The 72,089-nt window shown below is 35.3% G+C and overlaps 2 protein-coding genes and 2 non-coding genes across 4 annotated transcripts; all 4 read right to left on the reverse strand.

Moving 5' to 3' along the window:
- Window positions 1-23,834: 23,834 nt before the first annotated feature.
- Window positions 23,835-25,070, reverse strand: LOC141655425 (uncharacterized). The gene has a single exon (XM_074462506.1). It carries the CDS (start codon window positions 25,068-25,070, stop codon window positions 23,835-23,837), a length of 1,236 nt encoding a protein of 411 aa, XP_074318607.1.
- Window positions 25,071-25,089: 19 nt separating this feature from the next.
- Window positions 25,090-25,509, reverse strand: LOC141655426 (secreted RxLR effector protein 78-like). The gene has a single exon (XM_074462507.1). It carries the CDS (start codon window positions 25,507-25,509, stop codon window positions 25,090-25,092), a length of 420 nt encoding a protein of 139 aa, XP_074318608.1.
- Window positions 25,510-49,503: 23,994 nt separating this feature from the next.
- LOC141658158 (small nucleolar RNA R71) lies at window positions 49,504-49,609 on the reverse strand. Its single transcript, XR_012549060.1, has one exon. It is a non-coding gene; the product is annotated as a small nucleolar RNA R71 (small nucleolar RNA).
- A 3,891-nt stretch (window positions 49,610-53,500) lies between these two features.
- Window positions 53,501-53,607, reverse strand: LOC141658335 (small nucleolar RNA R71). The gene has a single exon (XR_012549227.1). It is a non-coding gene; the product is annotated as a small nucleolar RNA R71 (small nucleolar RNA).
- Between the last annotated feature and the right edge of the window lie 18,482 nt (window positions 53,608-72,089).

The following is a 72,089-nucleotide window of genomic DNA, read 5'->3' on the forward strand; positions in this document are numbered from 1 at the left end:
GATAAAAACATCACTATATTTGAATTGCCGTATATATAAAAATATTTTACTGTAAATATTTTGTCACATATAATTCTAAAAAAAAAATTAAAACTAATATTTATGGCGTGTTTGCGTGTACTGTGTGCTTCGCATGTTTTATAAAGTCATGAATTATTTAGAAGTATATATAGCCAACATAGCATATTTGTTACTTCATTGATCCGTTCGAATAATCTTTTTAAGAGAGAAAAATAAACCATTCTATTTTGTGTTTTTGTCGTTCCAGATTTATCGACTAAGCTTGAACTTTTAAAAGATGTATTTGTAACGTACAAATTTTCATTTGTGATGGCACTATTCTGTTACAAGCTTGTGACTCTCAGAAGAAGCAAGTGGGAGAGCAAGTGGAAGGGCAAGTGGGAGGGAGGCTGTGAGAAGTCACAAGTTTGTGACGGTCACAAGCAAGACGGTCGGGTTGTAACAAAACAGCTAAAATAAGACCATGAGTTTGAGATATGTTCCAAAATTGAATGTCCATTGGTAGAGGCAAGGCATAATAACATTCATGGGTAGCTCAATCAATTTATTAACTTATCCCCAATCATTATAAACATCCCTAATCATTATGAGACCGTCTCACCCAGTAAATTTTTTCTTTTGAGGGAAAAAGGTGTTTATTCATTATTGAACTCCAAAATAAAGTTAGTAACAACTACACCAGCTATCGCATTCGCTCACCCAATAATTAATATATAAACATCGGTAGAGAGAAGACATTTTTTAAAATATTTTAAAATATACGGAGTGTGTTGTTTATGTTAGCTACGTAGTAATATCTTTTGTTAGAGTATTAGAAGCATCTAAGTAGGATAGTTGATATCTTGATTATAGTCTGGCCTATAATTTGACATTTGACCCAGTCTCAACCTTCAATAATCTTAATGTTACCCACTATATAGTAAAAATAACTCGAATATGAAATGCATAAAATTCAAAAGTCGAATGTCAGAAACCTCGACCCATTGGATTAATGTCACATATCCTTTAGATAGGATTTTTGTCTATATTATTTTGTTTTCTAGCAAACTTCAAAAACTCTATTTTCAAAACCGATGTGATGAAAATTTTCCAAAAAAAATACTTATATTGTGTAAAACAGGCCCATTAAGACAAATAACCTAACCAATTTAAAAGAAAAGTTAGTTAATTAATAAAGGCAAATTTAACAAAAATAATCCAACCTTTAGTCATTCTTCCCACAATAACTCAACCTTTTAATGTTAATCATAATAATCCAACTTTTATACACATCTTAGAAAAATGACTCACTTATTTAAATAATTAATTTATTTCTATTGAAACTACAAATTCATTTACCCAGTACTCAAAGCCTCAATGGTACACGATATGAATTTAGAGCATGGAAATATGAGATGGAAATTGATTTATTGGCAATGAATTAATCAGAAATTGATTTACCTAGTATCCAATTTACCTGAATTAAATATTAAAATCCAATGCACTCTTGAACAAATTTGTTTTTGCTGTATAACACAATTTACCTGGATTAGCCACATGACTACATGAGTTTGTAGATCATTCTCGAACATCACATTGAAAGTTTGTTTTATGTTAGATTAATTTTTGCTGTATGCTACAACTGTAGAACACAACATCATTTCTGGTGTAATTTTTTATGAAGCAAAATATTTTAATTAAAGACGACATGAGATTGACAAGAAATTTTCAATTAAAGTAAAAGTTTTAGAATTTCTTCTCTCCTTGAGTTGAGTTTCTTTTTTAATTATAAATCGTTTTTTAGCATTTTATTTTGCAGAAATTTTAGAGCAGACAAGTTGTTGGTCATTTTCAGAAGAGGAGTATAAAGTTTGGATTATTATTGTGAACATTAAAAGGTTGGGTTATTGGGGGAAGAATAAGTAAAGATTGAGTTATTTTTGTTAAATTTACATTAATAAAAGGTCTTATTACAAATTTAATATATAAATAAACCGTGTTGCATTGAGGATCGACAAATCCAATAATTTGATGTATATAATTCTATACCGCGTTTTAGTATGGAGCACAAACAAATCACAAAATATTTTATGTATTCTATTCTATAAATTTAAAGCCAATCATTTATTTAGGGGAAGTATATTAATGATTCTTGCATGTGATTTAGAGTATCTTAAAAAAAGAAAATTGAGATTGGGAAATTAAAAATCTATCTAGAAACTAATAATTCGTATCAAGAATATCGATGGGTAGAGGATATCAAGTGGGCGGGAAAATAATAGTGAAGAAAGAACATGCTATCGACACGTGTTATAGTGGTTATTGTTTTATAGTTAGTATATAGATAGATAGATAAAGTATAATCTTAGTAGATGAAGCACAAGCTATGGAGATGTATGAATAAAGCTAAGTAAATCCGCTTGTTGCCTTTTTTATCAGTCAATTAGATGTATTTTTTTTGTTGAGGGAAATTAGATGTATTTTATAACTAATACAAACTATAAGAATTGCTTTGGTTTAATTAAACCTATGACATGTATTATTGATAGGTCCATTTTATATACATTTTAACCCCCTATATTAGCTCTATTTTACTTGTCATTTGCACTAATGTTAATGTATTTGTGAGCTAATTCCATGCTCTAGGTGATTTTGCTCGTATTCATTGCATTTTGTAGGAAATGAAGCACTCGGCAGCTTTTTCCCGACAAATTAGAAATTACCCAAGTTCACGAGGCTAATGAGAGCAAGTCTTGACCATGCAAAGGTGTTTCGAGAAGCATATGAGCATTTTGGGAATAAATTGGAAAACCCGAGCAAAAGGAAACCAATCTTAGTTGGTGGATATGTAAAGAAATGAAATCCAAATGAAAGCCCATGATAAGAGCTTGCATTGGATACCAAATTATGCTTAAGATACCTTAGATGGACGCATTAAGACATAAGCATCGGATTCCGCATCAACATTAAGTGCAAAGTTAAGATGGAATTAAGAGAAATTTGAGAAAATCCACGATCTAGATCGGGTGGGGTGGCCCCGATCGGGGTTACCTTGTTTCATCTTATATTTGGTACTCCCTTGGTCCTATATAAAGGGTGTTGATCTGGGACCTAAAACACACCTTTTTACATATCTTCTTTTACACCTTTACACACATTTTCCCACACATTTTCATATATGTTTTAATCTTAGTTTTAGAATAAAATGTAGGTTAGATTTTCTGTATGTTATTTACATTTCCTTTAGTATTTCAATATTGTATTACAATTTTTATTCAAGCATTGTTCTTCAATTCCAATTCTATTTCCATTGTTGAGGTAATTTATTTCTAGTAATATTTCCTTATCATTATGTTTATCATTTTTTTCATCATTAGCTTAATTTACATAATGCAAGAGTAATATATCTTGTCTAGGGGATAAAGGAAGCCATGCTAAGTAACTAATCTCATGTGTTAAAATGAGATGTCACGATATTAAAATAGTTTCTGTAACATGTTTGCATTATATTGTTTAATCTTTGGTTATTGGCCGTAATCATAGATTAAGTTTGTTAATTCATTTTATAAGCCGAGAGGCCCGGAATTGAATTAGACTAAGTATGTGTAGTAGGACGACCTAGTCATAAATGAGAGTTTCTCTAGGACCTGGTCTATGTTTGACACTAATATCGATAGGTGGTTGTCTCTAAGCCTAAACAATTTATCATTATCAATGCATTTCTAAATTAACATGACTAATTAATAATTTTCATGTGTGACCCAATTTCCCTAGACGTTTTCTTTATTATTGTTTTTATTTTATTTGCATAACCAACCAACCAACCAACAACCGATAAAGCGACCCCGATAGAATTCAATTCATAGCAACTTGTTTAGCAAACTCCCGTCTCCTTGTGGTTCGACCCCTATTACTACATTTATTTGTGTTTAGGGAATTTATCTTTGCATAGGTGTGCGATAGCCTATCAAATTTTGGCGCCGTTGTCAGGGAGACGGTTTTGTTTGTTATTAGTTGTTGAATTTTATCTTCTTTTCTTTTTTTCGGGGAACACTTGTTCCTTGGGATCATCTCACGGTTTCTTTGTAGTTTTAGTGCCTATTTTGTAGGTAATAAAGCTAGGCCTTACATAATGAATTACGAATTCGTCCCATAACTCAAAGATGAGCCTTTTCCTAACTATCTTGACAGATTCTACTACTTTTGCGATTGTCTCATCTCCCTTGGACATGTCCTTGATGGGGATTACTTGGGTCATTTCGTGCTTGGTGGCATGGATTCTGAGACCCGTGTATTGGCTTTAAAGTTGAGTAATGGAAGTCTCTACAACATGGTCGGACCGGGACTTTGGAATTTCTTAGATTTCATGGCTTCCGAATGTCTGGAATAAACACGCCAATTCCATTATTGGCGCATCGAAGAGGAGCTTAAAGTGTTACAGGCTCGTTTGGGAAAAAAATTCTCACAAGAAACCGAGACCACGTGAGCCTATCTTTTCTCATTTTGCCTTTCTACCTCCCCAATGTGAGTCTTTTCAATCTAATGATTTTGAATTATTGGATGATGATGACGATGATTCGACTCTTTCTTTTAAAATTCCCGTTGATGTCATCCTAATGGAAAATTTAGAGACTGATGACCTTGTAGTAGATGACACACCCACCGTGGATGATGTTGGGTCCATTTTTAATGAAAAGGACGAGGTTTTACCCGAGACCTTAGAACCGTTTAAAAATCCTTCTATGGAGGATTTAGTGGACCATTAGAAGTAGACGGAGGACTAGGTAAAGTAGAGGTTAATAGGGATGAACCCCCCCCCCCCCCCAATTCCCATAAGTTCTACCATTTAGAGTTTTCTTACCACCCATTTGAGACCATTCATGATTATAATTTATACACTAACGGTTATTTTTATGGTCTTAAGCATGATGCTCCTTCTCTTGCTGACGAGGGGAGTACAGTGGTTCTATTTGAAATCTGTCGTGGACAATTTGATAAGATTAATCCTTTCTTGCCTTTGATCTTTGATGCTTATATCTTATCAATTGCTTACATATGCTTGTGTATTGCTCATGCGCAGGAATATGATCAACTTTTAAGGGCGTTGACATGCTTTTTAAAGGACGATGGATATTCATTTAGGAAAATTTGTTTTATTTATGTTTTTTAGACAAATTACAGTTTTGGGACAATTGCAATTTCAATTTGGTTTTGATATAATAGTTAGGACAATAAGATATTTTAGCTTGCTTTGGTATTATAGTAGCTTGTCTTTTGCAGGTACTTTGCTACTTGGATTGGATCTTACCCTATTTTCAAGCTAGCTTGAGGGAGACTTCTACACTTTAGTATGCTTTCTTGCCCTACTTTATTTTTCGTATGTGTCATCTCATCTCCCCTTGTTGGTTTTTGTTTGTTCGTCTTTGTTTTACACATTGAGGACAATGTGTTGTTCTAGCTTAGGGGAGGGATTTAGTGTGTCTTGCTTTATTGCTTTCACATATATTCAAAAATCCATAAAAATTGAAAAATTGAATAAAAAAATGAAAAATAAAATAAACTTTGGTGTCTTGTTGTGTCCACCCTTTTGTCTTATGCATAATGCCATTCCTCTTTGCATTTTCCATATTGTAGCTTTTTAAGCTAATGAATCACGCTTTATTGACGAGTTTGGTTTTCATGGGGATGTCTTGACATAGTGGGTGAGGGATGGATTTTGGACAAAGTAGACTTGATATTGTCATTAGTAAACTACATAAATGGTAAGATAGAGCCTCCAAAAGGCCGGTACATCTTTACCCGGTCCCATTTAGGTGTGTGTAGTTTCTCTTCTTAGTGTGCGTTACATCTAAACGCACAAGTATGATTTTTTGTTCCATTTCTTATGAGTTTTGCTATCATGATTGCGTCTAGAAGCCATTCACTTGTTTGCTTACATATAATACCCAAAAAATCACCCTTTTCTAGCCACATATAAAATTGCCTACTCTTGTTGAGCTAATGACTTGCTACTTGTGTTGGGGTGCTCTCTTATATGCGATATGGTTATTTGATACTATTGTGAGCATTTTTGTTACGGGATTGCTGATTCCCGTAATTTGGTGAATGGTGGTGAAGAAAAAAAGAGTTGAAAAAAGATAGAAAAAATATGAGAAGAAAAGAAATGAAAAGAAAGAAAGAAGCATGAGAAAAATGATAAGCAAAGAAGAAAGAAATGTGAGTTGCTTCCATGTTTGAGATATATTGTTTTGGGAAGTAGTCTCTTGTGCTATAATGAAAAAATGAGTCATCATTCTATTTTTGGCTCTAGTTCTTGATCTTGGGAAAGGTTAAGGTTCGGAATAAGCATCTTTGAACTTTTTGGTTAGTTACTAGCTTGATAGTTGCTCCACATGACCAAAAACATTTGTCCACGTTCTTACCTATTTCCCCTAAGCCTTCTTCTTTATTCTTGACTTCTTTTTTTGTGCATATTTGATCATAATTAGCATTATCTTGTTGACTTGGAATGTTTACCATACTAGATTGCGGGAGCATTCTCTTGAGTTGTAGATAGGAGAGTATCACATTCACATATAAATTGTCTTGTTCATAATATGAGTGTGAGTGTTTTTCCCGTGAGGAGTCCGATGTTAATAAGATCATGCAAAAGTTGAAATGTCCATGTGAAGTCCTTTGTGCTCCGCCGTCATATAAATCTCATCCATCTTGTTACATTTTCCCTATGCCCATGTTGTTTCGGGATTTAATTCACTGAGCTTTAAAGTTACTTGACGGGAATTGCATTTGGATGGGATGATTGTTCTTCTTACCCTTGTGCTTGTCATACATTGTATTGTGTGCTTGCTTGAGGACAAGCAAGGGTTTAGTTTGGGGGAGTTTGATAGGTCCATTTTATATACATTTTAATCCCCTATATTAGCTCTATTTTACTTGTAATTTGCACTAATTTTAATGTATTTGTGAGCTAATTCCGTGTTCTAGGTGATTTTGCTCGTATTCATTGCATTTTGTAGGAAATGAAGCACTCGGTAGCTTTTTCCCGTCAAATTAGCAATTACCCAAGTTCACGAGGCTAATGAGAGCAAGTCTTGACCATGCAAAGGTGTTTCAGGAAGCATAGGGGCATTTTGGGAATAAAATGGAAAACTCGAGCAAAAAGAAACCAATCTTAGGTTGTGGATATATAAAGAAATGAAATCCTAATGAAAGCCCATGATAAGAGCTTGCATTGGATACCAAATGATGCTTAAGATACCTTAGTCGGACGCATTAAGACATAAGAATCGGATTCCGCATCAACATTAAGTGCAAAGTTAAAACGGAATTAAGAGAAATTTTAGAAAAGCCATGACCCCGATCGGGGTTACCCTGTTTTATATTCTTTCCGTTACTCCCTTGGTCCTATATAAAGGGTGTTGATCCGGGACCTAAACACACCTTTTTACATATCTTCTTTTACACCTTTACACATATTTTTCCACACATTTTCATATATGTTTTAGTCTTAGTTTTAGAATAAAATGCAGGTTAGATTTTCTTTATGTTATTTACATTTCCTTTAGTATTTTAATATTGTATTACAATTTTTATTCAAGCATTGTTCTTCAATTCCAGTTCTATTTCCATTGTTGAGGTAATTTATTTTTAGTATTATTTCCTTATCATTATGTTTATCATTTTTTTCATCATTAGCTTAATTTCCATAATGCAAGAGTAATATATCTTGTCTAGGGGATAAAGGAAGCCATGCTAAGTAACTAATCTCATGTGTTAAAATGAGATGTCACGATATTAAAATAGTTTCTGTAACATGTTTGCATTATATTGTTTAATCTTTGGTTATTGGCCGTAATCATAGATTAAGTTTGTTAATTCATTTTATAAGCCGAGAGGCCCGGAATTGAATTAGGCTAAGCATGTGTAGTAGGACGACCTAGTCATAAACGAGAGTTTCTGTAGGACCTGGTCTATGTTTGACACTAATATCGATAGGTGGTTGTCTCTAAGCCTAAACAATTTATCATTATCAATGCATTTCTAAATTAACATGACTAATTAATAATTTTCATGTGTGACCCAATTTCCCTAGACGTTTTCTTTATTATTGTTTTCATTTTATTTGCATAACCAACCAACCAACCAACAACCGATAAAGCGACCCCGATAGAATTCAATTCATAGCAACTTGTTTAGCAAACTCCCGTCTCCTTGTGGTTCGACCCCTAGTCATAAACGAGAGTTTCTTTAGGACCCGGTCTATGGTTGACACTTATATCGTGGTGGGTGTCTCTAAGCCTAACCAATTTATCATTATCGATGCATTTCTAAATTAACATGACTAATTAGTAATTTGCCTGTATGATCCGATTTCCCTAGACGCTTTCTTTATTATTGTTTTCATTTTATTTGCATAACCAACTAACAACCGATAAACCGACCTCGATAGAATTCAATTCATAGCAACTTGTTTAGCAAACTCCCGTCTCCTTGTGGTTCGACCCCTATTACTACATTTATTTGTGTTTAGGGATTTATCTTTGCATAGGTGTGCGATAGCCTATCAATTATCCAAACCTGTTTCAGCTATTTGGCGGGAATTATTTTTCATTTAGCTATATGGAGGGAATATTTTTTGTTTGTAACATTATGTAGAGAAAACACCCTAATTATAATGAGACAGTTTCAATTCGCAACCTGCAAGATTAAGGATAAGAGAAAGGGCTCGGGCAGAGGTAGTATGCTGATCATGAAAAGGCGAAAAGCCAAGAAAACATAAAAGATTAAGGGCTTGTTTATAAAGGCTGACTACTAGAGAGAAATTTTCTTCCTTGAACAGAGTACTGTATATAGATGGCTCCCCTATACTCATAATCCACCTAATCAAGTCCTCATCCTCCACATCATTGTCATCGAAAATAAACAATTCACTAAGATTGAGAGGAACCGATTGATAATCCATAGAAGCAAGAGCTTGAAAACAAGTGCACAGAAGTGAAAAAGAGACGACTAAACAGGTGAGTAAGGAAAACGATAGCGGAATTGACAAAAAGGACTACTATGACCAAACCAGTGCCACCACAACTAGTCTAGGCCAACCACCTAAAAGATGCTCGATCACGAGACGAAAGCTCAAACCGACAGCCACAACCAGAGAAACAGACCCTCTAACCTACAGACAAATATCTGAATTAGGCAGGGAAAAACCCCAATCCAAAGATCTCAAACAACAACCTCCTTGAACTACTGATAACAAACACTTAAACGAACACTTGAGCCAGCCAAAAACGAAAAGGATGGCCACTAAAACAACAAAGAGAAAAGACCATGCCCACCAATCAAGCGAAGCCCAGAAAACGAACAAAATACTTGGAATCAGTCTTCAAACTTATTCATAAGAGCCCAAAAACATCCATCCCACTCAACTAGTTCATGAACCATAAACAAGCTTGAAATTATGAGCAAACAAAAAACCATCAACGGACAAAGATAAAGCCAATTAAGTACATACCAACAAAGATTAGTGGACCCGAGATGATGTGGACCAACTGAAATCGGAGACTCAGGTTGGGGCAGAGGCAGATGGATTCACAGACAGAGGTAAAAAAGCGGAAATATGAGTGGCTTCGATCAAATTAATAAATTAAATCGAGATCGAGGGGCGGAAACCGCCAGAGACAGGCTGTAAACAGCCAAACCCCTGGCGGAACCCGCGTGGAAGGCACAGATGGTAGGGGCATGGAGGCGTTAGCTGTTCAGATTCTTAGGGGTGAAGGAAAATAAGAGAGAGAAAGATAGAACGAGAAATCGGTTCCGTTGGCAAAGCTAATGCCTTGTAAGCTGTATTGGAAAAGTAAAGTATGCCATGAAACCTTCCTATCTTATATTTCTTTAATGCAGTACCAAAAGTGCAGAAGTGACATCATAATTTTTCATCCATTGTTAACACAATAGTTCATAAACAAAACAACTAAATAAGGATAAAAAGGCTAATTAAAATTTGCCCCGAATAAAAATGTAATGTGAAATACTTTATTCAATCCTCATGATCAAGGATATTAATATGATACGTTCTAAATTCTAAATGACATCCAACCCTTAAGAACAATATTTAGGGCTCGCTTGGGATAGAGGTAATTATTACCAGAGTAATCATAATAGAGACTAAGGGCTTGTTTGGGATGAGAGTAATTATTAAGGGAGTAATAGAGTTAAAATGAATTTAAAAATGGAGGGAAGAGATGGGGGTTGGAGATAGAAATAGATAGAAATAGGAAAATATAGTGTAAAAGTTCCTCCATTAAGGGAGTAATTGTTACCTACCTCCCCCCTCAAGTAATGGATTACCTCCCTATGGAGGTAATAATTCCTCCCTCACCTCCTCTTCCCACCCTCTACAACCACCACAAAGCACCAATTTTCACCTATTTCTTCTTATTTTAGCTCTTATTACTCTCTTAATAATTACTCTCATCCCAAGCAAGCCCAAACAAGAAGAAATGAGAGGAGATTGGTAGGTAGTGGTGGTTGTAGAGGGTAAAAGGAGGAGGTGAGGGACGATTTATTACCTCTATATGGAGGTAATACTTTGCTTGAGGGAGTGGTGAGTAAATATTACTCTCTAATGGAGGGATTGCACCATCATCCCTTATTTCTATCTCCAACCACCCTCGCTTTCCTCCAATTTTTAGTTTATGTAGGCTCCATTACTCAAGTAATAATTACCTCCATTTTAGCCATTGATATGAAATGGTATTAAATATTTTAGGCAAAATTTATAATTTACCACCTATTATGTTCCCTTTTTTAAAATTTACCACCTACTATGTACTTTACAAATAACCACCTAACTTTCAACAAATTTCACAATATTCTCACTTATTTTACATTCTTTTGACGGTTTTGTGTAATTATCGACTCGACCTCATTTTACTGTCTTACGTAAATTTGTAATGACAACATACCCTTACTTATTACCTAGACTTATTATTTCATTTCTCAGTTCAACGTCATTCCTTCAATTGGAAAAATCGAAGTTATGAACAAGGAACCCTAGAAGCCCCTTTCTTCACCATCTATCATCAAAATTTTCCCCTCTCTTCATAGTTGGAGCAACATAGTGTTTAGGATCAGTCTTTCCTTTCACCATGGATGGCCAAATCTAAATTATTCCTATATTATGTAGCTGCACTTGAGCAAAAGATTTTAATTGCGTTTAGTTGATGGTAAATCATGCAATAGCCTACCCTGGCCTTGAATGGGAACGTTTGCAAACCAGCTAAATAACTTGTTATCAAAGCAAATAAGCATTTGGTTGTGCCTTTCACCTATCTTGTGTTTTGTTTCAATTGGATTTCTGGGTTTCTGGAAACTTGAGAACCATAGAAAAGAACGAAAAATAGACAACAAATTTGAAGTTTTTCGAAGAACCCTAGGTAGAATTGTAATCAATTTCTGGGTTTTTTTTTAGACAAACGTGATTTATGGGTTGGGGTTGGGGGTTTTGTTTCAATTGGATGAATAGGATTGAGTAAGTGTGAAATAAACAGGGAGGATATGTAATTAATAATGGTATATTAGTCATTACAAATTTATGTAAGACGGTAAAATGAGGCCGAGTCAATAATTACACAAAACTGTCACAAGAATGTAAAATAATTGAGAATTGTGTGGAATTTGTTGAAAGTTAGGTGGTTATTTGTAAACTAGAACATAATAGGTGGTAAATTGTAAAAAATGGAACATAATAGGTCGTAAACTGTAATTTTGTCAATATTTTAGTTTGAAATACTCACTATAACTGATTTTATAAGGCTTAAACAATACTACTATAATTTTAAGTGAAAATTGTTACTTACCACCTAATATTTACCGTATTTTACAAACTACCACCTTGTATTTCGTTTATTACAAATAACCACCTACATTACACTGTATATATCCGAACTCCCACCATATCTCATTCCTGACCATCATTTAACATAATTTCCGACTCGTTAAGTGAATAAACTATCGTTTGACCATAATGCCCTTACTTTTATCCACTCAAAACCCCTATTACCATCTAACTAAAATTAAAACACACGCAAAAGCATACTCCTCAAACCAAAAAATACAATGACAATCAAATTATCTTTGAAGAATCAAAATCAACATTCAAAATTGTGAGGACCTTATCTATCAAGAGGATCAACAATCAATCATCCAGAATCTTACACAATGTCAAAGATTAACTAATTTACCCTAAAATGCGACATTATACAACACCACTATCCTCTTCCTCACCAGTCACTAGTAGTCAATCTCCAACTTTTCCCTACCATCACCCCGGGCCCGAACCCAACGAAATCCCCTCCCCCACCCATGAAATACCTAGATCTAGGGTTTTTGTCGGTGATGAAGACGGTCTCATAGTTCGTGCTGGTGGTGGTCGATAGTAAGAAAGGATTGACGCAGCGGTGTTGGTTAGGTGGCGGTGGTGAGTAACCGGTGGGTCGGATGATAAGTGAAGTTTTCGGTGAATAGTGATGTGGTGGCCAGGTAGGGGTGGTGAGTAGATAGAGGGACATGTGGTGAGGTGGAGATGGCAAGCGTTTCTTTGAGTTTGGTGGTGGTAGCGGGGCATAACAGTTGGCAATTTGATGATTATTTCTTTTTCTGGTGATTAGCAATTTGATGATGATGATGATGAAAAATGGATCTATTATTAGGGGTGTTGTTTATTCTTTTAGTTTAGGTGTTAATTTGTGTTTAATGTTTTTGGTGAATTAAAATAAGGGTATTTTGGTCTTTCTATAACATATTATAACTTAAAGAGTCGGAAATTATGCTAACTGATGATCGGAAATGAAATATGGTGGGAGTTCGGATATATACTGTGCAATGTAGGTGGTTATTTGTAATAAACGAAATACAAGGTGGTAGTTTGTAAAATACGGTAAATACTAGGTGGTAAGTAACAATTTTCACTAATTTTAACTAATACAACCTTACTTGAATAAATTTAATTGCGTTTTATCAAAAAATGATGAACTATGGGCTAATTTTGTGAATATCGTCATCGTATATTATTATTTATTTATTTAATGTAGTAGCCAAAAAGTGTTGACGTGGCATCTTAATTTTTCATTTAGTGTTGACATGACAGTTCATAAAAGAGCAACTAAATAAGGAAAAAAATCACGAATTAAAATTTGCCTCCAATTAAAATGTTACTGAAATATTATATTCATTCATATTATTTTCAATCCTCATGATCAAGGATATTCAATACCGATGTGACTCTTAATTGCACACATTTAATCCCCTAATTGAACCCATTTTGCATACTAATATAGCATTTCATGACCATTTTATCCGTCAATTCCTTCCTATTTTGCTTTCCTATTGCATTGTATATGTCTTGTAGGAAAGAAGATAATGAGGCAGAATTCCCGTCTCTCGCGCATATTCAGAAGCTTGTTGACGATCTTGGATGGATTAGTTTGAAGAGGAGGGAATAATAATGACCAAGGATGTAGGAATAAAGAGTATATAGAAGGATCATAAGCTTAAAAGTAAGGATGACGAGAAGGAAACCATTACAAGAAGAAATTGCTCGGAACCAAACCAAGAGTTGCTTTCTTGACTCTGAAAGTATGCTAGATGAAATAGCGTTGAAAAATCAAGTGATCTAGGCTTTTGAATCACTCCAATAGGAGTCCGGATGAGAAAACGACGTCCGTTTTACAATCCGAGCTCAAATAGACAAGCTGTCCCAGGATCCGCGCGTCCTAGAACTCAATCCGGGCGTCCCAGACTCAAGACGGGCGTCTCAGACTCAGGACGAGGGGATTTTTAGGTAGTCAAGAATGGAGAAGAACCCTGTCCCAGGATCCGAGCGTCCCGAGCTCAGGACGAGTGTCCCAGACAAGGATTCGGGCGTCTCGATGCCAATCCGAGCGGATCCCTTTTGCAGATTCAACCGTGCCTCAAGCAAAGACGCACTGATTTTATTAGGAGTTGCTACATGATCCGCGCATTTCCTCGGAACTTGAAAAGCTCTATTCAACACTTAATAATATTATTTACTAATCTACCCTTGCTTAACCTAATGATGTACCACTATATATACTCCATTTGTAATAATCTAGAAAAAGAGTTCCCTTAGATTAAATCAATTTCTCTTAGATTATATTAGGAGTAGATTAGAATAGATTATCCTTTAATCTTTCCACAAATTAGACATTAATCTTTCCTTAATTATTGTTCAAGCTTTATTATTGGGTAATTGAAGATTATTGGGTTATTATTGGAGAATTGACAACTCTTCATCAATCAATCAAATTTTCTTCTATTATTCTTTCCTTTCCAATTGTTCATCTTAAGTTTGGTATAATTCCTTTACTCTTTACTCTTTATTGCTTATTTCTTCACTCTTTTATCATGTTTATACTTGTTGTGATGATTGACATCATTGATGACATGTTTTTCATGATAATAAGTGAGTAGTTACTTAACTAGGATTAGTTGAGGATTAGGGGAGTTAATCATGGGATGAATCTATGCTTAATGAGTTCATATGAATGCTTGCTTATTGTTCTTCAACTGTGTTTGATGAAATGCTAGACGATGAAACCTTTCATTTTTTGACCATCTCTTTTCTTTTCATTGAGGCTTGTAAGATATAAACCAACTCAAGCCATATTAGACCATGCATAAAGTTGAATAGGGAAAACTCAAAGTCGACTTGTAGGTGTTGTAAAGTCTTAACCGACTCGGCTCCGAGACGTAAGTTTCCCTAGAATTTGGTTTATCATGCATGTAGTTTAATAGGAGGAATTAAGTCGACTTGTAGGTGTTGTACAGTCACAAATGACTCGGCTCCGGGACCCAAACCTTCTTATGAACTATATGACATGAACTAACTTCATTCCAACAATAATAATTGCTTGCATCCACATAACTCATTTATGCTATCTTACCATGATTCCCTTATGATCCCATGACATCCTAGTACCTTTAATCATTTGTTTACATCTCTTAATTTATTACTTGTTTTAGTTTATTGCTTCTATTAGTTTAGACTCACCAACTCCAACCCAAATCAATTGTGACACTAGCATAAATTGAGATTGATAGACTTAGAACCCAAAGCACACCGTCCCATGGATCGACCTCGACTTAACAACTAACTAGTTATTTGTTGAGATTCTAAATGTGTTTGATTGGGCGTGTAACGACCGCGTGGACCACATCAAATACGTTATAAATGCTTAATCATATTTTTTTTGATGCAGTAACCAAAAGTGCTGACGTGGAATCATAATATTCATTTAGTGTTGACATGGTAATTCATAAAAGAGCAACTAGAAAAGGAAAAAAATGCTAATTAAAATTTATTTCTAATAAAAATTTAATGTGGTATATTATATACAATTCTCATGTCAAGGACATTTAATACGTTATAAATGCTTAATGACATCTAATTCTCAAAAACAACATTTAAGTTTATGAGCTATTTCTGAAAACCTTATGGAAATTACTCAACTCCAAACTGTTATTCAACACCTCTCACCACTCTCAGACTGAAGGACAAACTGAGGTACAAAAAAGATATTTCGGAGGATTCTAAGATGCCTAGTGAGTAAATCTTTGAAAGAATGAGACATGAAACTGGTTCAAGCAGAGTTTGCATACACCAAAGCCTTTTCCAACACAGGTAAAAATTCATTTGAAGTGGTGTATGGCTCCAACCCCCTCATGCCAATCAACATGCCCAATACTCCTACAACAATTGTTAATTATGATACAAAGAAAAGAATTGAGCAAATGTTGAAATTACATGCTCAGGCTAAAAATAAGAAATCAGATTGAGAATATTACTGAGCAGTATAAAGCCAAGGGAAAAAAACACTAGAAGCATTGTTGTCAGAATCCCAATTCAATCCTACGATTCTACGATTTTACGATCTAAAAACGTTTAACCGATCCCATATCTTACGATTCTATTATGCTTGTAAAATCTTACGATCCTATTCATTTGAAAATTTCTGAAGGTAGGATCATAATACGATCTTACGATCCTACGATCAAGTTTTATGATAAAAAAATAAATATATATTTTATAGAATGACATTGTAAAATCGAAGCTTGTATAAGTTGTAGAAACATATTCATTACAATTACAATGATACCAAAATTTTTAATCATCAATAATTTATGGATTAAGATTAATAAATATGTATTTTGATCTTCAGTTCTATGTATTTACCACATAAATATTTATATTTAGTTAGTTTGTAGAATCTTACGATCTGATTCTACCGATTATATTATACCCACTCTGTCAATCCAAAGTAGAATCCCGATCATGACAACATTGACTAGAAGAAAAAAAAAAGGAATTTTAGGCAGGAGATCTGATGTGGATTCACCTCAGAAAACAAAGGTTCCTCGGTAAAACGAAAAACAAATAAATGCTCAGAGCCGAGGGACCTTTTAAAGTTACTTAAGAAATTGGCCCTCGTGCATATAAGGTTGATAATCTACCGTGGGAGTATGAAGTCTATGAGACTTTTAACATTGGAGATCTAAGTCCATATTATGACAATGAGGAGGAGATTAATGAAGATTTAAGGATAAATCCCCTTCAACCAGGGGAGGTGATATGCCCCATTTTGGTGTCGATTATCCCTTTATCTTCATGAATTTTGATCCTATACCACGTGTATTTAGACCATTTTGCCTGTCATTTTGTCTATTTGTTGGCGTTTACCTTTTTTAACCTTGAATTATAGGTGTTGAATGGAGAAGGAGAAAAAGCAACACGAGCAAAGAGGGAATTGAATTTAGGAAGCATGGAGGAAGGAAGAGGAGGCAAAGAAGGACCCATAGACGATCGGTCGACAGCCGTTCCATTACATGAGGCTCCTCATGTGTGATTTGGATGAGAATTTTCAAGGAATGTTATAGCGAGCTCCCAGCCTCCCAGCCTCTCTCATCACCGGCGGCCGGTCCAATGTCCCAGATCCTCTCCAAATTTAAGCCAAAATCATTTTGTGTGGAAAGTTACAATGAGGTCCCAGCCGGTCCCCTTGACAGCAGCGGTCCACCGGACCAGACTCCCTTTTCCGTAGTTTCGACCTCCATTTTCTTTAATGACCTAATTTTTTAGAACACTATATATCCTATGTTAATTCTTTTTGGACACACAACCCTAGGGAGAGAATTACTTTGATTTAGTTAAACATTTCCTTAATCAAGCTGTAAGCTGTTATTAATCAAACCTTAATTACTCTGCAAATTAGTTTAGATCTACTTTAGTTGGATAATTTACCATAGTTATTTGGTTTGTAATTGAAGATTGGAGACATTCACCTTCATTATTAACCCAAGCTTGCATTTCTCTTTGTTGTTGGTATAATTCCTTCTCTATTTTTATTACTTGTCATTTCTTTATATTTTCTACTTTGTTTAATTATCAAGCATTCTAGTTAACATGTTGTTTGTAGTTATCCATGTTGTTTTCTTCCATTGTTGATTTATCTCCTTTAAGAATGTGTGAGTAGTTTACTCTAGGGTTTAAGGGGATCTTGGATAAACTTGAGGTATGATTTTAGGTTGTTGACGTGTTGATTTGGGTAAATATTGAGCCTTTACTTATATGCATATAAAGTGTTTGACGAATTGTTTGAATGCAAATTTGAACCTTTTGATGTGACTCATATTTGCACACATTTACTCTCCGTACTAGCCTCATTCCTATACTTTCTTGCATGCATTAGGGTCGTTTCTAATCATTAACTTCCTACTTTGCATATTTTTTGAGGTTTTGTGTCCTTGGTAGGAGAGGAATGCTAACCTTGCATATATGGAGCATAATGGAGCTAAATGGATCGCATCTAACGACCAAGAAACAAAGAAGAGACCAATACGAAAGACCTAAGTCAATAAAACAAGTATTTGGGCAATGATAGAGGACCCCCAAGGCTCCTCAACGTTTCCCACGGATCATGAGGCAGCCAATCGAAGAAGAAGCCAAACTGGCCTATGAGACGGGCGTCCCAAGCTCAGCCCGAGCGTCCTGAAGAGCAAGACAGGCGTCCCAAGACTCAGCCTGAGCATCCCACAATCAGGACAGGCGTATTCCTTTATAGCATGGGCGTTCAACAAGGGCAGGTCGAGCGTCTCCTTAAGGGACTTGCAAGGCATTAATCTTCATTTTAGGGATTTAATCGTCATTTAAGCCCTTAGTTACCCTAATACTTGTACTTAGTATAAATACCTCCACTGTATTAGGAGATTAATCATCAAGTTATTATCAATTTCATTACCAAGTTTTAATCAAGTTTACACAATTCAATCTTAATCACATCTTAATCTTTCCTTTATTATTCAAGTATTCTTAGATCTAGTTGAGTAATTTGAAGATTATTGGGTTATTATTAAAGAATTTCCAACTCTTCATCAATCAATCAGGTTTTCTTCAATTATTCTTGGCTTTATATTCGATCATCCTAAGTTGGTACAATTTCTCTACTCTTTACTTCATCTTTGTTTATTGTTTTACTCATCCATCATGTTTAGCCTTGTTAATATGATTGACACCCTTATTAGCATGATTTCCATGATCATGAGTGAGTAGTCTCCTAAATAGGGTTAATGGGGGGATTAGGAGAGTTAATCATGGGGTGGATCTTTACTTAATAAGTTCATATGATTGCTTGCTTGTTGTAGTTTCAATTTATGCACATGTTATGCTTGATGAAATGCTTGATTGACAACATAGCATGAATCTCTTATCCATTCAACAAGAGTTGTAAAATATAAACTAACTCAAGGCTTGTGTTAGGAATCATATTTTAAATATCACATATTTTGGTTTAAAGTTTTAGTCATAAAAACTAAAAGATCTTATGCATGCAAAACTAGAATAAGAGTAAGGAAAAATCATTTCATACCATATGAATATTTCGGCCAAATGGGCACAAATGAAGTCTCCTACCTCACTTGTTCTCGAGCTTTCCATATATTAGGATGATCCTCCAAAGATCTCAAGTATAGAAGCCATTCCTCTTGATTGCACCCAAGATTATCCCTTATCCCCACTAAATAATATTAGCTAGATATTAGTTTAGTAGTTTACCTTAAAATTGATTACTAACACTCATATATTACATTAATAATTTTAGTAATCTTTTATGAACAATTTGAATCTAAAATCTCATGTTTTGATGAACAAAAGGATGAATATGTGAGAGAGGATCACTTTTGCATGTGTATGAATACAAGTGAAATTGAGAGAATAAAATTCTCTCTTCTTCCTTACAAAACCGGTGAAGGGAGTATTATAAGACCAATGCATGGTCTTTGCTTTTACTTTTGTTCTTATTAAGTAAAGTAGGTGTAAGTCTACCCTACATTATAGGTAATCATAATGTTTTATTTATCCATTAAAGAAAACACCCACTCACCCATACTACCTCCAATATTTCGGTCATATGAGATAAAATGGACCTCCATATTATTTTGTCAATTTGTCACTTGTCACACAATATGTCACATGTAGTATGTTACCTGTTATTAATTAATTTGATGCATATTTATCACATAAATATCATTTCATGAATTAATTAAATTACATACAACAAATTGACTAGTGATACTTGATCACATAAATTAAATGGGTCATATAATTATAATTCGCAACATTTTGTAATTATAATTAACCATTCATTCTTATCTCTATTGTTTCTCAAACAATAAGCAATTTTAGTAACACGACATTTCAATTACTAAAATAAATCTTATTTAATCCCATTACAATAAGATATCAATATTCTCTCTCACAAATGAATTGTTCAACTTTAAGGAATTGATCAACTTGTATCGTCATACAATTAATCAACTTTACAGATAAGGGCATCATCCTTTAGGTGTGACCTTAAGGGATCAACTGACCACCACCGTCCCACGACAGTAACGTCAAACTCTAGCAAGCCAATCGTTACCGATTAATGTTGATCAGTTGACTATAAAATGAATCATCCTTTACGTATTCTTAAAATGAGATTTAAACATGTGATCAATATGATCGACAATTGTGATCGCATTATTGTCGGAGGACACATATTCCAACAATCTCCCACTTGTCCTCGACAAGTGTGCGTCACCAATTCTCTTGTCCTATTACTATCTCCCACTCAATGCAAGGTGTCTTTCGGGTCGTACTTGCAAGTGATCATATCGAGAGTGGTTTCCTCGATCTGGAAAATAACTGATTGACCGGAATTTATCTACCATAGATACCTTCCGAGCGTGGCCACGCATTTCCAGTTCATTACTCCTCGAGTGGCCCTGAGATATTGTTTTAACCCTAACAAGGGGGTGGACAATTCCTATCGCACTATTCCCTTCGACTAGCCACAGCTATCATAACCCAAAATATGCCCATTTGACCCCATTTACGAAGGTCGTAGTAACATAAATCAAAGTTAATCTGTAATTGTACCAGCTTAGGAGAATAGTCTTTAGTCAAAAGAATCGACTCATTAGAATACTATAGTAGCTCTCGCCACGATCAAGCTTTATAAATTTGCCAGAACTCTATAAGCGGTCACTGCCCGACAAGGTGTTCCTAACAGTCTGCCTATGTGATCGACTAGTCATCTCACATGACTCAATGGCACTGAACTTGCCTTCAATCGCATCACACTCTAGTCACTTCGAGACGTCACCTCATACAAGTGACTATGGGCGAATACTATGTTAATCCGGGTTTACTTTAACGGGGTTCAATATCGTCATACAACCCGTTTGGATGTAACAAAGTATAATAAAAGAGTTTTAAAGTAATACTCGAACGACAAATGCGATTATCACATATGAATAGTCAATGCCTGATTATTATTTCATATTCTATAATCTAATTTGATCTTGTATGTAGTTGTTCATCTCAATCCAATTGAAATGACATGACTCATCATGTTAAGCCTATGAATAGGCATTGTAAGTAGGTCTTAGCAACTCCCTGCTCAACCTTGCTACATACTTGTTTTCCTTTCGTAATGTATACCTTTGCATTACAAAACTTTTTGAGTACGTGTCTAGATCCAATCTAGACATAGGCTTTCTTGCCTTAAAATAGCTCCCACTGTTTTCACAGTGTGCGGGACTCATCCCTCTTGCACATCCCATGATTCCAAGTGTGCTCAATTTCCGTTGTAAATATTTCTCATTGTTCTTTATTGCCTAGAACGATTCTAGAAAATCTATTTCTTAAATAACATAGCCTGATGTGTTTTGATTATGGTTTGATTATGGTTTTGTCGGAAACCATGCGCAATCTCAATTGTCAATTGTCATTTGTGTAACACCCTTACACAAAACTGCATCAAAAAACACTTTGCTTTACATCCTTAATGCTTCTGCAAGCACTCAAGGGTAATCTTTATGGCTTACTTGGTAAATATTACTTAAATTCGATTTGAAACAATTCATCATACTCAAAGTATATGAAGTGTTATACATCATTTCCTATTTAATTGATTCGGCATCGGAAGCAAATGGAATCAATCAAATATGTTCAATTCGATTGAACTAGTCATGAATCTTATCAACATAAGACTCCTTATTTGACATTAATATCATGTAGATTTATCTCCATAAATCCGGATATTAAAGATATACTATATTTCTCCAAAAGTCTTAAATCATTCAGAATGATCAATATGTCATCCACATATTAGACTAATTAAAATTTTCGTAACTCCCACTAAACTTCATGTATAAACACAACTTCTCGACTTATCGAGAAAAGTTTTATAACATGATCAAAACATTGATTCCAACTCATTGATGTCCTACTTAAGACCCTCTCTTAAGTTTCACATTATCTTAGGATTTCAAGAATCTACAAAACTCAAGACATGTATTGAATACATTCTTTCTAATTAAAGAAGTGGGTTTTAGATTCACTCGCTATATTTATATCATCATAATGAAACACAATCCCTAAGAAGATCCAAATAGACTTAAGCATTTCAACTACTGCAAAACCCTTTGCCATCAATCAAGCTTTGATATCTAACAATTCACTTGGAATTTATTTCAGATTTTCATGGCTCTAAGCCTTGTATTGAGTTGTGACTTAAACACTCTAATGTAAGTCATATGTTCATTACTTTCCAGAAGTAATCAACTTGAATCAAACAATTTCTTTGTAAGTTGCAAGCTCTTTACTTTCTAAAAGTAACACTAATTCATCATCTTCAACAAGTGATGACTTTAACCTCCTAGGTTTTGAAGAAACAACGTCTTACACAAAACGTCTCATGTAGCCAAGAAAGACCAGTTTCTTGCGATATAACATTCTTTGTGGCTCTTGAATAATTTCTCCCACTCTGTCTTCTAGAAATAAATTTGTATTCTAGAAAGACAACTTCACGAGCCACAAACCCGTTGTACTCGTGATTATAGTAAGGAAAAATGAGCATTTGTTTCTTTTTAAAACTTACAAGCATGGTACCTTACCATTTCATATCTCATATGATTCGTTTTAGATTTAGTGGAAAAATAATTTAGACAAAATGATAAAATCCCAAAAAGGATCAAGTAACTCAAAGTAACTTGATTGAAGTCCAAACCATATCGAATAGCGTTTGATTTCTTTATCCAACCACACATTATCCCATAATGCGTGCTAAGAGAGATTAATTTGTGATAATATATCAAAGTCTTCACTTTGATAATCCCATCACGACTTGATCGTGATTTATGGAACTCTTTGAACTCCTTCAAAGATTTCTCTTTTTACCTTATTAAGTAAACATATTGGTGTCAACTTAAATTGATGGTAAAAGAAAATGATCAACCTATTCTGTATCAATGATTTACAACCTCGATCTCCTTTTCAACCAAAAGACACGAGATATCTTGCTTTGAATACAAGATACGCATATACCATTAACAATCTAATGGTTTCAAGAGTACTCGATAACTCTTTGCGTTCATCATTTGAGAATTTAAGGTTTAATCTTGGGTTACCAATTTGAGTCTTGCATCATCTACATGATATATCATTCTAGTTTGGTTTAGAATATAATCACCTTGATAATGGGCTAGCCATACATCAAATCGTGGTGTATAGGGTCACAAAAGTGAAACCTCTTTTGTATCTTAACAAGTTTATATTCTTATTTAGATTTTATGCACTTAATAGTCATAATTAAGGTATAAATATAAACCCAAAACTAGATTGAGTACACAATGACTCTATCTCTCGACATCAATGTTGCTAGTCGTCATATTCTAATCATCTTATGTATCGAATACAATGATGAAAACCTCCACTGGTTTCTAATATTGACGAAGTAGTACTAGCAAAATTTATGTTAATCAAATAAACATTTAAAGAAGAAGGTCCCATTAAATGTCCCACAACTAACTTGTTGATTCTTCAATAATTTGGGGTAGTTTCCTTTCTAGCGTCCAACAATTAAGACAATGGAAACTTTATCGGTCGGGATTGATAGGTTTAGCATCGTTATTCTCAATAACTTTACTTTTAACATTACCTTGCATCAATTCCATTCTAGTTTTACTTCTTTGAACTTCGTCCTTTTTTTAACGGTTTAAGAGAATGCTCCCACTCATTTCAATGAGTCTTTTCTTAAAGAAGCAAAATTGAATTTCATGAAGACTACTCTTCAATTCATTTTTTTTTTGGTAAAATGTAAAAAATATATTGATCCTCAAAAATACCATATACAGTGTTCACAGTCCGTATTCCTATCAGAAACTCAGCTACCATAATACATATAAGACCATAGCAGCTATTACATTATTTTCTCAATCTAATGCTTATCCTTCCTGGACATTGTACCCTGCAACTGCTGCTTAATCCTGCTCCTGATGTCCCCTTGTATCATTACCACACATTTGCCAGGGCTGATTATAGCACCCTCATGCCTGCTCGCATTTCTTTGTTTCCAGATATAATACATGGCAGCATTGAGGATACTATTCAATATCCCATTCTTCAATCTAGTGAATCTCCTATGTTGCCACCAATTCTGAGTATTGGCATCAGACATAGTCACTCTTGTCCATTCCTGTATCCTCTGAAGAACTCTCCTGCTGTACTGGCACTGGAAGAAGAGATGATGAGGTGACTCTTCCTCTTGAGCACATATACAACAACTGCTGTCAAGGCTAATACCAAGTCTAAATAATTTGTCTTTGGTATTAAATCCTTGCTGGTAGTACAACCAAGCTATAAAACTGTGTTTGGGAATTGACCATTTGGTCCAAACAATATGACACCAGCTTACATCCTGGCTGTTTTGCCTTAGCCAGCTATACCCCTTTTTGAGAGTATATTCCTTGCCTGGTACCATTGCCCATTCATTCTGGTTATATGCTGACTGAAATTCCTTCTTCAATTTGCAAACCTTTTTCCAAGTCCAACTGGCATCCTGGGGAGGGTTATAAGTCTCCCATCCTTGTCCCTTCAGATATACACTATGCACCCATTGCACCCACAGTTTAGATGGGTGAGCCTGAATCCACCAAACCAGTTTCCCAACTGCTGCTTTGTTCCATGTGTACTCGTCTCTCAGTCCAAGTCCCCCCTCCTTGTGATTAGTACAAATTTTTGACCAGGCTACAGTAGGGGTCCTAGCATACTCAGTCCCTCCATGCCACAGAAAGTTCCTGCAGACTGCTTCAATTTTGAGTAGCACTGCCTTTGGAATAATGAAAATTGAAGCCCAGTAAGAGTGTAAAGTTCTATATACTGCTTTTATCAAAACCAATCTCCCAGCATACGAGAGTTTTTTGGTCCCTAGTTGTCTTATTCTCTCCAAAACTTTATCAATCAGTGGCTGGCAGTCTTTGATTGATAGTTTAGATGGTTTGATGGGCACACCAAGGTACTTGAATGGTAGTTTGCCTTCAATGCATCCTGAAACCTGTACTATTTCTCTTCTGACTTCACTGGTTACTCCATTAAAGTACACATTCGATTTTCCCCTACTCATCTGAAGTCCTGATGCTTGTGAAAAGGTTGAGAAAGTACGTAGCAGTATCATAATGGATTCCACATCCCCTTTAGAAAAGCAACAGATCATTTGCGAACATTAAGCTGCTCAGTTTCATAGATTTGCAAAGAGGGTGGAACCTGAACTTCATTGTAGAGGTAGTGTAGGTTAGCAATCTAGTAAGATATTCCATACAAATTGTAAAGAGCAGAGGGGATAAAGGATCTCCTTGCCTTAATCCTCTTTGTCCCCTAAACAAGCCAAAGCTATCCCCATTCAGATTCAAGGTGTAAGTTGCAGTTGTAACACATTTCTTAATGAGAGCAATAAAACCATCTGGGAGATTTAATTCCTGCAACATCTGAAAAAGGAAACTCCACTCCACAGAGTCATAAGCCTTCTGCAGGTCTATTTTGAATAGACATCTAGGTGAGACACTCTTCCTTCCATAGAGTTTAACTAGATCTTGACAGATTAGAATATTCTCCATTATGCTTCTACCTTGAATAAAACCTCCTTGTGTGACAGAAATTAAGTGAGGGAGAACCAAAGCAAGTCTTGCACAAAGAAGCTTAGAAATGCATTTGTATACCACATTACAACATGCTATGGGCCTGAATTGCATTACAGTCAAAGGATTTGGCACTTTAGGAATTAATGTAACATTAGTAGCATTCAGTTGCTTAAGCAGCTTGCCATTCCTAAAAAATTCATGGACAGCAGCACATACATCTCCTCCAACAATGTCCCAACTTGCTTTAAAGAATTGACTAGAATAGCCATCTGGACCCGGAGCTCTTCAATTCATTTGTTTAGTCTTAAAACTTTCATTGAAGTGGTTGCGGTATTTTGGTCAATTTTGATTTCCAACAAATCTAGTTACCAAAATGATGTAACGTTTCAAAGTACTTAACTCAATTAAGCATATGAGAAATAATTCATTGTAAGTAGATATGTTAGTCAGGAATCAAAAACCCTTTTGATCACAAATAACTTTTATCTATACTCTTCACAAGAGATCCTTTCAATGGATAATACGAGGTTTTTAGAAGAAAATTTAAATTTTTGTCTTTAGTTACGATGTTTTAATGGAGATTTGAATCAAAAATCGAAATGATATCGTATATGAATTGTGGTAAAGAAATAGGACAATATGATAACAGAATAGTGGAAAACTTAACATTTATCGTTTTATTAATACTTGTAAATAACAAGTAAAGCATTTACATAGTGACCTCTACCCAACTATGATAAATGATTCCAAGATCCAAATTCATATTAACTTGGGCATCGGTAAAGCCGAATACAACCCTCATCAATATAACTCGGTGGATTAACTCTTTAATCGATTCTACTTTTAGAACTCTTGGTCGATAAAATTACATTAATATTTATTTTTAGCCCGAAACACATCCGGCAACCGTCGAGAATAATTTCGTTGAGTTCAACCAAAATTTCGAATAAATGTGTCCATGATCCAAATTTACATCAACTTGGGCATCGGTAAAGCCGAATACAACCCTCATCTTTGTAAATTCGGTGGGTAGACATTTATCACCCACTTCTCCTACGTAACAAGGTTTGTACCCCGGTAAAGCCGAGTGCACTCCCTCACGAAATAGGTTTTCATGGTTTCTAATTTTTGGTAAGGCTAAGTCTCAATTGTTTATTTTAGCGAGAGGTCATGTCAATTTATTATCTATCACGTTTTAAGTGAACTAAAGCGGTGAACTACGATAATTATAATTGACATGGTCGATTTACTCGATTAAATAAAATGCATGTTTTAGTTATGGCGATTGAGCGATGCATGGAACATATAAATAAAATGCAAAGCATAAAATAAAATCCTAGTATGGCCTTCCTAAAAAAGTAAATCTAATAAACTATTACAAATTCGGAAACCAACTCCTTTGGTCCCTTGAACTTCGGTCTTGGCACGCATTTTAAGGCAACACTTTCTTTGATGGATCGCCTTTTCGAGTGGCACCGTCTTCAAGGTACTCCGGAATAAATAAGTTACATAACAAATTACATAATTTCCTATTATACATTTGTAATTAAAATAAAATAAATCTATTAAATTACAAAATGGTGATACGAGATCACAATAAATTACAACCGAATCGATATTCCCATACATTTCGGGTAATACCAATTAAAACTAAGGCCATACTAAGTAAAATTACATAATTCAAAAATTACATAAAATTAAATTATGACAATCATAAATAAAATGCAGCATTATAATATGTATGAACATGCTAGATTTTATGCTAAATCGCCTTTTAAGAGCCAATATCATATATTAATCGGTTTTTACGGATTTGCGTGATTTAACCTTTTAAAATCACAATAATTACATAAATTCATATTTATGTACAACTTAATTACCCTAACCATCTTAGGACTCAAAATTAGTCTTCACTAACATTTTGACAATAATTAACCTTGATTTCTTAATATTGTTCATAAATGGACCTAAAATACAAAATTATGCTATAAACTTCAAATTAAATTATAAAAATTTCAAATAATTTTGAAATTTGAAATTTAAACTCATGAATATTCTTGAAAAATACCATGACACTCATAATGTTCAAAACTTAGGTTAAATATTTCGAAATTTTATCGAGAAAAACAATGTTGCGGTTTATCGGTTTTAACAAATATGAGAAAAAAAAAATATTTTCATCAACTTTTCACTTTTAGATCTGAAATATGTGATAAAATACAATATGTGACATTTTTCCTTTAGTCATGAAGTATGTTGTAGCATTTTTACCAATTATAGTCACTATTTATGTGATTTTTTATCAAAAAATCATAAATCATGCATAAAGACTTCATTATAGCCAAATATTTTACACACATCTTGTAAAATTATATGTGACAACATACTAAATTTCCATGACCAGATTCGAAATATATCTCATATTAACCTATTTAACCATTTAAATACGATTTTAATTTGAAAAATCCATATTACAAGCATAACAACTCATTTTATCATGAACATTTACAGGCCATCAGTAGATAATATATTTGAAAACATATCCAAAAACCACTGGGAAAATCGAAGTTTAGCTATTTTTAGTCCAAAAATGACATTTTTATCATAAAAATCACATTTTAATGCCATTATGATATAAAATGAACAATAAAATCCATAAATAAGCCAAAATGTCCTAAAAATCACTTAGGACCAGAATCTTTTAACATGCAAAATTATTTCATGATTTATCTTCATAAATCCTAAATACCAAGTTTTATATGTTAATTAAATTAACTCGGAAAAACTAACCCGATCTTGCATGCAACAACCGTGATGCTCTGATACCACTTGTTAGGAATCATATTTTAAATATCACATATTTTGGTTTAAAGTTTTAGTCATAAAAACTTAAAGATCTTATGCATGCAAAACTAGAATAAGAGTAAGGAAAAATCGTTTCATACCATATGAATATTTCGGCCAAATGGGCACAAATGAAGTCTCCTACCTCACTTGTTCTTGAGCTTTCCATATATTAGGATGATCCTCCAAAGACCTCAAGTATAGAAGTCACTCCTCTTGATTGCACCCAAGATTATCCCTTATCCCCACTAAATAATATTAGCTAGATATTAGTTTAGTAGTTTACCTTAAAATTAATTACTAACACTCGTATATTACATTAATAATTTTAGTAATCTTTTATGAACAATTTGAATCAAAAATCTCATGTTTTGATGAAGAAAAGGATGAATATGAGAGAGAGGATCACTTTTGCATGTGTATGAATACAAGTGAAATTGAGAGAATAAAATTCTCTCTTCTTCCTTACAAAACCGGTGGAGGGAGTATTATAAGACCAATGCATGGTCTTTGCTTTTACTTTTGTTCTTATTAAGTAAAGTAGGTGTAAGTCTACCGTACATTATAGGTAATCATAGTGTTTTATTTATCCATTAAACAAAACACCCACTCACCCATACTACCTCCAATATTTCGGTCATATGAGATAAAATGGACCTCCATGTTATTTTGTCAATTTGTCACTTGTCACACAATATGTCACATGTAGTATGGTACATGTTATTAATTAATTTGATGCATATTTATCACATAAATATCATTTCATGAATTAATTAAATTACATACAACAAATTGACTAGTGATACTTGATCACATAAATAAAATGGGTCATATAATTATAATTCGCAACATTTTGTAATTATAATTAACCATTCATTCTTATCTCTATTGTTTCTCAAACAATAAGCAATTTTAGTAACACGACATTTCATTTACTAAAATAAATCTTACTTAATCCCATTACAATAAGATATCAATATTCTCTCTCACAAATGAATTGTTCAACTTTAAGGAATTGATCAACTTGTATCGTCATACAATTAATCAACTTTACAGATAAGGGCATCATCCTTTAGGTGTGACCTTAAGGGATCAACTGACCACCACCGTCCCACGACAGTAACGTCAAACTCTAGCAAGCCAATCGTTACCGATTAATGTTGATCAGTTGACTATAAAATGAATCATCCCTTACGTATTCTTAAAATGAGATTTAAACATGTGATCAATATGATCGACAATTGTGATCGCATTATTGTCGGAGGACACATATTCCAACAGCTTGTTAGACCATGCATATAATTGAATAGGGGGAATTAATTCGACTTGTAGAAGTTGTAAAGTCTTGACCGACTCGGCTCCGAGACCCAAAACTTCATAGGAATTGTAAGATATATACTAACTCGATTCCAGTACAACAATAATTTGCTTGCATCTATGAAACTTGTTAACGTGATCTCACCATGATTGCCTTATGAACCCATGATACCTTAGTGGCTTAATCATTTGTTCACAAACACTTTTAACTTGCTTTGCTTTGCTTTGATTTTTTTAATTTTCCTTTTTTAAGTAGTTTAGATTGCAAACCTCAAATTCAACCCAAATTGTAACACCCTAAGACATAGCTTTCTACAACCGATAAATCAATACAATACCCGACCCTTGGGATCGGACCTTTACTTACCACTCTACTAAGAGTATTTATAAAGATTATAAATAATTTTTTGATTGGTAAGCTTAGACGACAAAGTTTTGAACCGAATAAAAAATGGCGCCGTTGCCGGGGACCGTGTTCAATTGAATTGTTTTTATTTGTTGTTTTTTAGTTGTGTCTTTCTTAACCTTGGAGAAGTCAAACTCCTCAAGGTAGTTTTTTAGAGGGACTTCAACAATTGTGGGTATTGGTGAACTTGTGGACATTGGTATCATCCAATCGGATAGGTTTGAGTTTACCAACCTTTTTGCAAGACAAGGAGAGGAGAACCCAATTCAAAACCAACCACAAAATCAACCTACAATGCATAAATTTTCATCTCATTCCGTACCAACCAAGGAGAACCTACCCAATGGTACTCAAACACTACCCCACTTGACCGGTAATTTCATTGCCAAATCCGCATTCATACAATTAGTTGAGAGAAGTGAATTTGGAGGGATGCCTATTGAAGATCCTCATCTACACATGGAGACTTTTTGCGATTATTATGATGCAATTTCCCAAACGGGGTTAACTCAAGACCGAATTCGATGGGTATTGTTTCCTTTTTCCTTGATCGGAGCCGCAAAGGAATGGTTAAAGAGCCTAGACAAGGCCACTCTTGGAAATGATTCATGGAAGAACTTAGCACTTGCCTTTTACAAGAAGTTCTATCCTCTGGAGAAGACCAACATGTTAAGAGCCCAAATCACCAGGTTCAAGCAAAGAGATGAAGAGTCTCTATATGAGACTTGGGAAAGATTCAAAGATACATGTCGCTCTTATTCTCATCATGGACTAAGCGAATGGTTTCTTATTCAACAATTTTGGAATGGGTTGTATGCAGATGCAAGGAATGTGCTCAACATGGGTTCTAATGGAAGATTCACCAAGGTAGATGACAACCAAACTTGGGCAAAGATAGAGAAGATGGCGATTCACACCTCTCAATATAGTAGGCCAAGAAAAGCTACTAGGGGAGGGAGACATGAAGTTGACTCCGTCACACAATTGAGTGCCGATTGGGTGCCCAACTAAGCTCCCATATTGAAACAATGAACTTGAAATTTGAGAAAGTCATAGCCAAGATGAATGAAGCCTCTCAATCATCCAAGCACTATCAACATGTCAATGCCATGGTGGCAACATCTTCTATTCCAAATGGAGTGTGTGAGAATTGTGGAACTTTGGGACATGATCAACAAGAGTGTAGGGGGACAAGTGAGCAAGTGAATGTTTTCCAAGCATACAAGAATGACAACCCTTACTCCAACTATTACAGTGAAAACACCAACTTCACCCAAACTTCTCATACAAAAGCTAAAATGTTCAAAATCCTCAACCAACATACACCCTACGTCCAATGAGAAATCCTACTCAAATACCCTACTTCAAGCAAAACAAACCCTCTTACAATCAATCCATTGACCAAGTTTTTGATGTTAAAAAAGCGGTCCTCCAAATGCAAAAGAGCCAACAAGATTTTTTTGCTCAAATGCAAAGAGATAGCCAAGCCAAAGACACTACCATCAACAATATCCTTTCTCATACCAAGATGTTGGAAACGCAATTGTCCCAATTGGCCTTTTCAAGTTCCCAAAGACAAAAAAGACAGTTACCTCCACAAGGTAATCCTCCTACAAGACATAAGACCATCAATGCAATTCACTTGAGGAGTGGTATAATATATGAGGCATCAAGAGTTCCAATTGAAGAGGATGTTATTGAGGAAAGTGTCAAGCAAAGCGATGTGATGGAACCATTGAGGAGAAATCCTAAGGTAGTGGAACCAACTATCAATGACTCATTGAAGAAGATAAATGAAGAGAAGGCCAAAGAGGTTGGAAAAAAACCTATTGTGATTAGACTTTTATTTCTAAGTCGCCAAGGCAAGCTCAAACTTGATGAGCAACTTGGACAGTTCATAGTGCCAATCTATCTATCGTTTCTTGTTCTTCCGCTGTGAAATCGTATTAAGATTGTGAAGAACCTAGAGGTTTTTATCCCATTAACGAAGTTGATCAACCATGTTCCGGCCTATGCAAAATACATGAAAGATATCCTTACCAAGAAGAAGTCCATAAGGAAGTTGGAGACCATCAGTTTCACAAATATAAGTAGTGCAATACTTCAAGGGAATTCCCCACCTAAGCTCAAGGATCCGGGAATTTACTCTATTCCATGAACCATTGGTGACACCACAATCAACAAGGCACTATGTGATCTGAGCGCAAGTGTGAGTGTTATACCATATTCGGTATGTGAAAGGCTACGAGTAGGAGAACTCAAGTGCACTAACATGACCCTACAAATGGCAGACCGAACAACAAAGAAACCACTTGGGGTATTGGAAGATGTACCCGTGAGAATTGGAAAGTTTTTCATACCGGTGGACTTTGTTATTGTTGATATGGAGGAAGATTCCAATATTCTCATTATTCTAGGAAGACCATTCTTACACACCACCGGAGCAGTGATTGATGTAAAGCACGGGATGCTCACACTTGAAGTTGGTGATGAAACAATCACCTTTAATCTTGATAAGACTACAACAGCTCCCAACTTGCTTGAGCCATGCTTTATGGTTGATCACTATAGCAGGGAAGGTGACAAGAAGAAAGTGGAATCCCCATTCAAAGGTCAAATGAAAGAAGAAAATCCTAAAGAGAAGGGCAAAGACACACCGCCCAATTGGAAGAAACAAGTGGATACTGTTGAAATGGCTCTATTCAGAGAGCATGGAAGTTTTCACAACAATAATGAAAGCTTGCAAAGCTCACCCATAACAAGTATCAATGGAGGCCTCATTGGCTATGACAACAAGGAAGAAGAGTTGCTCTTTTCAACTCATGATTCTCCCAACATAGGGAAAGAAGCAGGGGAAGTATGTGGTCTATGGGATGACAAATTTGAATGATTTGTTAACCCTTACATTGGGAATGCTATGACCCTAGACCAGGGCTTTGTATATCCTTGTCACCTATTTGACTCGGGCTACTACATGAATGAAGACAACAATGTGCCAAGGTCTATGCAAAACTTCTATCATGACAATGAACAAGCCTTTGACTACTTCTACAAGGCGTTGAGCAACATCAACAACTCCCTTGCTTTACCCCCTTGACACCTCTCAAGAGAAGGAGAGTTTGGTGGAGTCCTCCCTAAACCACCATTTGTTAATGTTCTAACCCCTTAACTTGCATTTCATTTAACTTGTACATTACTCAGTTTTTGCATTGCATTTTATATGCTTTGTTGTAAATTTTTTTGTGACATGAGAGCATGTAAGGGAGGGATTTTAATGTGTTTTGATTGTGTAGTGTTTGATGATCAAGTGTGAGGAAGCGATTGCCTAGGCTAGCCAAGCCTTTGTAGGACAACCTCATGACAAAGGATTAAGAAATGAAGAAGCAAAGATTGCGGAAAAGGGATCCCCACGGGCAGACCTGAGCTCGTGAGGGCTGGAGCAAGAAGAAAAGAAAAAAAATTGAGTTGCAGCAGAATCCACTCGACCTGGCATCAGGACGGCGTCCCATTTCTCAACACGCTTGAGCTAAGCTCAGATCGGGCATCCCCAGAGCTTAAACAAAAATCCTGAAATGAAAATCGCCCGTCCCCAAATGAGGTCGAGCGTCCCTCCCTGCATACTAAGCATAAATACGGGATTTTCAACTTCCATCCTTCATTTATATTATTCTTCAAACACAAACACAACAAATTCTCTCACTACAACCATCAACCCCATCATCCAAACTCATAAATTTCTCAACCAAATCTATCCAAATCAATTGCAAACTTGCTCAAAATCAAAACAAACTACTCCTTTGACACCAAAAAGACCTTCAAACATCAAAATCTTCACAAAATCAAACAAAATTTCTAGGGTTAGAGTGAAATCCAAAAAACCCCAACTTGATTGAAAAATTGATTGAAGTTGGAAGAAGAAAGGAGCATTCAAGCATACTCTAGGTTTGTTGACATCAAATTTGAAGAAGAAGCATCATGGCAAGGATAAAGGGCAACACCAAAACATCAAAACCCTTAACTCTATCCAAAAGACAAAACATTCTAGCATCAAATGCTCTAATGGTGGTGCAACAAGCTAGGGAGCAAGCAAGAGAAGTCATTGAAGCCATTGGGGAAGTTACTACAACTTTACCGGAGATTGAGCAACTTAAAGATTATCCGGAGGTAACTTTTATTTCTAATGAGCATAGAACCGCATTTGAATCCCTTGCTAAGAATAAAGTTATCGCTACTAAGTTTGTATGCCAAGACACTTTAGGAAAATTGGGGGTACTTGACCAAACAAGAGCATTTTTCGAGTCCGTGGGATTATCTACCTTGTTTGAAATGTATGAAATGACTTACCTTTCCCTCACATTAGAGTTCCTTAGCTATTTGAAGGAGTATAAGGTAGAGACTCATAAATATGTTGAATTCCGGCTTGAGAACAAGAGTAGACGAATGATTAAAGGCGAATTCAGTAAGGTATTCGGGCTTAGTGATCATCGGGACCTCTTCAAGAAGCCTCTAGAGTTTAATGACAAACCCCTTTGGAAAGCAATTGTCGGTCGTGAATTGACCATTTTTAGGGAATGCCGTGCCTTGTATATCCATCATCCGGGTATTCGATATTGGCATAGGTTTATGGTTAATACCTTGATAGCTCGAAAGGAAGCTAATTACTTGACCGAACTTGACCTTGTCTACTTGGAATCCTACATGAATTTCAATGCAAAATCCAAAAATGATTACAATATCCTTCAATTGATGATTAAAAGATGGTTGGACATTCAACAAGGAAAGGAAAGTACGGCCTTCATTGTCAATGGTGGCTTGATTAAAAAGTTGGCAAAGCACTTCAACCCGAACTTCAATGACAACCAAGCATATAAACCGGTTAAAGGTGGCCATCTCCTTTACATGAGCATTTTAATTCACAAGTTCCATTGGGTAAAACATGACAACTCCGCCCAAGGATATGAATGGATGAGAAAGGATGCCGACTCTATTATCTTGCCAAAGAAAATTTGCCGTATCAACACTCACCGGAATAACTACCTTCTCCCCGTCTCGAAACATGCCAAGAACATCATCAACCAACAATAATGTTCAAATGAAGGAACCTCCTCCTTAGTGGTACCTCCTTACCCCCTATGTCTACCAAGAGTTCACAACAAATGATCCTAGTGTTGTGACAGACAATAATTAATTTAACGCAATTCATGAAGCATATCCATAAAGAAGCCTACAATGATCGAGTGAACGTTTATTATGCCCAATATCCACCCCTTTACCATATTGCTAGGCAAGGACTTCTTGATCCCAAGAGTTCATAACCGGATTAGGCGGATAGAAAAGTGTTCTTTCCTTATGCTTATCAAGATGAAGAAAAAGATATCCGGGAAACTAGGGAGAATGAGGAGGATGTTTATGATGAGGATGGGGAAGGTAGTGAGTCTAGCCATGATGATGAAGAGAAAAGTTCAAGTGAAGAAGACGAAGAAGAATAGGATGATGATGAAGCCTCCGGGTCCATGGAGGGAGATGATGAGGATGATGAAATGAGTGAGAGTTGATGGTTGAACAAGGCATGAAAGAGGATGACACAAATGGAAGGTTGATAGCTTATTCTAGCATTTCGACCTATTCCATTGTGAGTCTTCTACCTCTCATTTTGCTTTGTTTTTATCTAAGAAAGTCATGATCAAATGCTTTGTTTTTATCTAATGTTTACATAATTGACTTGTATAACTTATTTAACATTTAGTTTAGAGCATTTAGAGAGTCATTTTGGATTCTTTGATGGATGAGAGTTTTTGAGTCCTAGCATCACCAAAGGACTCACACCTCGGTAACATTGAGGTGACTATCTTTTTTTTTTTTTTTTTTTTTGCTCCCACCATAAAGAATCCAAAATGACAACTTACTTTTCATGCATTATATTGCATGCTTGTAAATAAACTTCCTTCTTTTTGCACTAGAGATAGTGTTTTGTTCGGTTTGGGGAAGTTCATTCATAAGCAAACCGGGTCAATTTAAATCAGCTCCCCGAAAAATAGAAAGCATGCATCATATAGTTTAGTTTAGTTTGCATCACATGTAAATACTCATCATATGTAAATATATGACATGTAGTATGCATTTAGTGTAGAATTCATGCATTTTATTTAGTTTCATGCATTTGCATAATTCCCTATCGTCTTGTCCATTGAGGACAATGTCCATACTAGTGGGGGATGGGGAATTCTAAAATCTACACTTATTTCAAATATGATAAAAATTTGAAAAATTTCAAAATTTCAAAAACATGTTCTTTCCTTTGTAGTGTAGAATTATATATATTTGTTTGTTTGTTTGCCACTCTTATCACATTGGGTCGACTATGCCACATTTGAGGCATGAAGGATATAGAAGACCGCATGGTATGATCTTTCCAAATCTCCTTTCTCCTTTTTTATATAATCACAATGTGGCTATATTTTGATTGATGCGGTACAAACCTATGTGTTGTTAAGAGTTTGCATCTAGTTTACATGACATATTAGTTGATAGTAGCATATGAATTAGGGTTGTATATATGATAGTTTCATCCTGGCATGTAGTTGCATATTAGAAAATTTTTGTGAAAATGCCTATTTGAGAAGCTTGACAAGTGTATATAAGGCCCTTATAGATAATTTTTCTCCTTGGGACTTTGTTTGCTAGAATACTCTCAAGACACCCTAGGATGTGTCATACTAGTATCTTTTCTCCCATGGTTTAAGGCCTAGTCAAGGGTTTGCATGTGTGTCATCTATCCAACCTTATGATGTGATATGGACTTGATCCACTTATCTAGGGGACCTCGATTGACTTGGTGGTTTTGCAACCCAAAAATACTTTTCATTAATAAGTTTGAAGTGCTCATTTCAAAAGTTTTGTGAATGTGGAATCGTTTGTAATTGCCAAAGAGACCTCAATATGTTTTGAATTGTTGATATTGCCGGGAAATTTGATGGAGGAGTACCACTTCAATGTGCTTTGGTGCGGGATCCATTGAATTGGGCCCCTACACGGTCGTGAATTCGGCCGCCCAAAGACAAAGTGACTATCACCCTAAGAGCTATTGTCCAGAGGTTAACCGGTTGCCTAATAAGCGATTGGCGAAATCAAAGTACACTAGAAAATAAGGGACAAACCCCATCTCAAAGTTTTAAATTGTGAAATGCGGAAGTTGAATTGAGGTCAAGTTTTGAAAGTTAGTCAAATCCACTAGTTTTGTTTTGATTGACTTGAGGACTCCATTACCAAAAATCATTTTTGTTATGCCACCTTGTTGAGCTTGGGACAATCCTTGGCCTTTACACTCGTAGAGAATCCGATATTTGTCATGTCATATGCCACTAACGTCATAAGGATCATCTTTCCACCCCCATCCGATCGCCCTTGACAAAAGCATTTACCAATTGTGGACAAAGGTAACCTACTTTAACACAACTTGGAGGTGACTTATTTGTATCCTCTTATACTTAGTAACTAGGAGAACTAATATCTGTGGTATAGTGTGTGCCCTTGAATTGCTTCCCTTGTAGGTGATTTCCGCCACTTAGATGAGAAAAGTGGCTTTTTTTTTTAGATGCATCCTTTACTTGTTTTTATGTGCTTAAATGTTAGGATGCATCGCCATTTTGGTAAGCTCCAACTTGCCTTGCAAGAAGGCATCTTACCTCATAGATGTCTGGTTGTAAGTTGAAAGGGCGGTGTGAGACCCGCTATTTGTCTCACATCGGCTAGTAGTATTAATAACGGTCATAGTTTTAGTCACCTCTTTACTCGGGACGAGCAAAGGTTTGGTTTGAGGATATTTGATGTGACTCATATTTGCACACATTTAGTCCCCGAACTAGCCTCGTTCCTATGCTTTCTTGCATGCATTAGGGTCGTTTCTTATCTTTAGCTTCCTACTTTGCATATTCATTGAGGTTTTGTGTCCTTGTAGGAGAGTAATGCTAACCTTGAATATATGGAGCAAAATGAAGCTAAATGGATCGCATCTAACGGACAAGCAACAAAGAGGACACCAATACTTAAGGCCTAAGTCAATAAAACAAGTATTTCGACAATGATGGAGAACCCCCAAGGCTTCTCAATGATCTCCACGGATCATGAGGCAGCTAATTGAAGAAGAAGCCAAACTGGTCTATAAGACGGGCGTCCCAAGCTCAGGCCGAGCGTCCTGAAGAGCAAGACGGGCGTCCTAAGACTTAGCTCGGGCGTTCTACATGCAGGACAGGGGTATTCCTTTACAGCATGGGCGTCCAATAGGGGTAGGTCGAGCGTCTCCTTAAGGGGCTTACAAGGCGTTAATCTACATTTTAGGGACTTAATCGTCATTTAAGCCTATAGTTACCCTAATACTTGTACTTAGTATAAATACCCCATTGTATTAGGAGATTAATCATCAAGTTATTATCAAGTTTATTACCAAATTTTAATCAAGTTTTACACAATTCAATCTTAATCACATCTTAATCTTTCCTTAATAGTATTCTTAGATCTTGTTGGGTAATTTGAAGATTATTGGGTTATTATTGAAGAATTGACAACTCTTCATCAATCATTCAAGTTTTATTCTATTATTCTTTGCTTTATATTTGATCATCCTAAGTTGGTACAATTTCTCTACTCTTTACTTAATCTTTGTTTATTGTTTTACTCATCCATCATGTTTAGCCTTGTTAATATGATTGACACCCTTATTAGCATGTTTTCCACGATCATGAGTGAGTAGTCTCCTAAATAGGGTTAATGGGGGATTAGGGGAGTAATCATGGGGTAGATCTTTACTTAATAAGTTCATATGATTGCTTTCTTGTTGTAGTTTCAACTTATACATATGTTATGCTTGATGAAATGCTTGATTGACAACCTAGCATGAATCTCTTATCCATTCAACAAGACTTGTAAGACATAAACTAACTCAAGGCTTGTTAGACCATGCATATACTTGAATATGGAGAATTAAGTCGACTTGTAGAAGTTGTAAAGTCTTGACCGACTCGGCTCCGAGGCCCGAAACTTCCTAGGAATTGTAAGATATAAACTAACTCGATTCCATTACAATAATAATTTGCTTGCATCTATAAAACTTGTTTATGTGATCTCACCATGATTCCATTATAAACCCATGGCACCCTAGTGCCTTAATCAATTGTTTAGAAACCCTTTTTACTTACTTTACTTTGCCTGCATTTGTTTACATTTCCTTTGTTAAGTAGTTTATATTGCAAACCTCAAACTCAACTCAAATTGTGACACCCTAAGACATAGCTTTCTACAATCGATAAATCAATACAATACCCATCCCTTGGGATCCGACCTTTACTTACCACTCTACTAAGAGTAGTTTGTTAAGATTATAAATATTGTTTTGTTTGGTAAGCTTAGACGACAAAGTTTTGAACCGAATCACCTTTCATTAATATGTTTATCTTATTCATGAGTGAAAGCTATTGAAGGGCTTAGATGGCATGTATTTGATGAGTTTGGCATAATTAAATAAAAACTTGTTTGTAAACTTAAGGTAAACCAAAGACATTAAGGGATCAACCTTGACTTAATAACCAACCGTATCTTGCTAACACTTGTATCTCCCTCTGCTTATATAAGTGAACTCAAAGATCCCAATCTCCCTTAATTTGGTTAAAACATTATCATTTAGTTTAATCACGCATCAAGTTATAACTTAGTTTAATTTATCATAAAATAACTCTTTACTTGACTAAACTTCAACTTGAACAAATTGAGTAATAATCCACTCAACCTTGAGTTTGACCCCGATATACTACTTAAATTAGGTTGTTTTATAAAGTACTATTGATCGGTTGTGACGACTTCTAAAACACGTATCAAAATGGCGCCATTGCCGGGGATGGTGTTAGGTTATGCTTAGTGAGTAAAAGTCTTAGTACTAGTCTTATTAGGTGCTTGTTTGAGTAGTTGATTGTTTCTTGTAGAGTGTGTGTGATATTGTCTTTCTCTAATGCCCCAAAAGCACTAGCAGACTAACGGTTTGTTTGAGTGTATGCCTAGAGGGAATGAAAATTCTTTGCTGTAAGCACAAGCACTCTTGCACGAGTTAGAAATTCACCTTTGGCTACCGTAAACCAAGCAAGTACATCACTTCAAACTCACCTTGAAACCAAAATTCAACAACCAACCAACAACATCATAGATCCAACTTTCATTAACCCCTTTCACGAGTTTCCTAGACCAATACAACACCAAATTCACCACCTCAAATACGACAAAACATGGCCGCCCTAAGAGACCACAACATCCCGACCTCGGATGATTCCTTCTCACCGATCAACTTTGGAACCTTGGCACCCTATAATTTCGATATACATCTTGCACAACTTAGGTGTTGGAATATGTGTCCTCCGACAATAATGCGATCACAACTGTTGACCATGATGATCACATGTTTAAGTCTCATTATAAAGAATACAATTGGGAAGTAATATTTTACTGTCAACTAGTCCACACATATCGGTAATGATTGGCTGACTAGAGTTTGACATTACTGTCGTGCGACGGTGGTGATCAGTTGATCCCTTAGGTCATACCTAAAGGGCAACACTCTTAATTGATCAATTAATTGATCGTATAACGTTACGAGTCAATTAAATTATTTAAAATTGACGGACGATTTTGGAAGTAATATTTACGTGTCTCATTGAAATTTGATTAACTGAGATACGGTCTGAGTAATAGAATTGTTTCATTACTCAGATGAAATTATTGTTTAAGGAAACAATTAGATTGAATGAATTATTATAAATACAAGTTATTGTGATTTATAATTGGTAAAATATTTTGGTACAAGTAATTGCGAATTACTAAGTCGATTTTTGTATATGACGTATTTTTATTAATACGTTGATTTTTAATATGTTAAAAATACATAACAATTTTATGTGACATGTGACATATTGACAAATTGACAAAAATAAAATGGATTCCATTTTACATATGTAAACCGAAAATGGGAGGATTAGGAAAAATATTAGGTTTATTATGTTAGTGTTAAACATAATGATTTACCTACTAATCTAGCCATGCAAACTAGTTGTCATTGTGAAGACAAACTCAAGCATGCATTGGCTCCCTCTAATCCCCTCTTCCACCCGGTTTTTTGAGAGGAAAAACCACTTTGGTTTTTTCCTCTTATTTTTACCTAATATACACAAAAAATGTTTGGTTGTTCATTCATTCATCAAAAATATTTTAGAGAGATAAAATATTTTCTTCTTCTTCCTCTCCTCTTAACCGGTTTTAAGAGTCCAAAACCAAAGATTTTTGGGTCAATTTTATCACTAAATTAATATTGTACTAGTATTCATAATATTAATTTTATTAAGAGTGTGCCTTGGGTATTAAGCTTTGGGAGAGATCCTATACTTGGATCTTTGTTCATCCATTGAGGAAAGCACAAGAACAAGAGAGAAGGAGATCTCTCTTGTGCCCTAATAAACCGAAAATCCAATGTAAGATAAAGATTTCTTCTTTATATTGTTTATTGTTTGCATGCATAAGATCACCAATTAATTTTATGATTAAATTAACATAAAACATATATGAATATGTTGAGTATATAGATCTACTTTTCCTTCAATCGGTATCAAGAGCCATGGTTGTTTGCATGCAAATCGGTTAAAAGTTTTTCCGAGTTATACGATTAACATATAAAACATGTTTGATTTGTGTTATTATGATATATCACGAAAATCATTATGCATGTTCAAATTTCTGGTCCTAAAATTTTTTAGCATATTTTGGTTAATTTATGGATTTTTATTGTTCATATTATATAATAATGGCATTAAAAATATGATTTTATGAATAAAATGTCATTTTCGGACTAAAATTAGCTAAGCTTCGAATTTTCCAGTGATTTTTGGATATGTTGTCACATATATTATTTTGAGATGACCTGTAAATTTTCATAATTTTTGGACTTCTTATGCTCGAAAAATGGATTTTTCATTATTAAAATAGGATTTAGATGAAAAATAGGTTAATATGAGATAAATTTCGAATCTGGTCATAGAAATTTAGTATGTTGTCACATGCAATTTTATAAGATGTGTGTAAAATAATAGGCTATATTGAAGTCTTTATGCATGATTTATGATTTTTTGAAGAAAAATAGCATAAATAGTGACTTAATTAGTGAAATATTTATAAAACATACTCTATGACTAAGGAAAAACGTCACATGTTGCATTTTATTATCTTTTTCAGATCTAAATTTGAAAAGTTGATGAATATAATTTTTCTCATGTTTTTATGATTATTTTGTTAAAACCGATAAACCGCAACATTGTTTTTCCGGATAAATTTCGAAATTTTTAACCTATGTTTTTTGAATATTATGAGTGTCATGGAATTTTTCCAGAATGTTCATGAGTTTAAATTTCAAATTTTTAATTTATTTGAAATTTTGTGATTTATTTGAAGTTTATAGCTTATTTTTGTAATTTTAGGTCCATTAATGAACAATTTTAGAAATATGAGTTAATTATGGTCAAATAATTAGTGAAGACTAAATTTTGAGTCCTAAGAGGTTAGGGTAATTAACTTATGCATAAATATGAATTTATGTAATTTTTGTGATTATAAAATGTTGAATCACGCAAATCCGTAAAAAACCGAGTAATATACGATATTGGCTACTTAAAGGCGATTTAGCATAAAATTGGGCATGTTCATACATATTATAATTCTGCATTTTCTTTATGATTGTCATAATTTTATTTTATGTAATTTATGAATTATGTTATTTTACTTAGTATGGCCTTAGTTTTTAATTGGTATTACCCGAAATGTATGGGAATATCGATTCAGTTGTAATTTATTGTGATCTCGTATCACCGTTTTGTATTTTAATAGATTTATTTTATTTTAGTTACAAATGTATAATAGGAAATTATGTAATTTGTTATGTAATTTTATTTATTTCGGAGTTCCCAAAGATGGATTTCATCAAGATGGCGATACATAAAGACGGTGTTACCTCGAGATACGTGCCACAACCGAAGTTCAAGGGACCAATGGAGTTGGTTTCCGAATATGTAATAGTTAATTAGATTTTCTATTTTAGGAAGGCCATACTAGGATTTTTTTTTTTATGCTTTGCATTTTATTTATATGTCGCATGCATCGCGAAATCGCCATAACTAAAACATGCATCATCTTTCATCGAGTTTATCGACCGTGTCAATTAGAATTATCGTATTTCACCGCTTTAGTTCACTTAAAACGTGATAGATAATAAATTGACATGACCTCTCGCTAAAATAATTAATTGAGACATAGCCTTACCAAATAGTAGAAACCATGAAAACCTATTTCGCGAGGGAGTGCACTCGGCCATCCCGGGGTACAAACCTTGTTACGTAGGGGAAGTGGGTGATAAATGTCTATCCACCGAATTCGTGTTGATGAGGGTTTCATCGGCCATCCCGTGCCCAAATTAATGTGAATTTGGATCATGGACACATTTATTCGAAATTTGGATTGACCTCAACGGAAGTATTCGTGACCGTAGTCGCATGTGTTCCGGGCTATAGATAAACATTAGAGTAAATTTATCGACCAAGAGTTCTAAAAGTAGAATCGATTAAGCGTTAATCCACCGAGTTATATTGATAAGGGTTTCATCGGCTATCCCGTGCCTAAGTTGATATGAATTTGGGTCTTGGAATCATTTATCTAGTTGGGTAGAGGTCACTAGAAAAATGCAATAAAACTTGTTTAAATTAGTTTTCACGAGTATTATTATTAAAATGACATTTGTTTTACTCCTTCTATTTTGTTTTGTAGACCACTTCTTTTCTCATAACAAATGGCTACACCAAACCCAAACGCCACGCCTCTCGCTAATTCATCATGGCTCCGATCCTTCATGGATCGATGTAAACTTGAAAAGAATGGGTCAAATTTCTCCGATTGGGATGCCCAACTCAAATTAGCCGCCCAAGATGACGACAAGCTTCGTTACCTAACCGAGGCCTCTCCACCCGAACCTAATACTAGGTCGACCGCCGCTACTAGGGAAGCATATGAGGCTTACCATAAGGAGTCCGCCGCAATGAAGAACGTGTTGATATTTGCGATGGAGGCGGATCTCCAAAGGAGAGCCTTTAAAATGGGCACCGCTAATGAGATTTACTCCAAGCTTGTGACAATGTTTTCACAAACTCCGCGGATCGTCCAATATGAGGCGGCCGCGGCATTCTTTGATCTCGACTTCAAAGAGGGCCAAAAGGTTAGCCCTCATGTGCTCAAAATTATGGAGCTAGTTGAGACCTTGAAGATTCAAAAGGTTGAAATCCCCAAAGAACTCATTGTAGATAGGATTCTACACTCCTTATCCAAAGTCAAAGCGTATGTTCAATTCCGGGTGAATTTTAACATGCAAGACAAGAACGTGTCTCTTGAATAATTGCACAAGTTACTTGTGCAAGCCGAGAGGGACATGGGGTTAAATGTGAACCCACCAAAGGATGTGCTTAACATAAGCACTAAGAGCAAGGGGAAGTTCAAGAAGAATGGGAGGAAGGATAAGAAACAAGCTCCCACTTTCACCAAAGCTAAGACTAATGAAGCTAGCACTTCAAAAATCAAGAAGGGTTCTCTTGATAAATGCCATTATTGTAATGGTGTTGGACATTGGAAAAGAAATTGTTCCAAATACCTTGGTGATATTAAGGCTGGAAAGATTACTCCAGTAGGTAAATGACTATCCTTTCTTTTATGTTTCTATTTCAACTATGGTATTTTGATACAAAGTTGTGATAATGTATCTCCTTTTTTATTGTAAATAGGGCCTCCACCAAGCAAAGACAAGGGAAAAGAAAAGCAAGCTTGAGAAACCATCAAGAAGCTAGGAATAGCTTTCATGGAGCTTTGCTTTTTATTGTCTTATTTTAATCATGTTTTGGATTTTAGAACCTTTAAGTTTCCGTGTTCGACATGGAAAGGTATTTTGGATAATTGGTTGTATTTTGGATAATGGTGGCTTGGTTTGCAACCCAAGTCACCCATTTTATCATTTTATCCTTTGTTCTAAAATTCATATTTAAATGCTTGCTCTTAGAAACATATGATTATTCACTTAAAATGATCTAATAGACAAATATAATGACGGGATTCATTATATGTCCACATGCTTAAGGCTTGTGTATGATCATTTACAAAGTGATTTTGAGTCTATGAACTTTTTTAAAGGGAAGTCAATCACCAAGTACACTTACGAAATCTAAAACTATTAGTCCACCTATAAGATAGTTCTCCTTATACTTCAAATTCATTATTTATGTCTCATATGCTATCTTTGAATCTATAGTGTATTTATTCTAAAGATAGAGTGGGAGAAAAATGAGAACACAACACACGAGGCAAGATAAATTTGTGTTACTTGTGTAAATGAGATCTATGCAAGGGAGAATGATTTGAATTAAGGTATATCTATTTATATAGTATACCCAATAGATGAGATCTATGGTCTCAAATAGTTCTATATGACTAAAGAGACCAACTGAAGTAATCAAAGGAATATTTTCTCAAGATAACTACACGAGGAGACCAAAAGAAAGTTTTGGAAGAAAAATGACTAATGTAAAGTCTTAACAAGAGTTTTGACTAGTTTATGATAAATTTTGACCAATAGTTTCAATATTAATATTTACTTAAGAGCCTAAATGAATCAAAGTAACATCCTAGAAAATAAACAAGATTTATGACTAGAGGTTGCAAGGATTGATATACCGATATCTTCAATAGCCAAATTTTAACCACGCAGATGTCATTACTTAACCTCATTATGAAAATGGAATGGTTAAACCTCCTTCCGAAAGGGTATTTCAAAGGACGTGTTCTAGATAGTATTTATATTTGAATAATGACATTGCTTCACATCATTATGACATGTGTGAGTTAGAGATTAAAATCTTTTTTAATAAGGTTAAGATGAGACCACTTCAAAATAGGTATTTTGAATGGATATGATGGGAACATATATGGTTTTATCTTAATAAGTTGGCAATACAATTTATATTTCAATTCTTGAAATGTTTCAATTAAGAAGTAAATTTCGAAATATGTGGAATTGAGTGGGAGTTAGAAATTTTCATGTGAGGACATGGAATTTAGTGGGAGCAATCATCTTGTAAAAGTTTATAACTCATCACTCATTGAGGAATGACGAGCTAATACCTTCCTTTACAGAGGAAGATTTGAGTTTTCAATTCTGGATGAAAATGGACCATGATGAATCCAACTACATCATGAGATGTTGGATAAGTATTGTAAGATACACATCGAATCAACAAGATACGTAGGTTATTCATTTAAATGAAGATGGAATTGCCATTAGCAGTCATGGTCGTTCCTTGAACCTAAATATAGTTAATAACATGATTAAAAGTTACTAATGTTTCCGCCATTAGAATAATCATCCACATGTCCAATTATGAATCATATGCATAAGAGCATGATGAATCATTGGTAAGCCATAGTAGAAACGTCATGAATTCTCGAGAAGAATTCGATGAGCGATTTCGGTGTTTGACATAATACTTTGTTATGTGTCAAGAGGTTGCACATATTATAGAAAATCCGAACACACGTAAAGATTTATGAAAATCCTAAACTTTACATGCTAAAGGGAGAAATAGGAAGTTTGGAAAGATACTTAGTTGAATAAGAAGTTGCTCAAAACTAATCTTTCCTAATATGCTAGGACTTGTGAGAAGTGCTAGACTAATCATCTTGACAAATTGTTGCAAGACTCTACAAAACATATACCTAGTGCATTGTGTGTGGACGGAGCACTTGATCAGTACAAGTTATATCATTCACCACAAATTCGTTCGTTATGCGATAATCAATAAGGAAGTTCTTTCAAGATAAAGAACCGAAACCATGGTCGGGAACCTTGATGTGTACTTGGTAAGGTTCATGCTATGAGTGATAACATGAATGTAAAGGATAATACGATTAAGAAGTTTGAACACATGGACACGTAACATGTTAAACTTCTATTGAAATCAACAAGTGTTTACACACTTACGATATGCATCACAAGGTTGTAATCTTGTATTGACTACCCGAGTGTGATGTCGACATTTGTCGTTTGAGTTATTATTAACTCACCATATACTTTGTTACATCCAAACGGGTTGTGGAGACAATTGAACCCCGTTAAAGTGAACATGGATTAGCATTGTATTTGCCCATAGTCACTTGTATGAGGTGACATCTCGAAGTGACTAGAGTGTGATGCGATTGATGGCAAGTTCAAGTGCCATAGAGTCATGTGAGATGACTAGTCGATCACGTAGGCGATCGTTAGGAACTAACATTTTGTCGGGCCTAATGACCGCTTATAGAGTTCTGCAAATTTATATAGCCTGGTCGTGGCGAGAGCTGCTATAGTATTCAAATGAGTCGATTCTTTTGACTAAAGACTATTCACCTAAGATGGCACGATTTGATTAACTTTGATTTGTGTTACTACGACCTTCGTAAATGGGGTCAAATGGGCATATTTTGGGTTATGATGGCTGTGGCTAATTGAAGGGAATGAGTGCGATAGGAATTGTCCACCCCTAGTCAGGGTTATAACAATATCTCAGGGCCACTCGAGGAGTAATGAACGGAAATGCGTGGCCACGCTCGGAATGTATCCATGGTGGATAAATCCGGTCAATCGATTATTCTCCGATCGAGGAAACCACTCTCGATATGATCACTTGCAAGTACGACCTGAAAGACACCTTGCATTGAGTGGGAGATAGTAATAGGACAAGAGAATTGGTGACGCACACTTGTCGAGGACAAGTGGGAGATTGTTGGAATATGTGTCCTCCGACAATAATGCGATCACAACTGTTGACCATGATGATCACATTTTTAAGTTTCATTATAAAGAATACAATTGGGAAGTAATATTTTACTGTCAACTGGTCCACACATATCGGTAATGATTGGCTGACTAGAGTTTGACATTACTGTCGTGCGACGGTGGTGATCAGTTGATCCCCTAGGTCATACCTAAAGGGCAACACTCTTAATTGATCAATTAATTGATCGTATAACGTTACGAGTCAATTAAATTATTTAAAATTGACGGACGATTTGGGAAGTAATATTTACGTGTCTCATTGAAATTTGATTAAATGAGATACGGTCTGAGTAATCGAATTGTTTCATTACTCAGATGAAATTATTGTTTAAGGAAACAATTAAATTGAATGAATTATTATAAATACAAGTTATTGTGATTTATAATTGGTAAAATATTTTGGTACAAGTAATTGCGAATTACTAAGTCGATTTTTGTATATGACGTATTTTTATTAATACGTTGATTTTTAATATGTTAAAAATACATAACAATTTTATGTGACATGTGACATGTGACATATTGACAAATTGACAAAAATAAAATGGATTCCATTTTACATATGTAAACCGAAAATGGGAGGATTAGGAAAAATATTAGGTTTATTATGTTAGTGTTAAACATAATGATTTACCTACTAATCTAGCCATGCAAAGTAGTTGTCATTGTGAAGACAAACTCAAGCATGCATTGGCTCCCTCTAATCCCCTCTTCCACCCGGTTTTTTGAGAGGAAAAACCACTTTGGTTTTTTCCTCTTATTTTTACCTAATATACACAAAAAATGTTTGGTTGTTCATTCATTCAATTCATTCATCAAAACTATTTTAGAGAGATAAAATATTTTCTTCTTCTTCCTCTCCTCTTAACCGGTTTTAAGAGTCCAAAACTAAAGATTTTTGGGTCAATTTTATCACTAAATTAATATTGTACTAGTATTCATAATATTAATTTTATTAAGAGTGTGCCTTGGGTATTAAGCTTTGGGAGAGATCCTATACTTGGATCTTTGTTCATCCATTGAGGAAAGCACAAGAACAAGAGAGAAGGAGATCTCTCTTATGCCCTAATAAACCGAAAATCCAATGTAAGATAAAGATTTCTTCTTTATATTGTTTATTGTTTGCATGCATAAGATCACCAATTAATTTTATGATTAAATTAACATAAAACATATATGAATATGTTGAGTATATAGATCTAGTTTTCCTTCATTAGGATGATCAAGTTGGATCGATTTAATGGGAACATTTACGAAGATGCACATGCTCATCTTCGTAAATTTAAGAGCAAGGTGGCTATGATGAAGAAGAATGGAGTGTTTGAGAACACCTTAAGGTGTATGTTATTTCCATTAACTTTGAAAAACAAGGCCGATAGGTGGTTAAATGTACATCCTCCAAACACCTTTACCACATGGGATGACCTAGCCAAGTTTTTTTCTTGTCAAGTACTATCCATACTCAAAACTGGCAATGCTCTGTAGTGACATCACCACCTTCCAACAAGAAGAAGGAGAAATACTTAGAGAGGCATGGGATAGATTCCAAGACTAGCTAGCAAATGCCCTCATCATGGAATTCCGGCTTGGTATATTACGCAAATGTTTTTTTTCCAAACCCTCCTTCCTTGGATAAGAAAATGGTCAATGCCTCGACGAGAGGTTGCTTTGACCACCTTGGGGATGCCGACGGGTCCACTTTAATTAAGAAGATGGTTGATTCGGAGGCAAATTATGGTTCTAATGGAAATGTTTTGAGGAAAAGTACCCGCTACTCAATGAATTCAATTTCAACTTCTAACACGGAAACAAATTCCAAGATAGATTTGCTTACTAAGAAGTTTGAAGAAATGACTAGGAAGACAGTAAACCAAGCAACCACTTCTCGTGGACCACCCATGGAGGAAGTTGGTTTACTTGTGATTGTGGAGTGGGACACACTTTTGATATTTGTGCCAACAACATCTACAACATGATGAATGAAGAAGAAGTATAAGATGTGAATGCTTTCCAAGCTTTCAACAATTCTTCCAACTGACAACAAAGACCCGCCTTCAACAAAACCGAGGCAAACAACCCTACTTTGAACTACTACCATACGGGTTTGAGGAAACACCCATTCTTGAGTTATAAAAGTACTAATGTGCAAAAATCCAACACAATTGCAACCTCGCCCAACATATGAACCCTCTGAGATTCAACCACACACGAGGTCGAGGGTTCAATCAAGGGTTCAAGAATAGTCGAGGCAATAACCAAGGGTTAAACAACCAAGGGTTCAATATCAACAATCAAGGGTACAATAAAAATAACCAATATGATAAAAAGAACAACCAAAACCAAAATTTTTCCAATCAAAATCAAGGAAATAATCAAGGGTTCAAAGGAAACAATCAAGGGTCCAACGATCAATATAATTATGGCTTTCCTCAAGGAATAGCCAATCAACCATGCCAAAACAAACAACCTCAAATAAGTGGGTATATAGGAGACGCACAATACAACAATCCTGTGAAGTTAATTTTTGACTTGGCAACTAACACCAACAACAATCAAGAGGCTTTCAAACAAAGTCAAGAGGCTTGGAAACAAATGCATGCCTCCCAAAGAAACTTTGAGTCCCAAGTGGCTTCCCAAGCTCTTCATAACCCACTTAAACTGCTCGATGGTTTGCTTGGGCAAAGGGCAAAACCCAAGGGATTCTTCAAAAAATCACCAAGCACACGCGGTGCTTTTGAGGAGTGGCTTGGAATTGGAGGATACTTACAAGGACCTTGAATGGATTCTTCAAAAAATTACCAAGCATACGCGATGTTTTTGAGGAGCGGCTTGGAATTGGAGGATCCTTACAAGGACCTTAAAGTGGACCTAGAATAAAAGTTCAAGACATTTAAGATGAATGTTGGGCGAGAAAGCCCTCCCATGACTCCTTCAGCTAGGATAAGTGACCCTAAGAAAGAGAAAATGTCAAGTGGGGGAGCAAGTAACGAGAAGGGGTATATTGATAGAGAATGATGATGGGTATGTTGAGAAGATACCTTATAAGGAACCGATAGAGTAGGCTAATGAAGAGGTACTTGTGCAACCATATTCTTTAAAGGTAACAAGTGGTACTGCCGCATCTAAGGTATCACCGCTAATTCTCAACTTGTCACTTATATTCCTTACCCTTCTAGGGTGATAATATCCAAAGAGAACTTCAAGTACGCCAATTTTTTTTGAAATGTTAGAAAAACTTAAAGTTATTCTACCATTTATCGAGATAATTTTAAACATGCCAACCTATGCAAAGTTTCTAAAAGATGTTTCAACTAAGAAGAGAACACTCGACAAACAAGAGTTGGTGGCATTGATAGAAGAGCGTAGCGGGGTCTTCCTCAACAAAATGCCCACAAAATTTGGTGACCCGGGTACTTTCTCAATTCCTTGTGTGGTTGGCAATGTTCCGATTATAAAAGCCTTATGTAACATAGGGGAAATTGTGAGTTTGGTACCCTTGACCATTGCCCAAAATATTGGTAAGAACGATTTATCGCTGATGAATCATAATTCTATATACATTTATGCCTCCCCTTATTTGATTTTGAGACGGTTTTGTGCTATAATGTGTTGATTTTATGTCGTTTATGCTAGAAATGTCGATACTTCCGTCATTTGGTGTTTTAATGAAGGATGGGTTCATTTGTGGAGAAATTGGATGGTAAATGAGCACCACGGAGTCGGAAAGACGGAGTACAAGAAGATTAGCACGAGAATCGAGAAGGAGACGAGAAGAGAAGACAAAGAGAAGCTAAAGTAGCGGTGGTCACTCGATCGAGTATGTGTATACTTGGTCAAGTCGTGATGATGAGTACTCGATCGAGTGCTGCTATACTCGATTGTGTGTCTAGCTGTTATTATACTTTCCGTGAAACTTCCTTTAGTCAGTTTAGTTGTATTATAAATAGGAAGTTCGTGCCTCATAAATCATAATTAGGTTACGCTTTATTTACATCTAGAACTATTAGAAAACTTTAGACCTAGTTTATTATTCACGCATTGCTTCTGGATCTACGCTCTTTATTACAGTAATTGTTAATCTTTTTTTAGTTATAATTAATTCAAGTACTCAATTTTATTATTGCTTTCTTGTTCATCTTTTACATGTTTTTAATTATGTCTTTTATCAATCTTATTGTTATTAGATTAGTTATTATGAGCAGCTAAATTCCTCATTTAGGGTGAAAGGGGATCTAGGTTGTTAGAAGGGGGCTAATTAATGAATTAATCGTTAGATTGCTATTGGTTGTTGTTCAATTGTTATCTTAAATCTAATTGATTAATTACTGGTCAGAATTAGTTTATTAGTCGTGCAAATTAGGATTATCACCGACCGGGCTAAGACTAATATAGGCTGCGATAATTGAATAGACTAGCTTAATGATAGCGACCACATGTTAAGTTTAGATATAAAGGGCATATTAGAGTCGACCGATCATACGACCTTAAACAATTTAATTGCTCTTGTAATTATTTAAATCACGCCCCCAGAAAACTGATCTTGTGAACTTGATCCCTAGACTCTTTTAATATATCTGAATTCTTCGTTTGTTTACAACTGCTATTGGTTATAGAAATCAACAAATCAAACCCCAGAAATTGTAAGTGACGGATTATTACCTTAGAAAATAGTTAATTACCGCCTCCCTATGGATTCGATACCCTACTTACCACTGATCACTAGTTAGTACCGAGTTAGGTTTACATCGATTTAGAGGATAGGAATTTACTTTTGTTAAAGTTGGCGCCGTTGCTGGGGAGGCAACTATTTCTGTTTGTTTTTGCTTAATTTGTCTTTTGCTCAGAAAACTTCAGTTGCTTGAGATTGTTCTCATACTTTACTTGTTAGTTTCATGTATGTCTAGGTCTACCAGGTCTGATATTGTACCTTTTGATCCCAAATCAGAGAAGATTTTTCTCTCCAGACGGAATTTTCAGAGAGAAGTTGGTTAAGTAGAAGACTTGAGTATACTTGATAGTGACACCGGGCATTATAATGCATCAGAAAATCTACATTAGTTTCTGACACTGATATTACAGTTCCTATAATATCTATGATGCCTACACTTGTCAGTCATTTCGAGTATACTATTACTTCTATTCCTAAAGGATTCAAGCTACCCACCTCAGACATTGATACTTTCGAGATTCGCCCATCTTATATCAATTTGGTGGAGCGAAATCAGTTCGGTGGAGGGTCTACTGAGGATCCTAGTAAACATATAGAGACTACCATTGATTACTGCTGCTCCATTTCATTGACTGCTGGGGTAACTCAGGATATGGTGAAGGAGGTGTTATTTCCCTTCTCCTTATGGAACAATGCAAGAGAGTGGTTTCACGATCTAGATATGAAAACTCAAGGTATTATAGACTGGAACACGCTAGCTCTTGCATTCTACAAGAATGTTTACCCACCATAGAGGACCAATGCTATGAGAGGTCATATTACAAGCTTTAAACAGGGACCTAATGAAGATTTGAATGAAGCATGGATCCGCTTCAAGAGATTAGTCCGTACTAGACCTCACCATGGATTCCACCAATGGTTACTTTGCAATCAGTTTTACAACGGGTTATATGACGATCATAGAGCTATTATGGATACGGCTGCTAATGGTTGTTTATAGAATAGTACCAATGGTGATGGAAGTTGATAAATGAGATGGTTACTCACACTGCTGAGTATGGTTACCCAAGAGGTAATACAAGGAGGAGTGGTTTTGATAATAGTGTCTTGGCAGTTATGTTAGAGGCATTGACTGCCTCAATTGTATAGATAAAAACTACTCTGTCTATGGGTAATCGACAAACGGTTCATGCCATGGTCCAGTAAGAGGAATCTTGTGCCCGATGTGGTGTTGATGGTCATTGTGTATCTGAGTGTTTGAGAACGATAGGGAAAGTTGATGCTTTTCAGTCTTTCGGACAAAGTAACCTTTTTCCGATTTCTACAATGAACAGCGCATGGAGCATCCCAACCTTCAGTGGACTAGTCAGAATGTACTAAATCCACATCAACAACAACAACCGTGGAAAAATTCATATGTGATGCCCCAAAATCGTGGTAATCAACCACATGGCAACTTTATTAGGCATAATCAAAGAGGCCAGAACACTATTCAAAATCAACAACAACAACTATTTCAACAGATGCAACCTCCTCAACAAGCTCTAAAAAATGATATGACAGAGATAAAGGCTATGTTGCAACAAATTTTAATGGCTCAACAAAAGCAAGAAGCTCAAATTTTCTAGTTATTGGCTCGCAACAAGATATTGGACAACCAAGTTGCCCAACTAGCTAGCCAAAATTCCAATAGGCTACTCGGTAATCTTCCTCCTTAAGGTAAGCAAGTTTATGAGCAAGCTAATGCAATTCATCTGAGGAGCGGTACTTCTTATCAAGGACCAGCGATGCCCATTGATGATGATGTCCCTTACATGCATCCTAAGGGATTGGGAAATTTGCAACTAGATGATGAGGACGACGATGATTCGTCACGTTATGAATAAAAGCGAGAAAAGTGCTGAGTCTACAGACACTTGATTGAGTTCCCCCAAACTTGACCGCCTCTTTCTGATGAGGTTACTGTTCCTATTTCGAGGTCCCATGATTGAGTGGATCCAATACTTGGTCAAGTGAGCCCTTTTGCTGATGGTTGTGATTCTAATATTGTGAAAAAGAAGAAAGAAGTCGAGTCCACTAAATTTGCTATTCATTTTTTGCACCGACAACATGAAATCAAGCTAGATCAGCAGTTCAGGAGGTTCATGGAAGTAGTAAAAAATTTGCAAGTGAGTGTGCCATTTATTGAATTGATCACTGAAGTGTCGGCTTATGCAAAGTTTATGAAGGATATATTGACAAGGAAGATGTCCTTTAATAAAGTGGAGATGGTTGCATTTACTGAGGAATGCAGTGCTAGCATTCCGTTACAATCTCGTTCACCACCTAAGCAAAAGGATCCAGGGAGTTTTTCTATTCCTTGTAATATTGGTAGTTTGTTGATTTGTAAAGCTCTTTGTGACTTAGGGGCTAGTGTTAGCGTCATGCCTTATTATATTTGTAAAAAGTTAAATATGGGTAAACTGAATGTTACAAATATGACTTTACAGATGGCTAACCATTCTATCAAACACCAACTAGAAATCTTGGAAGATGTCCCCATTAAAGTAGGGAAGTTTTTCATACCTGTTGACTTTGTAGTGCTAGATATAGCTGAGGACACCCAAATTTCTATCATCTTCGGGAAGACTATTCCTTCATACAACGGGGGCGGTTATAGATGTTAAGAATGAGAGACTCACACTAACTATTGGGTATGACATTATAACTCTCAAATTAGACAATGCAATCCCCATGCTATAATAGAGATGTTAAGATGATTGATATAGTGGATATTACTATTGATGAATATCTTGCTTTGTGTTTGAGCAGGGATCCTCTGGAGATCACCCTTTTGTCTGATGCTGCTGATGTCGAGACAAGCCTATGGAGTAAAGAGGAGTGCAAAAAGCAAAAGGTGTACAACTTAGGTAACCCCTTGTTACCGAGGTAAATAAACCTGAACTAAAATCTTTTTCCTCTCATGTTAAGTATGTGTTTTTAGATGGTAAAGAGATGAACCTTGAAATTGTCAATGCTAGCCTATTTGAAAACCAACTATCTGCTTTGTTGGATATTTTGAAAATACATAAAAAGGCTATTAGATATAGTATTAATGATTTACATGGTATTATTCCTGACTTTTGTATTCACCTATTCATTTAGAACAAGGCCATAAGCGCAGTGCACAGGGTCAGCGCCATTTAAACCCTCATATGCAGGATGTTCTTAGGAAGTAGGTATAAAAATTACTGGATGCTGGTATTATTTATGCTATTTATGATTCTAAGTGAGCCAGTCTAGTCCACGTAGTTCTTAAGAAGAGAGGGACTACAGTTGTCATTAATGAAAAAAATGAATTAATTTTTACTATACTAGTGATGGGGTGGAGGATGTATATTAACTACAGGAAATTAAATGTAGCTACTAAGAAAGACCACTTCCCTCTCCCCTATATTGATCAGATGTTAGAATGATTGGTATGTCATAGCTATTTTTGTTATTTAGATTGCTATTCAGGATTCTTTCAGATACTCATTCATCCCTGTCATCATGAAAAGACTACCTTCACTTGTCCAATGATGTATTTGCTTATAGAAGGATGCCTTTCAGTTTGTGTAATGCATAGCTACTTTCCAACATTGTATGATAGCCATATTTTATGATTACATTGAGTCTATTATGTAAGTCTTTATGGATGATTTCAGTGTTTATGGTGATGTTTATCTTAGAAATATGTCCAAAGTTTTGCAGCGTTGTGAAGAGACTAGTGTTGTCTTGAATTGGGAGAAGTGCCACTTTATGGTGACAAAAGGGGTGGTACTTGGTTATTTGGTGTCAAGACGAGGCATCCAAGTTGATGAAACTAAGGTTGAGGTGGTTGAGCGACTCTCGTACTCGGTTTGTAACAATCTGGAATTTAAAGAAGGAAAACAAGCCTGGTACATATGTGAGTAGTACATGAGTATAAGAGTATAAGATAGTGTATACGTACGAGTAAAAGAGAGTGTATACGGTAGAAGAATATATGAGAACTTGATAAGAGAGATGAGAATGATATTAGCATAATAAAGGTGAGGGTGATGGTAGGAACCTTGAGAAAGCGCATTAGAATCGGTGGTGTGACTTGAGGGAGTGGTTTGGAAAGGAGAGAGTGAGGCGAACTTCGGGGACAAAATTCATTTTAAGGGGAGAAGATTGTATTTCCTCTGTAATTTATAGTCCTGTACTCGGCTGAGTAAAACAGATTACTCGACTGAGTAGACCATGTGAAATTCATTTCAGCTTCCGGTATAAGTCACTCGACCGAGTGAACCGTCGCTGTCATTAATTACGCGTGTAATCCTTATGAGTGGGTCTTATCCATTAAACTCTTTTTTAGGTTTCTTTCTCTCATTTCCTCACTAAGCCTTACCTCCATATCTCTCAAATCCCACTAAATACTCCCACATCTTATCCTTAAGATCTACACCATACCTTTGAAGATTTGCTCACCAATTATTGTTCTTGCTCATTTACTCACACTTGTAAGTAGTTACTTATCCTATTCCTTTCATTTTTATGTTGACCTAAACCTTAGAATTTGGGGGCTTTCATGGGTAGTATGAGTTAGTGTTATTAATTAGTATTATAGGTAATTAAAGGATAATAATAAGGGGTTTTCTGCTATATAAGGGTATATGATGTATTCTGATAGTTATTATGTAATTTATGTAGGATAAGACAGTCTTATGAGACAGATCCTTGCTTGGTGCGAGTAGCTTTTAGAGTATGATAAAAGGTAGGTTAATCCTACTCGGTTTTAATAAGTGTAAATGGTTACATGTGTCATTATTGTGTTGTTATTGAATTATGACATGATTGTCGTGGATAATTGTTGTTAGCCTTATAGTATTGTTGGGATTTCTTCATAACATGATAATGAGTCATTAGTGTTGCTTTCATAATGTCATTGGATTTGCATTATAATATGTGGTTGTTGGTAAACATGGAAATGTGGTTGATGCGTGTTTATTTGGTTAGAATTTCCTCCTTTTTTCATGCGCGTTTTGACGCGTTTCAGAACGGTTTCTATCCCATTTATTTGTATTTTGTGCCGTTACTGCCATATTACTCGTGTCCATCTCATTTTGTAGTGAATGAGTTGGGATTGGAGAATGGAAGCAAGAAAGCGCCCCAAAGGGCTTCCATTGCAGAAGAAGTGGAGGAAATGCTGGGAAGAGTTCTCTGCCGGTAGGCCGGCAGCCGGCCAGCCGACAGGAACCCCCCTCCATACCTTCAAGGAAGAAAGAAAATGAAGAAAAGCTGAGAGATTTCTCTACCGGTAGGCTGACAACCGGCACGAAACCCTCCCCTCATGCCTTAGAGAAAAAATGGAGAGTTTTGTAGCCAAAAGAAAAGTAGGCGCGCTGTCGGCAGAGGTACCGGCAGCCGGTGACACGGCAGGGGGTCCAAGAAGTAGAAGAAAAGAAGAAGGAGTGTCTTATGTCGGTAGGCCGGCAGTCACTAGTCCAACACTTAGCCAACTTTTGAAGACAAAAGAAGACCAAATTGAAAAGGGCTGGCTGCTGGCAGCCACACAGGCAGTCGGTCAGCCGACATAGAGCAGCAAGATGCATTTCAGCACCAACCCCTCTTTTTTGACCTAATTTCTTGGAAGACTATATATACTCCCTCATAACTCACTTGTACACACAACCCTAGACTACTAAGTTTTTCCCAATTTATTTTAAGCTTTTCATAATCAAGCACTAATATTTCCTTAATCAAACTTTATTTACTTAACAATTTAGTGTAGATCTAGTTTAGTTCAATTGTTTACCTTTGTTATTTGGGTTTGTAAGTGACGATTTTGAAGAAATTCTTCCATTATTAATCCAAAGGTTCTGTATTTCTTAAGTGTTGGTATAATTTCTTTCCTTGTTAACTTTAGTTTCCAATTGTTTACATTTCTAGTTTCATCTTTAATTGTTGTTTGAATAACATAATGTTTATTGTTATGTTTGTGTTTTTCTCCTCAATTGTTTACATGTTTCTTGTTAACATGTGTGATTAGTCCTCTAGGGTTTAGGGGGATCTTATGTAAGGGTTATATGTTGTAAATGGGTTGTTAACTTTTATGTTTTGGGTGATTTATTGGTCTTCATATACATGCATAGAAGGTGTTTGATGAAATAAGTGAGTGAAAGTTTACATCTTTATCAATATATACTTAGTATCTCCTTGAATGAGAGTTCTTAAGGATGCTTGATAGTGTGTTTGTGATGAGTTGATAATCACAGTGATAATTTTGTGTTCAATTTTAGGAGAGGCTAAGTAATTAGTCCCTTAATCCTAGACCATTGATTACCCATAACTTGATAACACTGTTTCTAGTCTACCTTGCTTGGGTGAACCCGAATACCCTAGTTTTCCATGAATTGTTTACGTTTTATACTTTAATTTGTTAGGTTTATTTACCTCTTATTAGACTCCTTTAATAGTGAACTAATTAACTTCTTAATTATTTGTTCTTTAGATCTAGTGCATGTATAACAAAATAAGAGATTTATAAGAAAACAATGTCCCTTACATTGTTAATTTTAGTTTTATGGGCACAAGTAAAGTCTCCTACCTTCACTTGTTCTTGAGCTATGATGAGTATTAGGATGATCCTTCAAAGACTCCAAGTATAGAAGCCACTCCTCTTGATTGCACTCAAGATTATCTCTTATCTCTACTAAATAATATGTGCTAGATATTTGTTTAGTAGTTTACCTTAAAATTGATTACTAATACTCATATATTACACAAATAATATTATTAATCTCATTGAACAATATTCATGTAATCTAAAACAAATTTTAGAGAGAAAAATTAGAGAGATGAGAAAAATTGCATGTGGAATGAATGAATAATGGAGTAGTGTAAAATGAGAACAAAATTCTCATTATGTAGGAGGAAGTGGCCGGGTAGAAGAGGCCAAATAATGGCATCTTATTTTACTTTTTCACTTCTCCAAATTGTAGGCATGTAAGTCTACTTAGTGTAGGTGTGTAAGCTAGTGTAGGTTAGCCATGATTAGGTTATTTTATCTCATAAAATAATTCACCCACTAACACCTTCCACCTCCATTATTTCGGTCCATATACATAAAATGGACTACCATTTTATTTTGTCAATTTGTCATTTGTCACACAATATGTCACATATAGTATGTTAGATGTTATTAATTAATTTAATGCATATTTATCACATAAATATCATTTTACAAATTAATTAAATTACATACAACAAATGTACTAGTGATACTTGATCACATAAATAAAATGGGTCATATAATTATAATTCACAACATCTTGTAATTATAATTAACCATTCATTCTTATCTCTATTGTTTCTCAAACAATAAACAATTTTAGTAATAAAGCAATTTTATTACTAAACTAAATCTTATTTAATCCCATTACAATAAGATAAGTATATTCTCTCTCACAAATGAATTGTTCAATTTTAAGGAATTGATTAACTTGTATCGTCACACGATTAATCAACTTTACAGATAAGGGCATCATCCTTTAGGTGTGACCTTAAGGGATCAACTGCCCACCACCGTCCCACGAAAGTAACGTCAAACTCTAGCAAGCTAATCGTTACCGATTAATGTTGATCAGTTGACTATATAATTGAATCATCCCTTACGTATTCTTTATATGAGATTTAATTTGATATTAAATCATGTGATCACACTATTGTTGAGGACACATTTTCCAACAATCTCCCACTTGTCCGAGACAAGTGTGCGTCACCAATTCTCTTGTCCTATTACAATCTCCCACTCAATGCAAGGTGTCTTGCAGGTCCTACTTGTACTTGATCATATCTTCAGTGGTTTCCTTGATCTGGAGAGTAACTGTCTGACCGGAATTATCTACTATAGATACCTTCCGAGCGTGGCCACGCATTTCCAGTTAACTACTCCTCGAGTGGCCTTGTGATTTCAAACAACCCTGACAAGGGGTGGACAATTCCTATCGCACTATTCTCTTCGTTTAGCCACAGTTCATCATAACCCAAAATATACCCAGTTTGACCTCATTTACGAAGTCGTAGAGTATAAATCAAAGCTAATCAGAAATTTGTGCCAACTTGGGCGAATAGTCTCTAGTCAAAAGAATTGACTCACAAGAATACTATAGTAGCTCTTGCCACGACCAGGCTTTATGAATTACCAGAACTCTATAAGCGGTCACTACCCGACATAGTGTCCCATACAGTCTGCCTATGTGATCGACTATCATCCCGCATGACTCTATGGCACTTGAACTTGCCATCAATCGCATCACACTCTAGTCACTTAGAGACGTCACCTCATATAAGTAATTAGGGGCGAATACCATGTCAATCCAGTTCACTATAATGGGGTTCAATTCGTCTCTACAACCCATTCGGATACGACAAGGTAACGGGTGAGTTTAATGAAACTCAAACGATAAATGCGATTATCACATATGAATAGTCAATACACTATTACGACTTCATATATTATAATCTTTAGTGTATTATAAACACTAGTTAAAAATGCAATAAAATCTTGGCAAGTGGATATACCCTATATCCATATATTCCAACTTTATCAATTTCTATTTCCGTCTATTTAATGTTATCTCTAATAACTTGAATTTATTTCTAAGTATTTGTCTAGTCTTCTTACTAGACTTGGGCTTTTTAACTTGAAAGATACTCCCACTGTTATCACATAACCTGTGATAAAGTCATTTGTAGATGGATTCACTCTTAATCCCTATCTTGACCAACTTATCACAATTTACTTAGATTTCTTGTGTAGAATTTGCAATGCACGAAACTAAAACACTTTTCTAGTTTCTTACTCCTTAGTCAATAAGACATCTTAGGATTTCAACAAATCCTTTTAAGTTTGGAAACTAAAGTTTGTGCAACCCTTCAACACCTAACTTAGTTTATCATCCAAACATATGAACAAGTTTTCAATTGTTCTTTTAAGGCTTTCACAAGCCATATCATGGGAATTATCTTGTTATTGACTCATCATGCCCTAGGCATATATCACATCATGGCATGTATGTCTGTTGGCATACGTGATCATTCTAATGGCGGAAACATTAGCAAACTATTTCATGTAGTCAACAACTTAATAGGTTCAGTGAACGACTATGACTCCATCATGGTAATTCCACTTTCATCATCATGAATAATCCATTCAACCTTGTTGATGTACAACAGATACGAAAGATATTATCATCATAAGACTCTTAATCCCATGCCAATATTCTCTCACACATATTCAGAAATATTAGAATATATCGCACCCTTTCCTAGTCTCCCAATCACTCTTGACAGAAGAGAGCATTGGTACATTATTCTCAATAATTAATATGTTATCAACATATAAGACATGGAAAAATAATTCTAGCTCCCACTTAAATTCATGTATAATCATGATTTTTCAATCATGTGAATGAAACCATCCACTATTATCACATGAACGAAAAGTATAATCCTTTAATGCTAGCTTAAGACCATCTTGTGATCACTTAAGATAGCTACGCATAATATGTTAGGTTTCTTAGATCTTCATCTAAGGTTTTGTGTTTCAAACACTTCCTTCTCTAAATTCCCATTTTAGAAAAGCGAATTTTAATATGCCATTCATCATCAAATGAAATATGGCAATTCCTAACATGATTTATTTTGATCAATCATCTTCATGTTGATCTATGCCTTTATTTACTCTAAAGCTCTATTCACTTTAAGGAGACCCTCGCCTTTAAGTAAATCTACTCTTTGAGTAACTATCTTTGGATTGTAATGCTATGACTCGTATGTAACAAAGTTGATTTAGGACAATACCATTACTTTCGCAAAGCAACATTTTAACAACAAGACATGTGTGCTAAACTCCCACTGAACTATACTCCCACTCTATCTTTATAAATTATAGTTCCATTACTTTCACAAAGTAACATATTAACTATAAGATATGTTTGTGGCGATCTACTCCCACTCTATCTCTTAGAAATACTCCTAATTTATTAAGAGAGAGGTTTTGTGAGTCACAAACATATATGGTGGAGTAATAGGAGTTTATCTAGTCTATGCATTAGCTTTCAGAAGGCCATCCCTATCGTGGCAGCTTGATTCATGTGATATGCGAGTCTTATCTATGTCATTTGTTAAATAGACTCTCTATTTTAGGTATTTCCTTATTGACCATCCGTTTAGAATTACGTGTCCGTTTTGGATTGTAAATTCCCAAAATTGAGTTCGATAACTCAAACCGACTCATATTAGTTTGATCTTATGGGTAGTAACACTAGGTCATAATCCATCTTTAATAAACCAAATTTATTACTTAGATCTTTGACACTACGACCGGATTGTAATGCTTTACTACTTTGTTCAATTGGTTCTCAATAAGAAATTTCTCAAATTTCTCAAATGCTTCACTTTATGTTTGATGAAGTAAATATATCCATATCTACTTAAATCATCGTTAAAACTGACGAAGTAGTCATAAATTCCCCTTGCGGTGATGCTTATTAGAACACATACATCGGCATGTATTAGTCCCAACAAATCACTTGCTCATGTCTCTTTACCACTAAAGAGAGTGCAAATCATTTTGTGAAGGAGACAAGATTTGCATATTCCATATGATTGAAAATCAAATGGTGCAATAAATCTAGTTTACACTAGCCTTTTAATGCGTTCCTCATTTATGTAACCTAATTGAAAAAGCCAAATGTAAAAATCATTTGGATTAATTGTTTGAGTCTTTTGGATCGTATTATGAAGATATCTTTGCTTGAGTTGGAAGTATCTAAAACTTGTATATCATAAGGATAAGTGACATTGCTCACAGTCATATCTTTAACAAAATACAAATCCTTTCATGTCTAACATAGAAATGGAAATACTGTTTTAGACAGAATGGGTACATAATCACCATTATGTTGATTACAACTCAAAGTTATTAGCTAAAACAAGTATACAAGTCCCTCTTGAAGTGGTGGCTACCCTAGCTCCATTTCTTTGTCGGAGATATATATCACTCTTTTTTGGTGAAATGTAATAATTCTCATTAAGCACAAACCAAGGTTACAAAGATACATCATAATTTATACTAGCTTACATCAAGATTTGTTCAAGCCATTGCCTATCACTACTCTTCTTAATTCTACTCACTTGTCCTAACAATTTGATTTTCATCAAGGCTTTACATTGCATAGCAAGAACATCAGGACGTAACAACACACCTTCAAGCCTAGCAGCATTTCTTTGCTGCCAGACAGCATAATATCCACACATGAGGACAGCTACACAAACCAGTTTCTTAACAGCAGGCCATTTCCTTCTTCCTAGCCAAATGAGTCCATTCCCAGATGGCACAGGAATTCGCAACCAGCTGCACAGAGAGCTCAGTACAGTAAGAACATACCTGCAGTGCTGAAAGAGATGTGAGGGAGTCTCCTGATCAGTACCACAGACACAACACAAGTCATCAGTACAGATACCAAGTTTATACAGACGATCTTTAGTGTTTAAAGCATTCTTCAGAGTGAGCCAATTCAGGAAAGAATGCTTAGGAATAGCCCAATTACACCAAACTAGTTTAGCCCAGCCAACTTTTGGTGCTTTGTGACGAAGCCACTGATAGCCAGACTGCACACTATATCCTTTAACATCAGCAAGCCAAGTTCCATTCAGGTAACCAGTAGAGAGTACATCCCTGGTCTTACAAATTGCCTTCCAATTGCCACTCAAATGGGACTTAGTAAGATATGTAGCCCAGGTGCACCCATTTCACCCAAAGACTGTCTGGCTTGCTATAAATCCACCACACTAATTTCCCAATGGAAGCAACATTCCATTGAAAACTATCTCGAATACCCAAACCTCCCTCCTGTTTGGGAGTACAAACCTGCTCCCATCCCACCAGAGGCACTCTACCATAAGTACTTGTCCCATCCCATAAGTAATTGCGACAAATACTGTTAATCTTTTGGAGGACCCCTTTAGGAAGAAGAAATATATTTGCCCAGTATGTATAAAGAGAAGTGAGCACAGACTGGACTAAAGTTAATCTCCCTACATAAGAAATGTGCCTGGACCCAAACATTCTGATCTTCTCAACAATTTTCTCCACAAGGACCTGACACTCCCTCTTCCCCAATTTGCCAGCAGTAATGGGAACACCAAGGTATTTAAAGGGAAGCTTGCCCTCAACACACCCAGACTTAGCAAAGATTTGGTCTTTAACTCTCTTAGAAACCCCATTAAAGTAAATATTAGACTTGGACCTGTTCATTTCTAAGCCTGAAGCAGCAGAGAAAGAGGAAAAAGAACGTAACAGCAGCATGATAGATTGAGAATCCCCTCTAGAAAACAGCAACAAATCATCTGCAAACATCAGGTGATGAAGCTTCAGTTTCCCACACAAAGAATGATATCTGAACTCTAAAACTTCAGTGGTAAAGTTAAGCACTCTAGAAAGATACTCCATGGCAATAGTGAAGAGAAGAGGTGATAAAGGGTCCCCCTGCCTGAGCCCCTTCTTCCCATGGAAGTGTCCAAAGGTCTCTCCATTTAACACCAAAGAATAGGATGCAGTAGTAACACATTCCATAATAAGATGTTTGAAATGGTCAGGAAAATTCAGTGCATTCAACATCTGCTGCAAAAAATCCCAGTTAACCGAGTCATAAGCTTTCTTTAGGTCAACCTTGATCAAACATCTAGGTGATACAGAAGCCCTATTGTAAAGTCTTATAACTTCCTGACAAACCAAAATATTTTCAATGATGTTACGACCTTTAATAAAACCTCCCTGAGTAGGACTGATAATCTCAGGTAGCACCCTAGTCAACCTGGAACACATCAGTTTGGAGATAAGCTTATAAACCACATTACAACATGAAATGGGTCTGAATTGAGTCACATCCTGAGGCAAGTCCACTTTTGGAATAAGGGTGACCAAGGTATGATTCAACTGCTTGAGTAACCTGCCATGAATGAAGAAATCCTTAACCGCCTCACAAAGTTCCTCCCCCACAACACTCCAAGCATCTTTAAAAAATGCACTAGAGTATCCATCAGGTCCTGGAGCTTTATGGTTAGGGATTTGAAATAAAGCCTCCTTGATCTCATCATTTGTGACAGGCTTATTCAACCAGTCCCAATGATCCTGATTACAAACAGATCCTCGTTTAACAATAGCTGCATTGACAGTTTTCATAGGCTGTGTCTCACCCAACAGCTTCTGATAGTAGGACAAAAAGGCAGACTGAATTTGTCCTAGCTTAGTGAGCCATTGCCCCTGCACAGCAGCAATCCTGAGCACTTTATTTCTTGCCTGTCTGCTCTTCATGTAACTGTGAAACACTTTAGAGTTATTGTCCCCTTTATGAATCCAAGTGGCCTTAGATTTTTGTAATAAGAAACTGTCACAGGCCTTCTGAAGCTCTTGATATTCCTTAGCAGCTTGGATTTCAATCCCAATCAAGTCTGGATTAGTGGGATCAGACCTGATTTGAGTCTGAATAGATTCCAAGTGTTTCCAAGCTCTCATGGTATTGTTCTCTACATCAGCAAAGAGCTCTCTATTCAACTGCTTAAGAGGTTGTTTAAGAAGTTTAAGTTTTCTCACAAACTTAAACATGGGGGTACCAGTAAACCTATGTCCCCAAGCCTGGGCTACACAAGGTAAGAAATGTTCAGTAGTACTCCACATATTAAAATATTTAAAGCTTCCTTTCCTTTGTCCCATAGCACTCAGTCTCTGAATGATGCAAGGAGTATGGTCAAAGCATCCTTCGGGATGAAAGTGAGCATAGAACTCATTTTTCTGATCACTCCATTCATGATTGACAAGAGCTCTGTCAAGTCTGCTAAAAACCCTGGTAGCTGCCTCCTGTTTGTTGTTCTAAGTGAATAAGGAGCCAGTGGCAGGCATATTAACCATGTCATAAACATCAAGGCAGTTCTGAAAATCCTCCATTTCTTCCTCAGTAGTACTCCCTCCTAATCTTTCAGAAGGAGCCAACACAGTATTAAAATCCCCACATATGATCCATGGGCTATGAATTTGACCACTTATGTCCTGAAGCCTACTCCATAAAGGCTTCCTTTCAGTTAAACCATTAAACGCATATACCATAGTAAGGTAAAACTGATCACCAGTAGCCAGCTCATGCACTAGAACATGTATGAACTGAGCATTATATTCAATAAATTGTAAGTCAAACAGATTAGGTTTCCATAAGAGCCAAACCCTACCACCTTTATGATAGGAAGAGTTAGTAGACACACACGAGCCAGTACAAATATTCGAACTAATTTTATTTAGAGAAGAAGGCTTAACCTTCGTCTCAAGGAGGCCAAACAATCCAACTTGATGATGATGCAAAAACCACTTTATATGTTTCTGTTTTGCTGGACTGTTCAACCCCTTTCATTCCAAAAACCCATCATTGGTCCCCCCTATTAGGGGGTATTAGACCAGTCCCAATGCCAACTTTTGGGGTAGCGTTGTTAAGGGCATCCATGAAAGTATACTGCCCAAACTTAGCAGCCTGACTACCCTGATCCAATAATTCCTGCCTGCTGAGTCTGATGATTGCTCTAGCAGGGGTGGCCAAAGGAAATCCCCCAGAATGTGGCCCTGAAACTCTAGGAGTAGAAACTGCAGGAATAATTCTTGGACTAGCAGAGACCCTAGGCACTGTCACCTTAGGAGAAGGAGGTTTAGTAACAAGCACCTGTGACTGTGGTTGGGTCACTGGAGCCTTTGGTTGCCACCTCTGCACTACCCTCTTCTTAGGCTTAGTAGCACGTTTGGGTTTCTTACAAGCATTATCAACGTGTCCTATGCCACCACAAGTCTTACACAAAATTGGGAGCCATTCAAATTCAACATTTATGGTAACCAAATTCCATGCTTCATCTAGAAACTTAACATCTTTGGGAGGATGCTGACTGAAAGGGACATCTATCAGAACCCTAGCATACCCAAGCCTTGTTCTAGCCTCTGTTTGTTCATCACATCTAACATAGTCTCCAATTAAACCTAAAATTTTAGGTATCCCTTGTCCCCAAAATTTTAATGGTAAGTTCAACAATCTAACCCATACAGGGACAACAGAAACATCGGATTTAGCTTTTCCACATTTCCAAGTCCCACTTGGAGTAATAAGTCCAACTTTGATATCTCCCAAATACTTGGGGCAATTTTGCTTCCAATGGCCCATGACATTATAATAATGACATTCCTCATAAGATTGGGCACCTTTCTTGGTCTTGGTTTTGGTAGTCCCACTATCCATTTCCAATTCATTGTCAGGTTTGGGTTTCTCACCCATCTTTGCCTTCCCTTTAAAAATACTATTACCCCTTTCGGTTGCAATGACATTCTTGCTAGAACTCCCACTCAATTTGATATTTCTCCTTCTTTCTTCAAACAAGGATGCCTTTGAATTTGTGAGATTATCCTCATATGATTCTCTCACCAAGGATGTGTTGGGCATGAGTATGGGAGTGGGAGGTGTAGAAGTAGTAAAAAAAACAAAGATTTCCATCCTCACCAATGCCAAAGCGTAGTTCTTTAATCGGGTCATCGTCATACGAGGAGCATTTTTCACTGAATGATTGGAGCCATGAATTAACGGTGATCGATGTAAGATTATTAGATGAAATTGGAGTTGCCATTGCAATTGTAAAAATGATTTCGACTACAAAAATAGGAAGTGAAGGAAATAATTAACATCTATCGTTTTAATAATACTTGTAAACAAGTATTGCATTTATATACTGACCTCTACCAAACTATTATAAATGATTCCGAGATCCAAATTCATATTAATACGGGTACGGTGAGCCGAGTCATCCCTTATTAATATAACTTGGTGGATTAACCTCTTAATCGATTCTACTTCTAGAACTCTCGGTCGATAAAAATTACTCTAATTTTCATCTTTAGCCCGGAACACATGCGACTACGGTCACGAATACTTCCGTTGAGCTCAATCCAAATTTCAATGTAATAATATTTTATTACCCACTTACCCAATGAAACAAGGTTTGCATTACGGTGAAGTCGGATTAACTCCTTTATGAAATTGGGTTTCATGGTTTCTACTATTTGGTAAGGCTAATTCCCAATTATTATTTGTGAGAGGTCTTGTCAATTTATTATCTATCACGTTTTAAGTGAACTAAAGCAGTGAACTACGATAATTATAATTGACACGGTCGATCACTCGATATGAAATGCATGTTGTTGTTTATGGCGATTTGGCAATTCATGTAACATATTAAAAGAAATGCAAAGCAATAATAAAAATTCCTAGTATGACCTTCCTAAAAAAAGAAAATCAAATAATCTATTACATATTCGGAAACCAACTCCATTGGTCCCTTGAATCTTCAAGTGGCACGCCTCCCAAGAACACTGTCTTCGTCGGATTATCTTTCCGAATGACACCGTCTTGAAGTAATTTCATAGTTACAAATAATAATAAAAATACCAAACTATTCCTATTATACATTTGTAAAATGGAAAAACTAATAAAATAAAATTGATACGAGATCACATTAAATTACAACTGAATCAATATTCCCTTTCATTACGGGTAATATCGATTAAAACTAAGGCCATACTAAGATAAATTTACATAATTCAAAATTATATAAACAAAAGACATTCAACAATTGAAATATGTAGCATTATAATATGTATCTATCATGCCAAATTATGTGCCAAATCGCCCTATTTAACTTATATCGTATATATTACTCGGTTTTATAGAAATGTGTGATAATGGCTTCTTAAAATCACAAATTAACACTTAAATCACATTTAAGCTCAAGTTAATTATCCTAACACTCTTAGGAATCAAAAATTAGTCATCACTCAATTTTTGACAATAATTCAACTTGATTTAATTTTTATGCTCATTTTTTTTACCTTAAAATCATAATATATATGAAATAAATCCAAATTAAATTACAAGGATTTCAAAATTTGAATTTTATATTTTTTAATATTCTGGAATATTTCCATGACACTCATAATATTAAAAATCATGGTTAAAATTTTTGAATTAATTTTGAGAAAATGTAGTTGCAATTTATCGGTTTTATCTCATAAAACATCTAAATTATCCAAAAATTACTCCCATTAATTTTACAACTTTAGATATGATAAGTGGGATATTTATACAACCTTAAATAATTTTCTCATGCCATGCAAGTTGTTTTAGCTATTTATGCTAAAATAGTCACTATTTATGCCATTTTTACACTAAAAATTCATAAATCATGCTAAATGAGATCATTTCATCTCGAAATGTACATACACTGTGTAAATCATGCATATTACAACATATTAAAGTGTCATGGCCCAATTCGAAATTTAATTATTTTTAACCATTTTACCTCTTTTAATCCATTTTTATCTCATAAAAATCATAAATCATGCAATATTAATCCAAATAATACGAGATTTTACACACAACTTGTAAAATATGCATGTGAGGTCATATAAAAGTTTTAAGGTCAGAGAGTAAGTTTAACCATTTTTAGTCATTTTAACCTCCATTTATGCTATTTTTACACTAAAAATTCATAAATCATGAAATATTAATCGCATTAATATGATATTTTACATGCAATACATAAAATATTCATGTGAGGTCATACTAAAATACCACGGCCAGTAGTGAAGGTTAACTTATTTTAGTGAATAAAAGTTCATTTTAATCATAAAAATGTAATAAAATCATTAAAAATAATTAAAATGAGCAATAAATTTCCATAAATCATAAAAATGACCTAAAAATATTTTAGGACCAGAATATATAACATGCATAATTATTTCGTGGCTTACTCTTATAAATCACAAATTTTTAGTTTTATTTGTTAACATTTTAACTCGGAAAAACAATAACCGATTATGCATGAAACATCCTATGCTCTGATACCACTTGTTAGGTTTATTTACCTCTTATTAGACTCCTCTAATAGTGAACTAATTAACTTCTTAATTATTTGTTCTTTAGATCTAGTGCATGTATAACAAAATAAGAGATTTATAAGAAAACAATGTCCCTTACATTGTTAATTTCGGTTTTATGGGCACAAGTAAGGTCTCCTACCTTCACTTGTTCTTGAGCTATGATGAGTATTAGGATGATCCTCCAAATACTCCAAGTATAGAAGCCACTCTTCTTGATTGCACTCAAGATTATCCCTTATCTCTACTAAATAATATGTGCTAGATATTTGTTTAGTAGTTTACCTTAAAATTGATTACTAATACTCATATATTACACTAATAATATTAGTAATCTCATTGAACAATATTCATGTAATCTAAAATAAATTTTAGAGAGAAAAATGAGAGAGATGAGAAAAATTGCATGTGGAATGAATGAATAATGGAGTAGTGTAAAATGAGAACAAATTCTCATTATGTAGGAGGAAGTGGCTGGGTAGAAGAGGCCAAATAATGGCATCTTATTTTGCTTTTTCACTTCTCCAAATTGTAGGCATGTAAGTCTACTTAGTGTAGGTGTGTAAGCTAGTGTAGGTTAGCCATGATTAGGTTATTTTATCTCATAAAATAATTCACCCACTAACACCTTCCACCTCCATTATTTCGGTCCATATACATAAAATGGATTACCATTTTATTTTGTCAATTTGTCATTTGTCACACAATATGTCACATGTAGTATGTTAGATGTTATTAATTAATTTAATGCATATTTATCACATAAATATCATTTTACAAACTAATTAAATTACATACAACAAAGTGACTAGTAATACTTGATCACATAAATAAAATGGGTCATATAATTATAATTCACAACATCTTGTAATTATAATTAACCATTCTTTCTTATCTCTATTGTTTCTCAAACAATAAACAATTTTAGTAATAAAGCATTTTTATTACTAAAATAAATCTTATTTAATCCCATTACAATAAGATAAATATATTCTCTCTCAATAATGAATTGTTCAATTTTAAGGAATTGATTAACTTGTATCGTCATACAATTAATCAACTTTACAGATAAGGGCATCATCCTTTAGGTGTAACCTTAAGGGATCAACTGACCACCATCGTCCCACGACAGTAACGTCAAACTCTAGCAAGCCAATCGTTACCGATTAATATTGATCAATTGACTATATAATTGAATCATCCCTTACATATTCTTTATATGAGATTTAATATGATATTAAATCATGTGATCGCACTATTGTTGAGGACACATTTTCCAACATAATTAATCTTGCTCTCTTTTATTATAGTTATAGTTTAGTTAATCACATGTACATCTCATTTATTAGACTAAAATAAGACTTGCAACCAATCAAGTACAAAT

This window comes from Silene latifolia, chromosome 5 (assembly GCF_048544455.1).
Source record: "Silene latifolia isolate original U9 population chromosome 5, ASM4854445v1, whole genome shotgun sequence".
Taxonomy (NCBI): Eukaryota; Viridiplantae; Streptophyta; class Magnoliopsida; order Caryophyllales; family Caryophyllaceae; genus Silene; species Silene latifolia.

Coding starts and splice junctions, on each gene's coding strand:
- LOC141655425 (XM_074462506.1), bottom strand. CDS start 25,070: ATGATACTGCTACGTACTTTCTCAACCTTTTCACAAGCATCAGGACTT.
- LOC141655426 (XM_074462507.1), bottom strand. CDS start 25,509: ATGGAGAATATTCTAATCTGTCAAGATCTAGTTAAACTCTATGGAAGG.